This window comes from Zea mays, chromosome 1, assembly GCF_902167145.1.
Source record: "Zea mays cultivar B73 chromosome 1, Zm-B73-REFERENCE-NAM-5.0, whole genome shotgun sequence".
Taxonomy (NCBI): Eukaryota; Viridiplantae; Streptophyta; class Magnoliopsida; order Poales; family Poaceae; genus Zea; species Zea mays.
In genome coordinates this window covers 40,450,854-40,522,528 of record NC_050096.1, presented here as the reverse complement: position 1 = coordinate 40,522,528, position 71,675 = coordinate 40,450,854, and the positions used below count along the sequence as shown (strand labels likewise).

Below are 71,675 nucleotides of genomic sequence, written 5' to 3'. Positions count from 1 at the left end.
CTCTCTCTCCCTCTACTGCTCTACAGGTGGTCTCCCTGGCATTGGATCTTTGCGTGCACCCCGACGTCGTTAACCGCCACAAGCAGGTTAGCTCCCGCCCGCCGCTGGTCCGCATCTCCTTCCCCTCGTCCCCTGTTACTACCCGCTGACACCTCCGGCCTCCAATCTGTTGCCGCAGACGGCGTTGATGCTCTCGGCGATGCACGGGAAGACCGACTGCGTCCGCCGGCTGCTCGACGCCGGCGCCAATGTGAGCCTCTAAATGGATCCTGCGCGTTATTATCAGTTCTCGGAGTCGGGCAGGCTACTAAATGGCGTCTCCGATTTGGGCGTGCAGATCGTGATGTTCGATTCCTCGCACGGGCGGACGTGCCTGCACTACGCAGCGTACTACGGGCACGCGGACTGCCTCCGGACCATCCTCTCGGCGGCGGCCAAGTCCGCGCCGGTCTCGGAATCCTGGTTGGCCTTCGTCGCCCCGGCCGTCTCGCCGCTGCTCTCTGGCCCCTTTGCTAATGTGTTCTCAGCTGTGGAGGTGCAGGGGGTTCGCGCGCTTCGTGAACGTGCGGGACGACACCGGAGCGACGCCGCTGCACCTCGCGGCGAGGCAGGGCTGGCGGCGCTGCGTCCACGTCCTACTCGAGAACGGCGCCATCGTGTCTGCTTCCAGTGGCGCCTTCGGGTGAGGATTCCTGCCCTGCCCTGCCCGGCTGCCCCCCTCACCCTCCCATATCATGTCAAACGACTTATTTTTATGTGAAAAAAATCGCTCCTTTTGAGGAAAGCTGTGTGTCATACATTTGACTCGAGCGCTCGCTCCTGCAGATTCCCGGGCAGCACGCCGCTGCATTTGGCCGCGCGCGGCGGCAACCTGGACTGCGTCCGGCAACTGCTGTCCTGGGGCGCCGACCGCCTCCAGCGAGACTCCGTCGGGTGAGCGAGCATTTTTTTTCTTTTTCTTGTTTTCGCAGCACCACTACACCAGGGTCGGCAATGGCATGACGCCGGGCGCCTGGAATGCCGAGGCAAATGTTTGGCTACTGATGCGGCGGGTTGATTTTCTGCAGGAGAATTCCGTATGAGGTCGCCGCGAAGCGAGGGCACGTCGCGTGCGCGGCGCTGCTGAACCCGTCGTCCGCGGAGCCCCTTGTCTGGCCGTCCGCTCTCAAGTTCATCAGCGAGCTGGAACCCGATGCCAAATCTTTGCTCGAAGCAGCCCTGATGGAGGCCAACAGAGAGAGGGAGAGGAGGATCCTGAAAGGCGCCAAGAATGCATTGCCCTCGCCATCGCACCCCGATGACGGCGCTCATGACACCGCCATAGCTGAGGTGAATTCCGACTCTTCCCCTCGCCATCACACCCCGATGACGGCGCTCTTTTGTTGTTATTCATCATTCGTGGCGTCATGTCTTGGTATGATTCAGGGTAAATTTCTTTTGCTTTGCCGATAAGATCACATATTACTGAACTTAGTCAAATCCCAAGTGTCACCTGCACTGGACGTTTTAGAGTTTCACAACAGAGTCACTTGCTCCAACACGTACTGGCACTATAAATAAGCATCCTTCTTGACCCGAGAGAACAAATGACACCTTCAATCAAAAGGTGATGTGTATACTAAGGAAGCTTAACCAGCAGCTGTCAGCGTGATGGCTATTGCTACTGGCTTCTGGCACTATTTTAACACTGCGCTTATCGGTAATGCCAAGCCTAGCACATGTTGTCAAACGGGGGCAGCATAGCAATGTGCGCACCCACTTGCTCAATCGGCCTCATTTCCCGCACATCTGAGCAACCGTGCCAATCCATATGAGCCCTCAGCATTATTCAAAGCACCGCCACCCAAATCAATGTACGATTACACATGCACGATCCTGGTTCCCTCACGACGTGGATCTTGTTCTGAACCTGATTAGACGACTGCCTGCCGTGCCCGTTGCAGGCTAGCGACGCGGAGGTGTGCAGCATCTGCTTCGAGCAGGCGTGCAGCATCGAGGTCCGGGAGTGCGGGCACCAGATGTGCGCGGCGTGCACGCTGGCGCTGTGCTGCCACGCCAAGCCCAACCCGGCGACGCAGTCCCAGCCGCTGCCGACCTGCCCGTTCTGCCGCGGCGGCATCGCCCGGCTGGTGGTGGCCACGCGGACGAGGGCCGGCGACGACGAGGAGCGGTGCAAGCTGGAGTCTCCCAGGCACTGCCGAGCCCGCCGGTCCATGAGCCTCAGCGGCGACGCGGGCAGCACCAGCACCCTCATGGGCAGCATCGCCTCCTCCATCGGCAAGATGGGCCGCCGGCGAACAGAGAGCAGCGAGCAGGTCGACGACAAACCGTAGCAAAATCATTGTTTCCTTTCATGCATCCATCCATGCGTAATCCACATGTGAAATCGGTGCGTATGATAATCCTGCAACGTCGGCGTCGAACAAGGCACAGCTTTTGTAGATTATTTTTTGGCAAGTGAGCTATTCACCTGTGTAGGTTCATTCAAGAGAGAGTCTGCGCTGACGTGCTGTCTAGGCTAGATCCGATCAGCGATGATCCGAATAAGCAGCTCGTCCTTGCCCGGCAGCCCCCATGCGGCCATGCCCCCCGTGGTCCGTGGATGGAGTTCTTGAAAGGCTGCTGAGAAAACATGCCTGATTCGCAGAGGCCTGGCCCGGCATGGCAATGAGAAACGGTACAAATCCATGAGACCGATTCATATATGATTGCCCGAATGGGGCAGCGCCGCTCAGGTTTTGGCCAGTTGCCCTCTCAGAATTTAGTCCCAATCACATCTTAATTCTGGTTCTGAATTAATTCTCTTCATAAATATGATTGGATAAATCGTCAAATATATTTTATAATAAATGTATTTATAGATAAAAATATTATTAATACTTTCTATAAATTAACTTAGAATTTAAAAAGTTTAACTAGTATGAATTTCAAATCGATACTTTTATTGGGATTAAACGAGTAGCCGTGCAAAGTCCAAACAGTTGGATTTAATTCGAAACGAGCAGCATGATATTTTCAATACGGATGACTGATTTGGTGATCAAAAGAATTGGAGTAGATCTATGTGAAGGAAATCCTTTATAGCTGATTTGGTGAACATAGATTTGGAGGAGATCTCGGGGAAGAAAACCCTTAAAGGGCTAATTTGGGAACCTAATTTTTCGAAAAGATTTTCACTTTACCAACAGAAATTAGTTTATTTTCTCTTAAAAAAATAGAAATTCTTTGTAAAAATAGAGTTTTCAAACTAGCGGTAAGTAGTAAGAGGTTTTCTGCGCTGGAATCACCTTACTATCAGGGGATTGGAGGTCTCTCTAATATCCTTACTCTCAAACAAGTCATTAAGAGTTTTCCTCCCATAAATCTATCTAATTTCCTACTCGTCAAATCAGCCCGGAGAGCAGAGATTGGACCAGCTACTACTATGAGATTGGGAGAGGGGCAACTGCTGCCACTCGACGTCATGGCTTCTCTGTCCCCAGTCAGCAGGTGTCAATGCTCAATTATTAGTACGACTGGCTGCTGACCGTCTGTTGACTTGTCGGGCCAACTGTATAGCTTGCGGTCCACGGCGGGGCTGAGAAAAAAAATTGTAGGACTCGCGGTAGCAAAAAAATTGCTACCAAGCTCAGGAATTGAACCCTGGATGCCTTGAGCAAAACACCTAAGCTCCCACCAATTAGCCAACTCAACTCATGTTAGTTTATATTCAACATCAACTACGACATCTAAGTAATGAGATAATTCATGCTTAGTTTTTCATTTGGTGACCCTGGTATATATAATTTTTTACCCACTATGGTATTTTTTACAACAACTTACACACTTGCAGGTGATAGACTATTGTATAAATTTAATAAAATCTCAAAAATTACGCATCAGGGGGCATAGTTCACATGGAAAATTGAGCATTATAAAAAATAGTTCACATGACAAACTTGCGCGGCAGGAAAAAAACGTGGATTAGTTCACATGGAAATTTTACTCGAAAAGGTGGTTTAGTTCACATGAAAAAAAACGCAGGAGGGAAAATGTGGATTAATTACATGGTAGTTCTATATGTTTAGGCTCCTTCTAAATGCAGAAATTTTAGAAAAAATCGATTTATGATAAAGCCAAAAAGATACCCCATTGAAGCTTAATTTTCTGCATTTTACCAAAAATTGTCTGAAATCATCTACTTGGAGGACTGCGTCCTTTGTCATCTATAGTCAATAATGGAGGGCATGTTTTTTCCTTGCCATTCACAATAGTCGAGGAAAAGCTTGAGTTGTATTGCAACATTAGGGTCGTAGTATATGATGTGATATATGTCTCATAATTTGTCTCATAATTGTGATAGGTATTTTTTAACAACAACTTACACACTTGCAGGTGATAGACTATTGCATAAATTTAATAAAATATCAAGATCATCTAAAGTGCTAATCTGGAGGTCATGTCCACATAGAAAATGCTTTTCAGTTCAACTTTCTAAAGCGAGACGGTGATGTTGAAACTAAAACAGACGAGCTATATCCAATTAAAGACATGTCACAAATATGTAGTGCGGAATGAAGGGTTTTTACTTTACCTAGACCATGACATGGTAAATATGAGTTTGCAATTTACACGGTTATTGTTTGCATGTATTTTATTTTTTATGCAATATTTATAATTGTTTTGTAGGTGTATCCAATTAAAGACATGTCACAAATATGTAGTGCATCCTTGTCTCCCTCTCCTCCTGCGGTGATAGCTTCCTCGAGGAGATGAGCGCACCGCCCCCACGATCGGCCTACCTCCGTCGTCCCCGCGTGCACCACCACCATCGAGTGGGAGAGGCAGTAATGACTCGCCCGAGGCCAACCCTCGGTGGGAGGGGCAGTTATGACTTGCCCGAGGCAAAGCCAAAATAGGACAGGCAGTCACGACTCTTCCTAGATCACTCTCGAGCGGAAGACACAGTCACGACTCGTCCGGGGCCAAGCCTAGGCGGGACAGGCAATAACGACTCGCCTAAGGTCATCCGCGGGCGGGACAGACAGTCACGACTCGCCCAACGCCAACCCCGGGTGGGATACATAGTTACAGCTCGCCTGAGGCCAACCCCGGTGGGATACAAAGTTACAACTCGCCCGAGGCCAAGGCAAGACAGAACAGGCAGTCCGCCCGAGGCAACCCTCGGGTGGGAGAGGCAGTCACAACTCGCCCGAGGCCAAGCCCAGGCAGGACAGGCAGCCACGACTAGCCCGAGGCCATCCTCTAGCGAGATAGGCAGTCACGACTCGCCAGAAGCCAACCCCCGATAGGAGACACAGTCACGACTCACCCGAGACCAAGCCCTGGCTGGACAGTTAGCCACGACTCACCCAAGGCCATCCTCGGGTGGGATAGGCAGTCACGACTCGCCCGAGGACAACCCGGGGTGAGAGAAGTAGTCACGACTCGCCCGTGGCCATCATCAGGTGGGACAGGTAGTCACCACTCGCTCGAGGCCAACCCCGGCGGGATACGTAGTCACGACTCGCTCGAGGCCATTCTCGAGCGGGAGAGGCTGTCAAGAATCGCCCAAGGCTAAGCCCGGATGGGAGATGCAGTCACGACTCGCCCGAGGCCAACCTCGGGCGGGAGACACAATCATGACTCGTCCGAGGCCAAGCCCGGGCAGGAGACACAGTCATGACTCGCCCGAGGCCACCTTTGGGCGTGAGACGCAATCATGACTCGCTCAAGGCCATGCCCAGATGGGACAGGCAGTCACGAGTCACCCGAGACCAAGCCCAGGCGAGAGACACAATCACGACTTGGTTGAGGCCACTCTCGGGTGGGAGAGGCAGTGACGACTCGCTTAAGGCCAAGCCTACACGGGACAAACAATCACGACTTGTCCTAGGACACTCTTGGGCAGGAGACATAGGCACAAGTCACCCGAGGCCATGCCCAGGTGGGACAAGCAGCCACGACTCTCCCGTGGCCACCCTTGGGCGGGACAAGCAGACATGACTCGCCCGAGGACAACCCCATGCGGTACTGGCAGTAATGACTCGCCCGAGGCAACCCCAGGCGGGAAAGGCAGTAATGATTCACCCGAGGGCAACCCTGGGTGGGAGAGGCAGTCACGATTCACTCGAGGCCATCCTCGGGAGGAGAGGCAGTCACGACTCGCCAGAGGCCACCCTCAGGCGGGAGACACAATCATGACTCGTCCGAGGCCAAGCCTGAGCGAGACAGGCAACCACGACTCACCTGAGGCCATTCTCGAGCGAGACAAGCAGTCACAACTCGCCCGAGGCCAACCCCCAATGGGAGACGCAGTCACGACTCAACCGAGGCCATGCCCTGGCTAGACAGTCAGTCACGACTCGCCTGAGGCCACCCTCAGGTGGGACATGCAGTCATGACTCGCCCAAGGGCAACCCCTGGCGGGAGACGTAGTCACGACTCGTCCGTGGCCATCCTCAGGTGGGACAGATAGTCACAACTCGCCTGAGGCCATCCGCGGGCGGGACAGGCAGTAATGACTCGCTCGAGGCCATCTGCGAGTGGGATAGACAGTCACGACTGGCCCAAGGCCAACCTCCGGCAAGACAAGTAGTCACAACTCGCCCGAGGCCATCCTCCGGTGGGATACGCAGTCATGACTCGCTCGAGACCACTCTCGGGCGAGAGAGGCTGTCAGGAATCGCCCAAGGCCAAGCCCGGCGGGAGACGCAGTCACGACTTGCCTGAGGACACCCTCGAGCGGGAGACATAATCACGACTCGTCTGAGGCCAAGCCCGGGCGGGAAAGGCAGTCACGACTCATCCGAGGCCAAGCCCGGGCAGCAGACGCAGTCACGACTCATCCGAGGCCAAGCTCGGGTAGCAGACACAGTCACGACTCGCCTAAGGCCACTTTGGCAGAACTGTCTGCACCCGGCCTCCTCCACCTCTTCCCACCTCTCGCTCTAACCGCGCCACGTTCCACGTGTCGTGGCCTCCATCCACCTAACGCCCTCCAATCTGCCTCCCGACGCAATTCGCGGTCCCACACACCCGACGCCCCGCCCCCCAAGCCTGCCTCCCAATGTCACCCCCCTCGCATGTCGACCCGACGCATGAAGTTTGGTTGATAACATCACTAAACAATGATCTATACATACACAAGTGTCACCCTGCCGGTTGATTACCTCACTAAACAATGACCTATGCCTGCATTAGTATTATCCGTTGCAACGCACGAGCATATACCTAGTTAATGACTATGGAAGACTTAGGCCACGTTCAGTTGTCTGGGAAGTCTTCTAGGCCAGAAACGGTTCCAGGCCAGGAAACAGTGGATCACTCAATCCAGCCCAGGACTTGATCCAGATGGTAAAAGGTCGGGATTTCTACCGGGCCATAGAGGAAGGGGAAACTTCGAACCGGGCCACTTTTATTTTTATTTCAGGTTGAAACGAACAGATGAGGGCTGGATTCCAAACTGGATAATGTTCCAGCCAAAAAGAGGCCTGGAACGGCCGGATCAGCCCGAAACGAACGAGACGTTAAGGCATGTTTAATTCACTTTCTAACTTACCACATTTTCTCAAGCATGAGCTTCAGATTGCAGACAGCACGCTGGGCATTTTCCAGCACCTGGCCACCTGGGAGTAGAGATGGCAATGGGTAAATACCCACCGGGTATTACTACCCCATACCCATACCCACGACACAAAAATAATTCCACCGGGTCACCCATATACATTGGCGGGTATGAATTTACCCCCATACTCATACCCATGTGGGTATAGGTCACCCATCGGGTCACCCGTACCCACAAAAATTAAACAACTATCAAAATATTATATTATACAAATATCAAGTATATCCATATAAATACCATTACAAAATTTTCTAGCATCATTTAACCATCCATTCAACACACCAAATATAATTGGATAAAGTAGTGACACTATGATAGTACTACATAGCACATTACATGTTCCATTACATGGTCATCAAATTGTTGTTAAATACTAAAAAAGTTGGATGACTAAAGTCCAAGTTCATGCTTCGAATAAGTTTATATTGGGTATTTTATACTCACGGGTTAATGGGTATGAGTGTAGGCGGAACGTTCTAATACCCATTTACCCATTGGGTGAAGATTTTTACCCAATAACAGACCCACGGATAGAATATTTAGCCTACATACATACCCTAATAGAGTAAATACCCATCGGGTATCGGGTCGTGGGTACCCATTGCCATCTCTACCTGGGAGCACGAAACATTTGGAGAGGCGTACTGAGTGCTGAACCTGTATCAGAAGAGCATCCGGAAGAAAAAGTGGGTAAACAAACCTGTACGTAGCTGTTAGGACGGAGTCCATGCGCTGACGCTGACAGTGGGCGAGACGACCTTTCCCAGAAAACTAGGAGAGCCGACGTGACATCACTTGGCCATGAATGCTAGCCCTTGCCAGCCGGAGCTGGTGTCCGTAGAAAGGAAAGAAAGGCGCTGCAGAAAGTAAGGCTGGCTGATCGTGTACACAGACGACAGATTCTCTCATTTCGCGAGGATGTTCTGAACGCGAGGCTGGCTGGACCGTGTACACAGGCATGAACCGAATAACCGATGATGCATATGCATATGCATCCATCCAGGGTGAAGGATTATTGAGGAATTGCGCAAGGAGTCGGACATGGCGGATCACGTACAGTACAGAAGATGAGGTCCAAACCCGTATGGTAGGGCGTGCAAGCGCGCGCGGCACTGGCATTGCCGCTAGGCGGTAGCATACCAAGCAGGCCGCTACTCTGCTACTGGCTGGCACCAGAGAGCTCAGTTCGACCGACGTACTGCTCGGAGCTGTTGCAAGATGGACCGACACATCCATCAGCAAATACCTGCTGCACCATGGGCAGACGCCAGACCGGAGCAAAGCAACGGACGACGCATCGAAAGAAAACGGCAGGGTTTTCTTTTCTACAGCAATATAAAAACTGGCAGCAAATACCTGCTGTTTGTTTGTTACTGCCATCGTCTTAGATGAGCATGCAGGCAGGCAGCAAAGGAGATGTAATGCGCCTCGCGGTGGACACCATGATATGCAACGGACAAAGGGATTGATGTATAATCGACATGGAAAGAGCAGCTGCTGCGCTATGCACCAAACTAGTGTACTATTTCGTCACCAGCTCTCTCTGTCCTGTCAGTGTCAGCACGGCACATAGAAAGGGAGCCAAATGGTAAGCTAAAAAAGAAATCATCAGAAAGATTATCGCGCGCGTTCTTCCCTGATAGTGCTACAAGTGATGAGACCAACTATCACAATAATTTGCAGCGGCTGTCCCTGCTGGCCGTGACCTGCGAGGCTGTTTGCAGAGTGGTTACTTGCAACCGCCACAAGGATTTGCCGCGGTGGCACTGGCAGATGAATAGATTGATCTGTCACTTCACTTGAGCTACAAATCCTGGGAGAACATCCAGGAGACACGGCGTGCAGAGAGGCGTGTACGGGATACCACGGTACTGTAGATAACGTGACCAGCAGAGAAGGAGACCTGAACTGAACAGACGTGCAACGTTTGAATTGACGTGATGGGAGCAGAGTCACCTCACTGCTGCCGTCTTGTGTCCAAGCACAAGCCGGCAAGGAATACTTGCCGCCTGTACTGTACTCCCAATTGTGCCTGCTGTTTACTCGTACTGTACTAGACTATACTCCTATGTAGTATTCCGTCCCTTGGGAAAAGGAAAAAAAAAATCTCTCCATATCAGATACAAACTCATCCCACAACAGAAACTATTCTTGATATTTATATAGTATATCATAAAAAGTGCACGACAATATCAATCCAATGATATTTAGACTATCTCCACTAAGTTACCCATCATATCTCTTATCCCATCATATATTCCAAACTTCACTCTAAGCAGTGTAGGCTACCGTCTGCTCGAGACTACCTTATTACACGAGTATCCTTTTTCTGTATAATTGGTTGAAATTAAAATTGTTTTGTTTCCTCGGCAAGCGAAATATGTATCTATTTTCGAACGGAGAGAGTGCTCGTACTCCTATTTCTACCATGCTAAATTAAACACGCCATTCACTTGTTAAAGAGTTTATTTTTTTTTTAAAATGTAACTAAACATATAAAATAGCATCAATATTTATATCTCTAAATAAGTTTATAATAAAAACATGCCGTATGCTTAATCCAATATCATCTTGAATACTAATGCATTATCATATATATATATATATATATATATATATATATATATGGCTAAAATTTAAATTTTTTAATAAGTCCTTGAAAATGACTTGTATATTTATTTTAGGACCGCTTGTAATCGTATATACTCCTACACCTACACTACACCCATATCATGGCCATGGTAAAAGGAACAGGCTGCCATCTGCCATGGGCAGGGCCAGACAGTTGTGCTCTTCGTGGGCTCCAGTTTCCATAGCATCACGGAGAAAAGCTCTGCTCGCTTTGTATGTACGGCCTTTTGGTTTGGTGTATGGGCTGACGGACCGTGGCTTTTGATTTGGTGTATGGGCTGTGGGATCATGGCCCAGAGTTACCTTGCTGGATGGGCTAATCGCCTAATCTTGAGGTGCAAGAGACCACCTTCACGTCTGATCTTCGGACGGAAAAACGCAAAAGCTAGCGCCTGTAAAACCAGCCAGACTAATGATTAAGCGCGCCCCTGCACGCAGGCTGGTACCACGGATAATTATCTGCACCAACATACGAAATAGAAACATACTTACTAATAAAATGAAGGTCCAAAGATATAAACATAAAATAGGTACTGACAGGTTCAAAAGTATAGATACATCCTAAGATAGTTAGGATAAAGGTTCAATAGCGAACGTAGCATGTTACGCCTCCACGAAGACACTATATATATAGTTGTCACAGGTAGTAGAGGAACAATTGAGCGCTGATGTTTCATGGATTGTATTCAAGCATTTACATCTGATCGAACGTAGTAGAGGAACAATTGAGCACCGAAGCTTCATGGCTTGTGTTTAAGCTTTTTACATCTGATCGAAAAGTCCAATGTTTCTAACCCTTCTTCTTTATATTTATATTTGAGCAATTTTACATTCATGTCTTTATATTCTTAGCATTGCTATGCTAATATAGGGTTGGATCTAGCTTACAAAATTTTGTTGTAGGATAGAAACACTTCTAGACGACATAAGGGATAAAATGGACTGTGATAGTATTTAATTTCATGAAAATTTTAGATTAGTCATTCACTCCTCTCTCCAACATCTTGGTCCTTTCAACACACGAGCATATAAACATGTTATTTTAATTGTCTCTTTAAAAAATAACGTAGAAATAATTCTTTCACATAAATCACACAATAGACGTAGTCAATCGTACATGTAGGTTCATCTCTTTTTACACACACACATCCACTATAAGATCTTTGAAAGACGAAGATAGGCGCATAACTGACTCATTTATGAGCTTACAGAGTAGACTATCTGCTCTATTCTTCATAATATACGCTAGCATTACAGCAAAAAGGCCCAATGGAGAGCTCTGTTAGACCACGCGGCGCTTTGCTGCAGTCTTTAACAAGACCGGACCGGCCCCCATGAGCACAGACAAACCACGACACACCAAGTTTACTTGGGACGTAAGATTCACAAAGAAAATTTAATTTGCTCATCTTGGTGTTAAGAAGTGTACTGCGTACTTAAATAGTCAGTGACGTTGACTGCAAAAGCAAATGAAACTATAATGCCAACGATACCGTTAGCACAGCACACATAGACTTGGGTCACGTCTCGATGCAGCGCCAGGGCAGATCACTAATCACTTTACTTTTATCCCCACTTGCGCAATATGATATGGGCCATCACGTCATAGGCTTTCAACTAGGCGTGAGTGTTTTGTGCAAGAGAGTTGACCTACCAAACTAGGCATAAACTACGCGCTTCTGGTAGGTTTGCCAAGGCATCGAGCTCTCAACTTGGACCGACGAAAATCAACTCAGATTCTTTTCATATCTCTGTCTTATACTTCCTTTCTTCTAAATTTAAATTTGTTTTAGATAATTAATGGATTCATACAATACTTATATATATGTTTTACATGTGTATAAATTCATCATCATGTATTTTAATATAAACATAAAATCAAGAATTAAAATAAACACTATTTTGAGACGGACGGAGTATCATTTAGGCCCTTTCCAATTAAATTTCATTATAATAATAGTAATATCTGTACTAATCAATTAAGCTAATATGGTTTATGCAAATTATATTTATATATTACTATTGGCATATGAGAAAATATTTATGTGCTACATTTTTCTATAGGGTAGTGAGACAACGAGTATGATATAAGTTGCACATTAGAAGTATAGTCTCATGGTACGTGAAATCGATTTTCAAACTTTACCTTATAAATTTAAAATAGACTTATATATAAACTTCAAGAAGTTGTAGAATATCAAATTCCAAGCTAAATAGCCTGTTATATTAAGAGCATGGTCCGTTATGCTAGAATGAGGTCAGAAACTATTCCAAATAATTAATTATTATACAAATTAGCGTTTTAGGTTGGAATAGTTTCATAGAAGGATTCTTGGATGAATGAACAAAGGCTAAGTAGATTCTAATTCATCTAAAATGAACGGATCTAAACAACCCTTATTAAATTATTGTCGGTCATCCGAAATAGTTTCATCTAAAATGAGTGGGACTCGGATTGTTCGTCATCCGACTCCGAAAATGAAGGACTCGCTGCCACCGCCTTCAACAAGTCATCCCTCTTCCCCAACGAGCGTCACACATGCCTCATGGCGAAGGAGAAGAAGGTATGTACTCGAGACAGTACTACTTATAATTCTTCTAGTGATGAAGAAATAGATTACTCTAGTTTGTTCAAGGGATTGGATAGAGCTAAAATAGATAAGATTAATGAATTGATTGATGCCTTGAATGGAAAGGATAGACTTTTAGAGAAACAAGAGGACCTTTTATATGAAGAGCATGATAAATTTGTTAGTGCACAAAATTCACTTGCTCTAGAAGTTAAAAGAAATGAAATTCTTTCTAGTGAAGTGTCTACATGTCATGACTCTATCTCTAGCTTAAAGAGAATTAACAATGATTTAAATGCTAAACTAGAAGTAGCAAATAAATCTAACTCTTGTGTAGAACATGTTATGATTTGCACTAGGTGTAAAGATTTTGACATTGATGCTTGTAGTGAACACCTAGTTTGCATTTCTAAATTAAATGATGAAGTGGCTAGTCTTAATGCCCAACTTAAGACTAGCAAGAGTGAATTTGACAAGCTAAAATTTGCAAGGGATGCCTACACGATTGGTAGACACCCCTCAATTTAGGATGGTCTTGGCTTCAAGAGGGAAGTCAAGAACTTAACAAGCCATAAGGCTTCCATCTCCACCAAGGAGAAAGGGAAGGCCCCTATGGCTAGTAGTGTGCAAAAGAACCATGCTTTCATGTATCATGATAGGAGACATTCTAGGAATGCCTTTAGAAGTTATGATGCTTTTGATTCTCATGCTATGACTGCTTCTAGTTCCCATGTTGTGCATGATAGAAATGTTGCTAGGAGAAATGTTGTTCATCATATGCCTAGGAGAAATGTTGTTAATGTTCCTAGGAAAATTAATGAACCTTCTACAATTTATTATGCTTGCAATGCTTCCTTTGCTATTTGTAGAAAGGATAAGAAGGTAATTGCCAGGAAGTTAGGGGCCAAATGTAAGGGAGACAAAACTTGCATTTGGGTCCCTAAGACCATTATCACTAACCTTGTAGGACCCAACAAAAGTTGGGTACCTAAGACCCAAGCCTAAATTTGCCTTGCAGGTTTATGCATCCGGGGGTACAAGCTGGATTATCGACAGCGGATGCACAAACCACATGACGGGGGAAAAGAGGATGTTCTCTTCCTACGTCAAGAACAAGGATCCCCAAGATTCAATAATATTCGGTGATGGGAACCAAGGCAAGGTAAAAGGATTAGGTAAAATTGCTATTTCATCCGAGCACTCTATTTCTAATGTGTTTTTAGTTGAGTCGCTTGGATATAATTTGTTATCGGTTAGTCAATTATGCAATATGGGATATAATTGTCTATTCACAAATGTAGATGTGTCTGTCTTTAGAAGGTGTGATGGTTCACTAGCTTTTTAGGGTGTACTAGACGACAAACTTTATTTGGTTGATTTTGCAAAAGAAGAGGCCGGTCTAGATGCATGCTTAATTGCTAAGACTTGCATGGGCTGGCTGTGGCATCGCCGCTTAGCACATGTGGGGATGAAGAACCTTCACAAACTTCTAAAGGGAGAACACGTGATAGGTCTAACTAACGTACATTTCGAAAAAGATAGACCTTGTGCAGCTTGTCAAGCAGGGAAACAGGTGGGAGGCTCTCATCACACCAAAAATGTGATGACCACATCAAGACCCTTGGAGATGCTTCATATGGACCTCTTCGGACCCGTCGCCTATCTAAGTATAGGAGGAAGTAAGTATGGTCTTGTTATAGTTGATGATTTTTCCCGCTTCACTTGGGTATTCTTTTTGCAGGATAAATCTGAAACCCAAGGGACCCTCAAGCGCTTCCTTAGGAGAGCTCAAAATGAGTTTGAGCTCAAGGTGAAGAAGATAAGGAGCGACAACGGGTCCGAGTTCAAGAACCTTCAAGTGGAGGAGTTCCTTGAGGAGGAAGGGATCAAGCACGAGTTTTCCGCTCCCTACACACCACAGCAAAATGGTGTGGTAGAGAGGAAGAACAGGACAGCCATGGGGTAGATGACGCGCTTCTCCGGCCGGAGGTTGGCCTGCCCATTCCTGCCCGATGTCCCGGCGGAACGGCTCAAGCGTTCCTGCTCCCTCGTCGAGCCTGGCCTGCATCTCATGGATTTGCTCGAGCTGTGGGTCATGACCCCCCGTCGGGACGGGGACCACAGCTAGCTCCCGAAGGATGTCAACGCGAGGCGCAGGCCTAAGGGGATCACCGTTTTCTAGTATACCAAGATGGTTGCCTTCGTCGGGACCCCCTAAATCGATGTGGAAACATTCACGACTTGGGTCGCAGTCCTCGTCGCCGAGGCTGCGGCTACCGTCGGAACAGTCGGAAAGGCAGTAGTCGCATGCGGTCATGAAGTCCCGCATGGCACTGGGGTTACCAAGTCCGGAGAAATCCCAACTAAAGTCGGGCTCGTCATCTTCCTCGGAGCCCGAGGGCCCGTAGGTCGAGACGGCTGTCAGCCGGTCCCAGGGTGACCGCATACGATACCCGGAGGGTTTGGACTTGCCTCTATGAAAGCATCCACCGAAGCGAAGTCGCTTGGTGGGTCGAGGCTGAATCCAAAAGGCACGAGATGGGAATCGGTCGGTACCTCTTGGTCGACGGGCGGTGACGAAGTCACGTCAGGGGCGGACTGCACCGTCGTCTCAGGCACGAGGGTGATGCCCAACAAGTCTTTTGCGAGCGTGCTGGCGTCGTTCGTTTGCTTGGAGTTGGCGTGTTGCGGGGAGACGACGCTCGTCTTCGTCTCAGACGCGAAGTCGATGCCCGACGTGTCCCCCGTTGGGGCGCCGACGCCGTCGATTTGCTCGACAGCCGACGAGGTGCCGCCTCCTGCTTGGCCTTGGTTGCCCCGCCTCCTCCTCCGTCGGCGGGGGAGGGGACTGGACAAGCCCGAATGTTGTTCTTCCGCCACGTGGGGAAGACATCGTCGATTCCGCCGCCGGCGGGCAGGTTGTCGACCGCCATTGTCGCTGTCGCGCGGCGGAGGAAGGAGTATCATGTCGTAGCTGCCGTCGAGGGACATGAACTCAAGACTCCCGAAACGGAGCATCGTCCCGGGCTGGAAAGGTTGCTGGAGACTACCCATCTGGAGCTTGACGGGAAGCTGTTCGTCAACAAGCAGCAGGCCCCTACCTGGCGCTAACTGTCGGCGTTTCGAACCTTGGGGGTCCCTGGACCGACGAGTAAATTGTCGCCGCGTGCCCCAGCCCAGATGGGTCGGCGCGAGACGGAGCGCGAAGGGGGGAAGAAGCCGGAGGGAGACAGGCGTAAAAGGGGAATCCCACGGCCTTCGTGTTTGTCCCGCGCCCAGGTCGGGTGCGCTTGCAGTAGGGGGTTACAAGCGTCCACACGAGAGGGAGCGAGAGGCCTAAGCGCGTGCCGTCCCGTCCTTCCCCGCGCGGCCAACCCTCCGTAAGAGGGCCCTAGACCTTCCTTTTATAGGCGTAAGGAGAGGATCCAGGTGTACAATGGGAGGTGTAGCAATGTGCTAACGTGTCTAGCAGAGAAGAGCTAGTGCCCTAAGTACATGCCAACGTGGCAGCCGGAAAGGTTTTGGCACCCGGTTCGTGTGGTGTCGTGGCCGTCGGAGGAGCGCTAGAGCCTGGCGGAAGGACAGCTATCGGGGCTGTCGAGTCCTTGCTGACGTCTCCTTGCTTCCGTAAGGGGGCTGAGAGCCGCCGTCGTGATGGAGCATGCGGGGTGCCATCGTTACTTGTTTTACCGGGGTGAGCCAGATGGGACGCCGGTCTTGTTCCCCGTAGTCTGAGTTAGCTTGGGGTAGGGTAATGATGGCGCCTCCTGTGACGTGGTCGGTCCGAGTCCTGGGGTGGGCGAGGTGGAGGCTCCTCCGAGGTCGAGGTCGATTCTGTCTTCCGAGGCCGAGGTCGAGTCCGAGCCCCTGAGTCGGGCAAGGCGGAGACCGTCGGCTGAGGCCAGGGCTGAGTCCGAGCCCTGGGGTCGGGCGATGCAGAGTTCGTCGTCTTCCGGGGCTGAGCCCGAGTCCGAGCCCTAGGGTCGGGCGAAGCGGAGTTTGTCGTCTTCCGGGGCTGAGCCCGAGTCCGAGCCCTAGGGTCGGGCGATGCGGAGTTCGTCGTCTTCCGGGGCTGAGCCCGAGTCCGAGCCCTGGGGTCGGGCGAAGCGGAGTTCGTCGTCTTCCGGGGCTGAGCCCGAGTCCGAGCCCTAGGGTCGGGCGATGCGGAGTTCATCGTCTTCCGGGACTGAGCCCGAGTCCGAGCCCTTCGGGCGGTGCAGAGTTTCCTATGGCGCCTGAGGCCAGACTTGGCTGCTGTCAGCCTCACTCTGTCGAGTGGCACAACAGTCGGAGCGGCGCAGGCGGCACTGTCCTCTTGTCAGGCCGGTCAGTGGAGCGGCGAAGTGACTGCGGTCACTTCGGCTCTGTCGACTGAAGGGCGCGCGTCAGGATAAGGTGTCAGGCCACCTTTGCATTAAATGCTCCTGCGATACGGTCGGTCGGCGTGGCGACTTGGCCAAGGTTGCTTCTTGGCGAAGACTGGGCCTCGGGCGAGCCGAAGGTGTGTCCGTTGCTGGAGGGGGGGTCCTCGGGCGAGACGTAAATCCTCCGGGGTCGGCTACCCTTGCCCGAGGCTGGGCTCGGGCGAGGCGAGATCGTATCCCTTGATTGGACCGATCCTTGACTTAATCGCACCCATTAGACCTTTGCAGCTTTGTGCTGATGGGGGTTACCAGCTGAGATTAGGAGTCTTGAGGGTACCCCTAATTATGGTCCTCGACAATAATCCTAATTCACAATCTAGAATATACTAATCCAAAGTGATCCAAGCAAGGGGCTTAGACGAGGCTTCTAAAAGTAACTTTGACCTTTGATAATTTCGGTAAGCCTTAGTCACCATTGTAGGAAACGGGTGACGCCTAAGAGGGGGGGGGGTGAATTAGGACTTCTAAAACTTTTACTAAACTATAGCCACCATTAAATCCCTAGAGCAAAACCTATGCAAATAATCAAAACTAGAATGTGCAAACTAGGTTTTGTCTAAGTGTTGCTATCTCTACCGCAAAAGGCTAAGTTTCAATCTACACTAAATAAGTATGACTACAAGATTGAAACTTAAATGCTTAATATAAATGCGGAATGTAAAGAGCTAAGTAGAGAAGCAAACTCTCGTGGATGACGCTGGTATTTTTACCGAGGTATCCGGAACCACGCAAGGTCCCGACTAATCCTCGTTGGTGCCCCTACGCAAAGGGAAGCCCACGCGAGGGCCAAGCACCACGGTCGAGTAACTCCGTAGAGAGCTGCGGGCCTTCTCCACACGCAAGTGGTGCTCCGCTTCCGGCTCCTCTCGGACGCTCCCCGCCGTCTCCACTATCGAGCTTACGGCCGAAACGCCGCGGGCCTCGTTCCCTCCGGTACACGGTGGCGGCCGCGACACAAACGCGGTTGTCACGGTCTCGCAAGACTCTCGCCCCACTCGGTACAATTACAACGACTCACGCAAGAGCCGAGGGGTTGTGAGGTTTATCTAAACTCACTCAACAATCTAGGGTTCACCTAGAGCAAGCGCTAAAGCGGTCTAACTAACCTAAGCACTTCGCAAAGCACCTACGCTAATCACCGAGTGATTCTATTAAGCACTTGGGTGTTTGAGCACTTGGAAATATGCACTATGTGTATTGGTATGTTGCTTGGGCTCTCACACTTGAGAATGGCCGGTTGGGGTGGTATTTATAGCCTCCACACCCCCAACTAGCCGTTGGACAGAAAGCAGCAGCTTTCTGTCGTCGGGTGCACCGGACAGTCCGGTGCACCACCGGACATCTACTGTGCAGTGTCCGGTGCACGCCACGTCAGCCGACCGTTGGCGCCTGTAGCAGTCGACCGTTGGATCCGACCGTTGCCGTCTGCCCGTTGGCACACCGGACAGTCCGGTGCACACCAGACAGTCCGGTGCACACCGGACAGTCCGGTGCTACAGCCAGAGAGTGCCTGTCTGCGGCCTCTCTGCGCAGACTGTCCGGTGCACACCGGACACCAATGTCCGGTGCGCCACCAGGCGCTGGCTGACAGCCCTTATCTTGGATTTCTTCGCTGATTTCTTCGGGCTTCTTTGTTCTTGAGTATTGGACTCCTATGCATCTTTTTATGTCTTCTTTTGAGGTGTTGCATCCTCATTGCCTTGGTCCAATTCTCTTCGCATCCTGTGAACTACAAACACAAACACTAGAAAACTTATTAGTTCACGGATTGTGTTGTTCATCAAACACCAAAACTCAATTAGCCAAATGGCCCGGGGTCCATTTTCCTTACAATCTCCCCCTTTTTGGTGATTGATGACAACACAACCAAAGCAAGCAAATAATACAAGTATTTGAGTGAAAATGTGCAATCTACTTGCTAAGATGCATGATTGTCCCCACAAAGTGATATTATGGACTTAAGCCTAGAGCAAATGATATCCCTAGAGCAAAGACCATTTGTAGATATAAGATTTAAAATTGGTGGTGTTTGGTGTTTGATATAGTTTTCATTGCTTTGGTCCCTAAACTTCTCCCCCTTTGGCATCAACCACCGAAAAGGAAGACAATAAAAGCATGTGGGAAGAAAATAAAAGCTTGCCCTCAACAAGAATTGAATCAAATGATATCACTAGAAGGGTATTAAATTAAGCCATGAATGATACCGGTTGTAGGAGTCCTTAAAAGATTACTCCCCCTAAATGAGTATTCTCCTTTAGAGAGAGTTTTTCTCCCCCTTTAGAGATGAAGAAATACTCCCCCTGACAGAGATCCTCTACTTAGGGAAAAAGCATGTGAAAATTAGAGGAGCAAGACATGATTTGAAAAGACTAACTTCCCTTATGCATAGGTAACAGAATATGAGATAACTACTTATGCATTTTTAGCAACATGGAAGCATATGATATGAATTATAGTCTAATCAAATATTGGAGAAGACATGTAAATGGTACTAAATGTAGTCTCAAAAGATACCAATTGAAAGTCAATGGCGAGCTTGAGAGACATGAGAGTTCTTGGAGATTTTGCAGTGGAAGATTGTTGTCTTTCTCCGGGGACCTTATTTTCCTTACAATGAGACTATCACATGAAATAGACTTGAAAAGGTGTTAGTCTCAAAGTGTTAGATTATAGAGTAACCTCCCCCTAAAGGTGTGCATAGAAGTTTTGAATACTTGTAGGAGACATGCACTTTGATTTGATATCAAGAGGGGCAAATTATCCATAATCCAAACTTTGGCACATATAAGTTAAATGATACACTTTGTAGAAATCAAAATTTTCAATTTATGCATCATTTACTATGGAGTGATATAAAAGCTATGTGCCGTGCTTTAACTAAATATTTTAAGCCATGTAGGTTTGCTTAAGTATATGAATTTAGAACAAGCAATCCTACCATATGATTTACCTAGTATGCATGATTTTAAACAAAAGTGCATAACAAATGTAATACTAGGCAAGAAAGGTAAACTAGATAAAAGATAAATAGATACGCATATCTAAAAACGAGAAATACAATAAAACTAGTTACCTTAGTCATGGGTGGGAAATTTGGGTCCAAAATTTTCACTAACCCACTTGGCAATAAACTTGATCCAGTATGATGTATCCCATGATATACATCCCAATTTAGCCAAGTCTCCAAATTTTCCGATGACCTTTGGTCCACTCACTTCCCTTTTGGGATCCAAACCTTCTTGGTGCTTTTCATGGTTGAAATTATTTCCTTTGGCACCCAGATGCGTTTGGCCCCCTTTCCTTTGTTGCCTTGCTTGTTGGCCTTGATTGCTATCACCTTTCCATTCTTTTTCTTCTTGATCAAATATGGTGTAGCATCCTTTTTGTTCACCTTTTTGATGTAGGTGCTGGAGATTTTGCTTGATGGCTTTTGCTGGAGCTTTTGCCTTTGATTATCCCTGGTCATCACCTTGCATTGGAAAGACTTGTGGCCTTCCATGTGGCATAGCCTACAAATCACAGTTTCTCCCTCTATAGGCTTGTTCACTCCCGCAGTGGTGTTATCCTGTGGAGGTCGGATTTGTTTGGCTTTGCCTTTCTTGTCATACAAAGCCTTTCCAAGGCGAGCCACTTCTTGCTTTAATTGTTCATTTTCCTTTGCAACCTCATCCGAACATTTCTCTACAACAATATTCTCAACAACGACTTGGTTGCAGGAGTTAGAATCATCAATTAAATCAAAGCAGGAAGTAGAAGCATCTTTCTTAATTATTTCAGGTATTTCAACTAAAGATGCTGCTGGGGTGCTACCAATGTTTTCTAGCTTAGTAGTTAGCTCATTATTGTGTATGCTAAGAATTTCCATTTTCTCTAGCAAATTTTCAATAGCTTCTTGGGAGCTATCTAACTTAGCCTTAAGTTTTTCATTCTTTTTAATAAGGCTATCATCGGTAGCAGTGGATGGAGCACTAGATTCTAATAGCTCAATTTTAGTTGACAACTCACTATTTAAGTTTGCAAAAGTTTCAAATTTTTCTAGCAAACCTTTATAATCATTTTGGGAGCTAATCAACTTATTTTTCAAAGTTTTAAGTTGAGTTTTTTGCTTAGTGCAAACATCCTGGAAAAATTCTACGGCTTCCGCAAGCTCATCTACAGAGGGCTTTCCCTCACCTTCATCATCACTACTACGTTCATCACTAGAGGATGGAATGCTTTGGTTACCTCTTGCCATAAGGCATTTGTGTGATGACCGTGATGAGCGTGATGAGGACCGGTGGCTACGCGTCCTTGGAGGTTCATCTTCACTTGAAGAATCATCCCAAGTTCTAACACTTGTTAGCGCCTTGCCTTTGCTCCTCTCCTTTTTGGGTTTGGCCCTATTTGGACAGTTGTCCCTGAAGTGGCCCTTCTCCCCACATGCGAAGCATCCTCTCTTCCTTTGCTTTTTCCTGTCAATGTTAAAGAGAAGATCCTCGACCTGCAGGGGCACACCCATTAGATTAATCTTGCGGATCATCCTCATTACCTTTCCGACGCGTCAGATTGTTTCTTCGTCCTCGGAGGATGATGTGCATGGCTGATTATCTTCATCATCATCACTTTCTTCTTCTTCCTCTTCTTCGCTTGAGGAACTTGGAGTGGGAGCCTTCTTTTTGCCCTTCCTATCATCACATGCAAAAGCATATGGTCTTGAGGATGTTGGCTCCTCTCCCCGACTCATTTTTCGCGACATCTCAAAAGCCGCGATTTTCCCAATCACAATGGTCGGGGTCATGTTGCTCAAGTCCTCCATGTTGTGAAGGATGGCGATGATGCTCCCATATCTTTGTTGTGGTAGCAGGGAGATAATCTTCCTCACAATGTCCGCATCACCTAGCTTATTAATGCCAATCGAATTGAGCTCATTGATAATTAGATTCAAACGAGAATACATGTCTCTAACAAGCTCATCATCTTTCATAGCAAAAGAATTATACTCATTTAAGACAAGGCAATGTTTTTGCTCACGGACATTGCATGTGCCGTCATGGAGCTCATGCAATTTTAGCCAAATCTCATTAGCAGTTTTTAAGGTAAATACTTGATTAAAAATATCCATGCTAAGAGATTCATACAAGCAATTTTTGGCTCTAGCATTTAAATGCATTTCTTTTTCCTCACTCGTGGTGGGTTTCTCGGGATTCTTGAGGGGTTTCATCCCGTCACGAGTGACTCTCCAAACACCTAGATCAACGGCCTCTAGGTAACAAGCCATTCTAGCACTATAATATGGGAAGTTAGTGCCGTCGAAGTGTGGTGGCCTATGGGTATCCATCCCTTCCTCCAAAAAGCGTCGACTCTTTTAGCGGTGAAGCTAAAGCGTTACAAATGAGCCAAACCGGGCTCTGATACCACTTGTAGGAAACGGGTGACGCCTAAGAGGGGGGGTGAATTAGGACTTCTAAAACTTTTACTAAACTATAGCCACCATTAAACCCCTAGAGCAAAACCTATGCAAATAATCAAAACTAGAATGTGCAAACTAGGTTTTGTCTAAGTGTTGCTATCTCTACCGCAAAAGGCTAAGTTTCAATCTACACTAAATAAGTATGACTACAAGATTGAAACTTAAATGCTTAATATAAATGCGGAATGTAAAGAGCTAAGTAGAGAAGCAAACTCTCGTGGATGACGCCGGTATTTTTACCGAGGTATCCGGAACCACGCAAGGTCCCGACTAATCCTCGTTGGTGCCTCTACGCAAAGGGAAGCCCACGCGAGGGCCAAGCACCACGGTCGAGTAACTCCGTAGAGAGCTACGGGCCTTCTCCACACGCAAGTGGTGCTCCGCTTCCGGCTCCTCTCGGACGCTCCCCGCCGTCTCCACTATCGAGCTTCCGGCCAAAACGCCGCGGGCCTCGTTCCCTCCGGTACACGGTGGCGGCCGCGACACAAACGCGGTTGTCACGGTCTCGCAAGACTCTCGCCCCACTCGGTACAATTACAACGACTCACGCAAGAGCCGAGGGGTTGTGAGGTTTATCTAAACTCACTCAACAATCTAGGGTTCACCTAGAGCAAGCGCTAAAGCAGTCTAACTAACCTAAGCACTTCGCAAAGCACCTACGCTAATCACCGAGTGATTCTATTAAGCACTTGGGTGTTTGAGCACTTGGAAATATGCACTATGTGTATTGGTATGTTGCTTGGGCTCTCACACTTGAGAATGGCCGGTTGGGGTGGTATTTATAGCCTCCACACCCCCAACTAGCCGTTGGACAGAAAGCAGCAGCTTTCTGTCGTCGGGTGCACCGGACAGTCCGGTGCACCACCGGACATCTACTGTGCAGTGTCCGGTGCACGCCACGTCAGCCGACCGTTAGCGCCTGTAGCAGTCGACCGTTGGATCCGACCGTTGCCGTCTGCCCGTTGGCACACCGGACAGTCCGGTGCACACCGGACAGTCCGGTGCTACAGCCAGAGAGTGCCTGTCTGCGACCTCTCTGCGCAGACTGTCCGGTGCCTCACCGGACACCAATGTCCGGTGCGCCACCAGGCGCTGGCTGACAGCCCTTATCTTGGATTTCTTCGCTGATTTCTTCGGGCTTCTTTGTTCTTGAGTATTGGACTCCTATGCATCTTTTTATGTCTTCTTTTGAGGTGTTGCATCCTCATTGCCTTGGTCCAATTCTCTTCGCATCCTGTGAACTACAAACACTAGAAAACTTATTAGTTCACGGATTGTGTTGTTCATCAAACACCAAAACTCAATTAGCCAAATGGCCCGGGGTCCATTTTCCTTACAACCATTGATAAAATTAGTGAGTGGATTAAAAATAATATAAATTAACTACTAAATTTGCATCTAAACGGCTAAACCTTATCTTTATGAAACACAATACAATATAACTTAATTTGTGTCTAAATTACACACTTTTGTTATTAATTGAATTGAATTAAACTAAACACAACCAATGATGTCAGCATGATAATCCTTACTAAAAAAGATAAAATTCAAAATTCTCAAAAAAATGATGTTAGCACTGATTTGGATATATTCTATTTCTTAATTTTGAGACTCTTATGTTGATTGATAAAAAAACTATTCACCTTTTTATTATGAAAATTAACACAAAGTAACATTCCATAGATTTATGTGTGAATTATTCACATTTGTTACAACATAATCTAAACTAACCTAAAAATTTTACGTTTAATTTTACATCCAAATTATGCATCCTATCATTACGAAATATAATCTAAGTAATCCTTTAATTTTTCATCTAAATTACTTACTTCTACTAATATTTATTAGACTTAAACTAAAAAATCTTAGTCATTCCACAATGAGCATTTTAATTTAACTCTAACTAGCAAATGTGCTCCTATATTGCAATGAATATATAGTTTGCTCTAAGGTCACCCAACCAATTTGTTCCTCAGGGATTTATTCGGTATTCGTGTTATCAGTCCCAATACATCTTAAAATCGGTCTCTATATTCATGGACACATTTTAGAGTTGACCTCCGCACTATTACTATAGACACATTACTCTAACCTGTATAGGCATGTGTTATATGGTGTCATTATGCATGTACTGTTGTTTTAACTTGTATAGCCATGTGGCAAAAGTCTCTCGCATACGGGATAGTGGGATTCTATAGTCATTGGATGCATCTTGGGATCGGACTCGAAAATATCATTGGGAATATGCTGTTCTAGCTTGCATGAATGTATTGGACATGAGACTGTGAGAGCCTATCTTTGCAGGCAGTTGTCTTTGCAAATGATGATCTTCGTAAATGGTTCTAAGTGCTCCGTTTTCAAAGATTGGTTTTCCACAAGCATATAAATGGTAGGGGACTCATCCTTTGCTTCCATAGATCACTTTAGGACTAAATGTAAAATGTTTTATGTAGTATGATGATAGTCTAGAAAGTAAAAAATATAAACATAAACATCACCTTGTTCATTAATATTAGAACAAATATATGTTATGTTTCTATCTCGCCAAACACAGATAATATTTTCGCTCCTTTATTTCGTTCGTTTCTAAAAAACAATTGCTACATGCTATTATAGTTTGTTAAACAACAAATTTAGCAAAGGATGGTGCTAACAAATTGCACGCTTGATCAACATTTGAGGTAAGGGGTTTTGATAAAATACCGTGTCTTGGTCTTAGGAATTGTCTAAGCTTTCACTAACAAGCATTTTATATTTTACCCAAAAAACTTTAGTGTTGCATGGGAATTGAGGGGCATATAACCCCTTACTAAATATTTTTTACTAGCAAGAGATTATATTCATCTCAATCCTCTCTGATCCCCATGCAATTAAACAAGCCCTTAGTTTAAGCAGTGCGATGTAAAAATAGTTGTGAGCAAATCATCGGAATTATGAGTGCAAGAATAAAACAGTAATTTCTTTACTAGAGCCCCATTAGCAGGCTACTAATGGACAAGTATCAAGGGACCGTTTGGGATAGTTTAGCTCTAGCTTTCTCTAAGAGAATTAGTTTCAACCAGTCAAACATTCAAAAATAATATCTAACTAAGACATAGATCAGGAGAGAATCACTTGTCTGTTTACATTAGAAGCTTGGAGCTATAAAAAACCCTACTTTTATATTGTTCTCTCTCTCATATTCTGATAGATCCCTTTTATATTTTGGTGGGTTTAGTACAAGATTAATTCTCATTAGCTCTCCAAATCCAATCCAATAAAATCATTTCATCCAAGACTTAAGAAGTAGAGCTCTGCCAATTGGAACTCGAGTATTGACTACTTGATGAGCATGGCATCACTACTAGCCTCCTACCAAAATCTAATTCTACAAACCACCATGACACACTAATGTGTCAGGTAGGCCTTTTGAACACCAATTTTAGATGGATTTAGGTGGTTTCTCAATCCAAATTGTTTGTTCGTGGTTTAGCTAGGTTGGTTTTGCCGGTTTGGATGGTTTTAACCTACAGATTGAGGAGGTCATCCTCGTCTTTACCCCTTCACTACTTTGAACAAGTCTAGCTAAGCAGCAATGATGCTTTCTCCTATGATCCTATCATGATGAAGCCTATGCATAGTCTTCTGAGCTCATGCGCTCCATCATAATGTCACCCAACTCTACAATCTCTCCCACCCCTATCCACCCAACCATCTGTTAGAGCCAAAGTTCGTCGCCGTGCGTACCTAATGGTGTGCCTGGGTGCGAAAGGCACCCTTGTTGTAGGCCCATTGTAAGATCTAGGACATCAGCTAGAGGGGGTTAATAGATGGTTTTGACTAAAATCACAAACACTAGAGAAGTTTAATAAGTATGACAAGAGCTATAAATTCTCTAGACTATGTTGAGCTATGTTAGGTTTGCAACCTAGGGTAAACAAGTAGTCTAAAAGACTATGAATGAAAGGAGAAGCAACTAATCACAAGTAATTTGTCAATCACCCCTAATCCACGTTGATGTGGATTCCAAGCTCTCACTTGCTCCTCTATCAAGACACATCTTGATCTTTGAGCCAAGTGGACAAGGAGACACTCAATACCTCGGATCCACTAGCGTCGCCTTTGCTGCTCCAGCGAGGTAAGCGCGAACCCCTCACAATATTGTCTGCGGCTCTATTAAAATCTTCATGAAGAGCTCGACGGAGTCACTACCAAGCGTCTAGGAGGCGACAACATCCAAGAGTAACAATTCGATGATTGTCCCTTGATGTTGCACCTAGTGCCTCAAGATCACCCAAATGATGCAACACACTAGATTCACTAAATCACTCACTAGAATGCAATCTCTAGGAGTGTGGATGAGTGAGAGTGTTGGAAGACCTCAAGTGTGCTCAATGTATGCTAGCAATGGCCAAGAGAGATCCCATACACAAGCACCACTTCTATTTATACACGTGCATTCAATACTAGCCATTATGCACCCTCTTTCTGCGCACTCATGGACGGTTCGCGCCATCTGGCTGGACGGTCCACCGTACAAGTAATGACTAGTTTCTTGTTTGAGTCCTCTTAGAGCTGTCAAAAAAGTAAGCACGGACGGTCCACCAGCCTCGACTAGATGCTCCACGACCTGACAAGTTTAACAACCCGAGATCTGCTCACATGCTTTAACACATGCGCACGGTTCGCCTATCATGCTCAGACGGTCCGTGACCTAAGAGTTAGTACTATCCAAGCTCAAACCTCAGATAGTCTACAATAAAACCCATAAAAAGTACACAATTCCTGCCCAATCCATATTTGGCACGTGTGGACGGTCCGTCGACTACGACCGGATGGTCCGCACAACATACATGGACATGTGCAGAACTATCACCTTCCCTGGTGAGGACCACGGATGGTCCGACCACTAGGCCCAGACAGTCTGTAGCACAAAAGCTTCAGACTACTCCAAAGACAGCACACTTCAGACCTCTCTAAGTTGATCGCGGACGGTCCGACCACCTGGCTTGGAAAGTCCGCGACACCGACACTTAGCCCACTTTCCAAAACACGCTTTTGAAAAGATTTTAAAATACAGAAGCGCTGTTAGTACTCATACAAATGCAACATCTAAATTCTCTATGAGGCACTAAGTTTCACACAAGTAATTGTCATTGACCCCTCTTGATAGTACGACTATCTAGCTTACTAATCCGGTCAATTCTCTTCTCTAAACACCTTATGATCGGCAAAAGTAAAATCCTATATAATACATTTGCCTTCATCTGTTCCACAACCAATGTCTAAGTCTCCAAGATTTTTAATAAAGCTCATCTCTCCGTGGTCCAACCTGCATTCTTATTTCTCCAAGAATTCATTAGTCCACATATGATTGTCATTAACTATCAAAACATCACTTTGGAACCTAGATGCTTCACACCCATGGACCGCGACTGAGGCAAACGATGAGATGGATGTGCGGCTAGCCCTAACGACCGTCGTGTGCCCAACCAGGAATGATGTGCGCTGGATCCTAGGCTCCATTGGCTCTAGGAGGAGAAAGACCTCGATATGCTCTGGTCTCCACACATCTGTGGGCAAGGATGTCACCAGAGGATGATTCAGGTTCCACCCACCATGACCATAATGCTAAAGCTCTATGTATTTGGAATTCTTTCAAAAACATGTTTGGCACCTCCGAGTTTAAGACCATCCTCTTTGATTTACATTCTCTTGTACACAATCACAATAATCTTGAATGCCTTAAACCACCCTTCACTAAGGAGGAAATTGATAATGTCATCCTGACCTAGCCAACTGATAAATCATCATGACTAGATGGCTTTAACAATGAATTCATGAAGAAATATTGGCCTACCCTAAAGAATGATTTCTATGATATATGTCTGGTATTGTATGATGGGAATATATGTGTAAGGAGTATTAATGGATCCCATATTATACTCATTCCAAAAAGGGATCACTCTACAAAACTGGCAGACTTCCAACCAATCTCCTTGCTCAATGGCAACATCAAGCTTATAACCAAGTTGTTGGCAAACATGCTGCAACAAGTCATTCTCCCCCTTATCCATGCCAACCAATATGGTTTTCTAAAATCTAGATCCATCCAAGATTGTCTGGCTTCGGCCTTTGAATACCTAGAAATTCTGCCATAAATCCACAAAGGAAATGATTATACTAAAACTGAATTTTGAATAGGCCTTCGACAAGATTGAACGTGAAGTAATATACTAGATTCTTAAGGCAAAAGGCTTTAGCGACAGATGGATTAGATGGATTAAGGCTATCATGGGTTCAGGTACCTCTTCTGTTCTTCTAAACGGAGTGCCTAGCAAAGCCTTCCACTACAAAAGAGGGTTTCACAAGGTTGATCCCCTATTCCATCTCGTTTTTGTCCTTACAACCAACCAACTTCAAAGCATCATCAACTTGGCAAAGGACATAGGTCTGATCAATCTCCCTGTCATTTAGTATGCAGATGACACCCTCCTATTCATGGAAGCATGCCTAAGACAACTATTCATTCTCAAGGCTCTTCTAAACTTGTTTGCTGATTTCATAGGACTTAAACTAAATTACCAGAAGTCCTACATTTACCCAACAACATTCCTGCTACAAGGCTAGACATACTCACGAAGAAATTTGATTGCCAACCGAGATCATTCCCCTTCACATACTTAGGCATCCCCCTTTGTCGGTAACACATAACTAGGGTACCCCTTACTATTGTATCAAAACACAGTACCCACATGGTTATCTCTAATCGCGTGCTAAGGGACTGAGCAGCTCAACCCAAGTCGCGACTCGCCCGAGGCCAACCTCGGGCGGGAGACACAGTCATGACTCGCCCGATGCCAACATCGGGCAGAATATAGTCACAACTCACCCGAGGCCAACCCTGGGCTAGAGACGTAGTCGCGACTCGCTCGAGGGCTCGAGGCCAGCCTCAGACGGGTAGCACATTCTTGACTTGCTCGAGGTCAGCCTCAGGTGAGAAGCGCATTTGTGATTCGCCCAAGGGCGTCTCACGCGACGCTCTAGGAGCTACCCGTCTCAGCAACCACTCTGAATTTGAATACTTAGAATTTTAACATTACCTTTTTAATTATTTCAGGAGAATCATACCAAAAGCAAGAAGCTCCTACCAAAAGATAATTTAATCTAATTATTTTGGAGACTTTTCCCTAGATTCTGAAAATTGGATTTTGGGTATTACAAACTCATCCTATAATGCGAATAATTGGTAGGGCACCTATTCTTCATATGCAACTTTGCCAAAGTGTACTGGAACTCCATTGGTATGTCTCCTCCACACATTAGCTGCCCACTCAGAGCTATCATTAGACTAAAGGGTCAACTATCGGTTGCTTACAACATGGAAATCCTGATTTTGATGACGTGGAAAATCTAGAAATGTAGGAACTCTTGGTTATTTGGAGATGCTCTTCCAATTCCTGAAGGTTGAAGACATCTCTTCCACTACTGGAATCCTGAAGATTCCCGTCGGCCAGGTTAACTCCCATCGTCCTTTGCTCTGGCCCAGTTAATCCCCGTCGATCCACTTAATTCCCGTCGGTTGGACCAGGCCGACGGGAGTTAAGACTTATCCCCGTTAGCCTACATGGACGACGTGAGTTAAGGCTTATCCCCGTCGGCCCACATAGCCGACGGGAATTAAGGCTTATGCTCGTCAGCCCACGTGGCCAACGGGAGTTAAGGCTTATCCCCGTCGGCCAAGTACTAGCCGACGGGAGTTACTTATTCTCGCCAGCTGTCGACAGGAATAAGTTTATCCCCGACACCTGACAGCCATCGGCTTGAGGCCGTTGGGAGTTAGCCAGTTACCGACGGGAATTAGTTATTCCCGTCGGTTTATAGGTTATTCCCGTCGGTTTTTAGCCGACGGAAATTAATTGGATTCCTGTAGTGTTCAAGCATGAGTTACTCCTTGGCTTTCTCTTAATGGCATATAGCTACCTCCCCTCTCCCCCTTCTCTCCCTCCTTGTATTCTTTTCTAACTCTTCACTTAGATAATATATCTTAGCACAATAGAAGTTCACTAACTCCTACTGACCATCTTTAAAAAATACGTTGAGCTCGTCGCTACAGGAAGGGAGTAAGTAGTGTACACACACTCTGACCTTTTTCAACTATGCTTTCTCTCGCTCACCCTGTCGGTCGAGGGGGTACAACCATGGCCCAACAGTTCCCCCTCGGGGGGACACTCAACGTAGGGAGGGGAGAACTCCCCTATATTTGTAAATGGGGCAAACTCTAATCTCTCCTTTTTCATTGATCAGTGCTTTTAATAGCAAATATATCCATTTTAAGTTTTAATTACTTGATAACAATGTATATTATAGTATTACAAATATTGTAGCATTTTTTAAACTATAAAAACCGATGTATAACAGTCTAATAACTACCTTAAAATTTATAAGCAGAACTGAATAGAGGGAATGATAGGAGAGCAGGTGAAATAGGGGGGAGGAGGAGGTATTTAAATATGAATAGGAAGTGCGAATACGAGGATTTGAGAGGGGGAATGGATGTATTTAGCCTTAGGAGCCACTACCAATCCTGCTATGGATGCTAAGGAGAGACAACCAAGAAAAAGGATGAGGCCCTCTTCGACTAATAGGGATGGAAACGGATCGGATTTGGATCAGATATTACAAATATCCGCCAGTAACTATATCCGCGGTTGCAACCAATATCCGCTCGAGACCATACCCGAGGTAGAAATTTATATCCATGCACGTGTCCATCGGTATCCATTGGATATTGTCGGGGACCATAATTAGGGGTACCCTCAAGGCTCCTAATTCTCAGCTGGTAACCCCCATCAGCATAAAGCTGCAAAGGCCTGATGGGTGCGATTAAGTCAGGGATCAGTCCATTCGAGGGACTCGATCGCGCCTCGCCCGAGCCAAGCCTCGGACAAGGGCAGCCGACCCCGGAGGATCTCCGTCTCGCCCGAGGCCCCCCTCCAGCGGCGAACATATTTCCGGCTCGCCCGAGGCCCTGTCTTCGCCAAGAAGCAACCCTGACCAAATCGCCACACCGACCGACCAAATCGCAGGAGCATTTAATGCAAAGGTGGCCTGACACCTTTATCCTGACGCGCGTCCCTCAGCCAACAGAGCCGAAGTGACCGCCGTCACTTCGCCGCTCCACTGACCGGCCTGACGGAAAGACAGCGCCGCCTGCGCCGCTCCGACCGCGGTGCCACTTGACAGAGTGAGGCTGACAGGCAGTCAGGCCCGGCCGCAGGCACCATAGGAAACTCCGCTCCGCCCGACCCAGGCTCGGACTCGGGCTAAGCCCCGGAAGATGGCGAACTCCGCTCCGCCCGACCCAGGGCTCGGACTCGGGCTAAGTCCCGGAAGACGGCGAACTCCGCTCCGCCCGACCCAGGGCTCAGACTCGGGCTAAGCCCCGGAAGACAGCGAACTCCGCTCCGCCCGACCCAGGGCTCGGACTCGGGCTAAGTCCCGGAAGACGGCGAACTCCGCTCCGCCCGACCCAGGGCTCGGACTCGGGCTAAGTCCCAGAAGACGGCGAACTCCGCTCCGCCCGACCCAGGGCTCGGACTCGGGCTAAGCCCCGGAAGACGGCGAACTCCGCTCTGCCCGACCCAGGGCTCAGACTCGGGCTAAGTCCCGGAAGACGGCGAACTCCGCTCCGCCCGACCCAGGGCTCGGACTCGGGCTAAGTCCCGGAAGACGGCGAACTCCGCTTCGCCCGACCCAAGGCTCGGACTCGGGCTAAGCCCCGGAAGACGACGAACTCCGCTCCGCCCGACCCAGGGCTCGGACTTGGGCTCAGCCCCGGAAGACGACGAACTCCGCTCCGCCCGACCCCAGGGCTCGGACTCCACCCTGACCTTAGCCGACGGTCTCCGCCTCGCCCGAACCAGGGGCTCGGACTCGACCTCGACCACAGAAGACAGACTCGACCTCGGCTTCGGTGGAGCTTCCACATCACCCAACTTAGGGCGCAGACCAGCCACGTCAACAGGAGGCGCCATCATCACCCTACCTCGAGCTGACTCGGGCCACGGGGAACAAGACCGGCGTCCCATCTGGCTCGCTCCGCCAGATAGGCAATGATGGCGCCCCGCATACTCTGTGACGACGGCGGCTCTCAGCCCCCTTACAGAAGCAAGAGGACGTCAGCAAGGACTCAACAGCTCCGACAGCTGTCCCTCCGCCAGGCTCCAGCACTCCTCCGACGGCCACGACACCACACCAGCTGGGTGCCAAAATCTCTCCGGCTGCCACAACGGCATGTACTTAGGGCGCTAGCTCTCCTCCGCTAGACACGTAGCACTCTGCTACACCCCCATTGTACACCTAGATCCTCTCCTTACGCCTATAAAAGGAAGGACCAGGGCCCTCTTAGAGAGGGTTGGCCGCGCGGGGACGAGGACGAGACAGGCGCTCGCTTGAAGCCGCTCGCTCCCTCTCCCACGTGGACGCTTGTAACCCCCTACTGCAAGCGCACCCGACCTGGGCACGGGACGAACGCGAAGGCCGCGGGATTCCCACCTCTCTCACGCCTGTCTCCGGCCGCCTCACTTCCCCCTTCGCGCTCGGCCTCGCGTCGACCCATTTGGGCTGGGGCACGCGGCGACATTCACTCGTCGGCTTAGGGACCCCCGGTCTCGAAACGCCGACAGTTGGTGCGCCAGGTAGGGGCCTGCTGCGTGATGACGAACAGCTTCCCGTCAAGCTCCAGATGGGCAGTCTCCAGCAACCTCTCCGGCCCGGGACGGTGCTCCGTTTCGGGAGCCTTGAGTTCATGTCCCTCGACGGCAGCTACGACATGATACTTTTTCTACCGCCGGGCCACAGCGACAATGGCGCCCGACAGCCTGCCCGCCGACGGCGGAATCGACGACGTCTTCCCCGCGTGGTGGAAGAACAACCTTCGAGCTCGCCCCGTCCTCTTCCCCGTCGACGAAGGGGGAGGCGGAGCAACCAAGGCCAAGCAGGAGGCAGCGCCTCGTCGGCTGTCGAGCGAGTCGACAGCGCCAGCACCCCAACGGGGGGCGCGCCAGGCATCAACCTCGCGCTCGAGGCGAAGACGAGCGCTGTCTCCCCGCGACACGCCAGTCCCGAGCAAGCGAACGACGCCAGCACGCTCGCGAAAGGCTTGCTGGGTATCACCCTCGTACCTGAGACGACGGTGCAGTCAGTCCCCGGCGTGACTTCATCACCGCCCGTCGACCAAGAGGTACCGACCGATTCCCATCCCACGCCTTTCGGATTCAGCCTCGACCCGCCTAGCGGCTTCGCTTTGGCGGACGCCCTCGTAGAGGCGAGTCCGAACCCTCTGGGGTTTCCTATGTGGTCACCTTGGGACCGGCTGACGGACGTCTCGACCTACGGGCCCTCCGGGTCCGAGGAAGACGACGAGCCCAGCTTCTGTTGGGATTTCTCCGGACTTGGCAACCCCAGTGCCATGCGGGACTTTATGACCGCATGCGACTACTGCCTTTCCGACTGTTCCGACGGTAGCCGTAGCCTCGGCGACGAGGACTGCGGCCCAAGCCGCGAATGTTTCCACGTCGATCTAGGGGGTCCCTCCGAAGGCAACCATCTCGGCATGCCGGAGGACGGTGATCTCCCTAGGCCGGTGCTTCGCGCTGACATCCCACAGGAGCTAGCTGTGGTCCCCGTTCCGGTGGGGGGTCACGACCCACAGCTCGAGCAAGTCCGCGGGGCACAGGCCAGGCTCGACGAGGGAGCAGGAGCGCTTGAGCCGATCCGCCGGAACGTCGGGCAGGCATGGGCGGGCCAACCTCCAGCCGAAGAAATACGTCATCTACCCCAGGGCTTCCAGCACCGCGTCGCCGACGACGTCAGGGTCAGGCCGCCACCCGCATCTAGTGGGGTCGGCCAGAACCTGGCTGCAACAGCAATGCTCCTCCGCGCGATGCCGGAGCCATCAACCACCGAGGGGCGGCGAATCCAGGGAGAGCTCAAGAATCTCCTGGAAGGCGCCGCGGTCCGACGGGCCGAGAGCTCCGCCTCCCGAAGGCAGGGGTACCCCTCGGAGCATCATGCCGCGACTTCCCGATTCATGCGGGAAGCCTCGGTCTACACCGGGCGCACGCGCACCACAGCGCCTGCGGCCCCGGGTCGCCTCGGCAACGAGCACCATCACCGCGACGGTCGAGCCCACCTCGACGAGAGGGTGCGCCGAGGCTACCACCCTAGGCGTGGGGGACGCTACGACAGCGGGGAGGATCCGAGTCCCTCGCCCGAACCACCCGGTCCGCAGGCCTTCAGCCGGGCCATACGACGGGCGTCGTTCCCGACCCAGTTCCGACCCCCGACTACTATCACGAAGTACTCGGGGGAGACGAGACCGGAACTGTGGCTCGCGGACTACCGTCTGGCCTGCCAACTGGGTGGAACGGACGATGACAACCTCATCATCCGTAACCTCCCCCTGTTTCTCTCCGACACCGCCCGCGCCTGGTTGGAGCACCTGCCTCCGGGGCAGATCTCCAACTGGGACAACCTAGTCCAAGCTTTCGCCGGCAATTTCCAGGGCACGTACGTGCGCCCCGGGAATTCCTGGGACCTCTGAAGCTACCGACAGCAGCCGGGAGAGTCTCTCCGGGACTACATCCGGCGATTCTTGAAGCAGCACACCAAGCTGCCCAACATCACCGACTCGGATGTCATCGGCGCGTTCCTCGCTGGCACCACCTGCCGCGACCTGGTGAGCAAGCTGGGTCGCAAGACCCCCACCAGAGCGAGCGAGCTGATGGACATCGCCACCAAGTTCGCCTCCGGCCAGGAGGCGGTCGAGGCTATCTTCCGGAAGGACAAGCAGCCCCAGGGCCGCCCTTCGGAAGATGCCCCCGAGGCGTCAACTCAGCGCGGCGCCAAGAAGAAGGGCAAGAAGAAGTCGCAAGCGAAACGCGACGCCGCCGACGCGGACCTTGTCGCCGCCGCCGAGTACAAGAACCCTCGGAAACCCCCCGGAGGTACCAACCTCTTCGACAAGATGCTCAAGGAGCCGTGCCCCTATCACCAGGTGCCCGTCAAGCACACCCTTGAGGAGTGCGTCATGCTTCGGCGCCACTTCCACAGGGCCGGGCCACCCGCGGAGGGTGGTAGGGCCCACGACGACAACAAGAAGGAAGATCACCAGGCAGGAGAGTTCCCCGAGGTCCGCGACTGCTTCATGATCTACGGTGGGCAAGCGGCGAATGCCTCGGCTCGGCACCGCAAGTAAGAGCGCCGGGAGGTCTGTTCGGTGAAGGTGGCGGCGCCAGTCTACCTAGACTGGTCCGACAAGCCCATCACCTTCGACCAAGCTGACCACCCCGACCATGTGCCGAGCCCGGGGAAATACCCGCTCGTCGTTGACCCCATCATCGGCGACGTCAGGCTCACCAAGGTCCTCATGGATGGAGGCAGCAGCCTCAACATCATCTATGCCGAGACCCTCGGGCTCCTATGTGTCGATCTGTCCTCGGTCCGGGCAGGCGCTGTGCCTTTCCATGGGATCATCCCCGGGAAGCGCGTCCAGCCCCTCGGACAACTCGACCTTCCCGTCTGCTTCGGAACACCCTCCAACTTCCGAAGGGAGACCCTGACGTTCGAGGTGGTCGGGTTCCGAGGAACCTACCACGCGGTACTAGGGAGGCCATGCTACGCGAAGTTCATGGCCGTCCCCAACTACACCTACCTGAAGCTCAAGATGCCGGGCCCCAACGGGGTCATCACCGTCGGCCCCACGTACAAACACGCGTTCGAATGCGACGTGGAGTGCGTGGAGTACGCCAAGGCCCTCGCCGAGTCCGAGGCCCTCATCGCCGACCTAGAGAGCCTCTCTAAGGAGGTGCCAGACGTGAAGCGTCATGCCGAAAACTTTGAGCCAGCGGAGACGGTTAAGTCCGTCCCCCTCGACCTCAGCGGCGACGCCTCCAAGCAGATCCGGATCGGCTCTGAGCTCGGTCCCAAATAGGAAGCAGTGCTCGTCGACTTTCTCCGCGCGAACGCCGACGTCTTCGCGTGGAGTCCCTCGGACATGCCTGACATACCGAGGGATGTCGCCGAGCACTCGCTGGGCATCCGAGCCGGAGCCCGACCCGTCAAGCAGCCTCTGCGCCGATTCGACGAGGAGAAGCGCAGAGCCATAGGCGAGGAGATCCACAAGCTAATGGCGGCAGGGTTCATCAAAGAGGTATTCCATCCCGAATGGCTTGCCAACCCTGTGCTTGTGAGAAAGAAAGGGGGGAAATGGTGGATGTGTGTAGACTACACTGGTCTCAACAAAGCATGTCCGAAGGTTCCCTACCCTCTGCCTCGCATCGATCAAATCGTGGATTCCACTGCTGGGTGCGAAACCCTGTCTTTCCTCGATGCCTACTCAGGGTATCACCAAATCAGGATGAAAGAGTCCGACCAGCTCGTGACTTCTTTCATCACACCCTTCGGCATGTACTGCTATGTCACCATGCCGTTCGGCTTCAGGAATGCGGGCGCGACGTACCAGCGGTGCATGAACCATGTGTTCGGCGAACACATTGGCCGCACGGTCGAGGCCTACGTGATGACATCGTAGTCAAGACGAGGAAAGCCTCCGACCTCCTTTCCGACCTTGAAGTGACATTCCGATGTCTCAAGGCGAAAGGCGTCAAGCTCAATCCCGAAAAGTGTGTCTTCGGGGTGCCCCGAGGCATGCTCTTGGGGTTCATCGTCTCCGAGCGGGGCATCGAAGCCAACCCGGAGAAGATCGCAACCATTACCAGCATGGGGCCCATCAAGGACTTGAAAGGCGTACAGAGGGTCATGAGATGTCTCGCGGCTCTGAGCCGCTTCATCTCACGCCTCGGCGAAAGAGGTCTACCTCTGTACCGCCTCTTAAGGAAGGCCGAGTGCTTCACTTGGACCCCTGAGGCCAAGGAAGCCCTCGGGAACCTGAAGGCGCTCCTCACGAAGGCGCCTATCTTGGTGCCCCCAGCTGCCGGAGAAGCCCTCTTGATCTACGTCGCCGCGACCACTTAGGTGGTTAGCGCCACGATCGTGGTCGAGAGGCAAGAAGAGGGGCATGCATTGCCCGTTTAGATGCCAGTCTACTTCGTCAGCGAGGTACTGTCCGAAACCAAGATCCGCTACCCATAAGTTCAGAAACTGCTGTACGCGGTGATCCTGACGCGGCGGAAGCTGCGACACTACTTCGAGTCTCATCCGGTAACTGTGGTGTTGTCCTTCCCCCTGGGGGAGATCATCCAGTGCCGAGAGGCCTCGGGTAGGATTGCAAAGTGGGCGGTGGAAATCATGGGCGAAACAATCTCGTTCGCCCCTCGGAAGGCCATCAAGTCCCAGGTCCTGGCGGACTTCGTGGCCGAATGGGTCGACACCCAGCTCCCAACAGCTCCGATCCAACCAGAGCTTTGGACCATGTTCTTCGACGGGTCGCTGATGAAGACAGGAGCCGGCGCAGGCCTACCCTTCTTCTCGCCCCTCGGGAAGCACCTACGCTACTTGCTACGCCTCCATTTCCCAGCATCCAACAATGTGGCTGAGTACGAGGCTCTGGTCAACGGATTGCGGATCGCCATCGAGCTAGGGGTCCGACGCCTCGACGCTCGCGGTGACTCGCAGCTCGTCATCGACCAAGTCATGAAGAACTCCCACTGCCGCGACCCGAAGATGGAGGCCTACTGCGATGAGGTTCGGTGCCTGGAAGACAAGTTCTACGGGCTCGAGCTCAACCACATCGCTCGGCGCTACAACAAGACTGCGGACGAGCTGGCTAAAATAGCCTCGGGGTGAACAACGGTTCCCCCGGACGTCTTCTCCCAAGATCTGCATCAGCCCTCCGTCAAGATCGACGGCACGCCCGAGCCCGAGGCACCCTCGGCCCAGCCTGAGGTACCCTCGGCACAGTCCGAGGCGCCCTCGGCTCGGCCCGAGGTACCCTTAGCACAGTCTGAGGCACCCTCGGCTCAGTTCGAGGCACCCTCGGCTCGGCCCGAGGCACCCTCGGTTCAGCCCGAGGTACCCTCGGCCCCCGAGGGCGAGACGCTGCACGTCGGGGGGGAGCGAAGCGGGGTCACGCCTGATCAAAACTGGCAGACCCCGTACCGGCAATATCTCCACCGAGTAGAGCTACCCTCCGACCGAGCCGAAGCTCGGCGGGTGGCGCGGCGCGCCAAGTCGTTCGTCTTGCTGGGAGATGAGAAGGAGCTCTACCACCACAGCCCCTCTGGCATCCTCCAGTGATGCATCTCCATCGCCGAAGGTCAGGAACTCCTGCGAGAGATACACTCGGGGGCTTGCGGCCATCACGCAGCGCCTCGAGCCCTTGTCGGGAATGCTTTCCGACAAGGCTTCTACTGGCCCACGGCGGTGGCCGACGCTACTAGAATTGTCCGCACCTGCGAAGGGTGTCAGTTCTACGCAAGGCAGACCCACCTGCCCGCTCAGGCTCTACAGACGATACCCATCACCTGGCCTTTAGCTGTGTGGGGTTTGGACCTCGTCGGCCCCTTGCAGAAGGCACCTGGGGGCTACACGCACATGTTGGTCGCCATCGACAAATTCTCCAAGTGGATCGAGGTCCGACCCCTAAACAGCATCAGGTCCGAGCAGGCGGTGGCGTTCTTCACCAACATCATCCATCGCTTCGGGGTCCCGAACTCTATCATCACCGACAACGGCACCCAGTTCACCGGCAGGAAGTTCCTGGACTTCTGCGAGGATCACCACATCCGGGTGGACTGGGCCGCCGTGGCTCACCCCATGTCAAATGGGCAAGTAGAGCGTGCCAACGGCATGATTCTGCAAGGACTCAAGCCTCGGATCTACAACGACCTCAACAAGTTCGGCAAGCGATGGATGAAGGAACTCCCCTCGGTGGTCTGGAGCCTGAGGACAACGCCGAGCCGAGCCACGGGCTTCACGCCGTTCTTTCTGGTCTATGGGGCCGAGGCCATCTTGCCCACAAACTTAGAATACGGTTCCCCGAGGACGAGGGCCTACACCGACCAAAGCAACCAAGCTAGTCTAGAGGACTCGTTGGACCAGCTGGAGGAGGCTCGGGACAAGGCCTTACTACACTCGGCGCAGTACCAGCAGTCCCTGCGACGCTACCACGCCTGAGGGGTCCGGTCCCGAGACCTCCAGGTGGGCGACCTGGTGCTTCGGCTGTGACAAGACGCCCGAGGGCGGCACAAGCTCACGCCCCCCTGGGAGGGGCCGTTCGTCATTGCCAAAGTTCTGAAGCCCGGAACATACAAGCTGGCCAACAGTCAAGGCGAGGTCTACGGCAACGCCTGGAACATCCAACAGCTACGTCGCTTCTACCCTTAAGATGTTTTCAAGTTGTTCATATACCCCGCTCCCACGCAAAGTTTAGTCATCCAGGAAGGGTCGGCCTCGCCTCGGCAAAGCCCGACCCTCCCTCGGGGGCTAAAAGGGGGGAACCCCCTCTGCGTCGAATTTTTTCCTCGAAAAAAGATCCTTTCTGCCAGAATGTCTTTCGTGCTTTTTGACTACTTCGAAAGTGGATCCTGAAAATGACGGAGTACACGTAAGCAGCCAAGGCTGACCGAGCCGAGGGACTCCTACGCCTCCGGGATATGGATACCTCACTCATCACCTTCTGCGATAAGTAACTCACGTTCGGATAAGTGATTCCGCGGACCGAACAAGTCTTCACGTTCGGAAGCTCTTCTGCCAAAGCGATTCTTCGAGCCTTCTCGACTGCGTCGGTGACAGAACCCCATGGACGGGTAAGAGTGCGCGTAAGCGGCAAGGCCGACCGAGCCGAGGGACTCCTACGCCTCCGGGATACGGATACCTCACTCATCACCTTCCGTGAGAAGTGACTCTCGCTCGCACAAGCAATTCCGTTACCGACAAAAAAGTTCAGATACTCGAAACAAGAGGAAAAGGGACGCAGCTTTACAACACGGCGAGGGTGTGTGTTGGCCTCGACGGCCGCAGAAAACACACGCTACAAGATAATCCGATCCTGCAGGCTCGGATCTTGACGGCTAAAGGGAGCAGCAGCACCCTCGGCGTCGACAACACTTTCGGCGAGGCCTAACCTAGCCTCGGACGGCGACGCGGTCCAAGGGTCTCAGCTCTGAAGGACAACGTCATCACCAAGCCCGGGCCATCGCCGCCAGGGTCTTCCCCGAGAATCCGGCCCGAGCAGGCGGCTCGGCCGATCACCCCGGGGCCTCGGCCAGCTGTCCTCCGAGGACATCAGCCCGGCTCGAGGCCTCGGCAGTTTAATTCCGGCGTCGATCCCGCTAACGGACGACCCAGCCAGGCTCCAGCCGACCAGGTCTCCTTTTTGAGCCAACTCTGCCTCTGTTCACGCTAACACCGCTACCCCTGGCCTCGGCTCATCGAAGAGCGGCCGAGGGGTTTCCTCCAACTAAGCAAGGGAAGCCTCGGACAACAAGGCTGACCGAGCCGAGGGACTCCTACGCCTCCGGGATACGGATACCTCACTCGTCACCTTTACACGGGGCGACTCACGCTTGGTGAAGCGGTTCAGACAACCAACAGGCGAGTCTTAGTACTCGAAAATGAGGAAAAAACACGGCTCCGTGCCGAAATTACATACATGTTCAGGCCTCGACAGCCACGATGAACAAAAACACTGGCATTCGAAGTGCCATTACAGACGGAACTCTGGTTCCATCCCCGCGGGTATGTACAACCTCCACACCGGGGAGCCTGCGGGGCGACGAGCACCGAGGGACCCGCCAGCGACCTCTGCAGCAGCAGCCATGGTCCCAGGATGGACGCGGCCGCCGGAGGGCTCTCGTTCGCGTTCCCGCTCAAGGGGCGCGAACCAGCTATTAAAGCCAAAGAGCGGGCCGCTCCAAAGCGCACCGGCAGGTCCTCGCTCCCGTCCTCGCCACAAAAGCGAGGAAGAGGGCGGAATGTTGCATCCTAGCTGGGCAGCAACAGTTCGCCTTCCCCGGCATGGCTGGAGGACGTCTCCTCCGCAGAGCTAGAGGATGGTTGCCACCACCAGAAGCTGGAAGAAGAGGTGGCCAGCCGGGCCGCGTGGGAGGTAGAGCCCCGGCTCGCCTCGCTCCCCGCCCCAGCAAGGATGACGAACATCCTTGAGGCTGAGGGCGGGACCAAGATCACAGCCCGGCTTGCCTCTCCCCATCCAGGGGCCGGAGGTCACCGTTTTGGGTGACCACCGGCGGAGGGGTGCAGCCGGGCTGCATGATGAAAATCCTTGAAGCCGAACGATGGCTGAAAGGTACCAACTCCCGCGGAGTTGCGTTCTCCCAACGACAAGGTAGAAAGACGGCGGGTACCCCCCATCCGGGGGCTTGGAAGGTGGAAAGACATGATGCATAAGGAAGCGCGGAGACATGGTCGCCTCCTAAGGGGGGTCACCCTCCTTTTAAAGGCGACTCTCCTTACTTGCGTCCCCAGTCGTCGTGGGTTGAGTCTTCTCCAACGCGCTCCAAGGCCCTCCTCCTACAGCGCGGGGGCTGGGTCCCACGCGTCATACAAGCCGGCCCAGAACAGAAGAAGCCAAACTGCCGCGCGCGGTGCGTGCAACCGCCCAGCGGTTACAAGCGGCTCTCCACTTTTGCCCAGACCAGCGGGCGAAAGGGCGGGCAGCCATGCAGGCGGCATGCAACCGCGCCAAGTGGGCGCACTTCTCCGACTCCCAACACGCCCAGCACGGCGGCCCAGGCCCACGCGTCATGCAACCGGCGCGTCGAATGCTTCGTGCATGCAACTGCACCGCCACTTGCGCCACCACCGCGCCACCTCGACTGCGGAACCAATACCGTGACTCGAGGCGACCCAGCGCACGACCCAGCAGAGCCAGCCTGGCGCGACGGTCAATGCGGCCAAAAATGGGTCGGCAGTAATGGCGGTAGCAGGCGGGCAGGAGCAGCGGTCACGTCGTCAGCCAAGCTTACGTCCCATCCGGGGGCAGCGAGAGAACCCTCTCTCACGGCGTGAAGACGACGCACCTGTGTTTCGTTCCTCGAACGGCTCGCGCACGCGCGACGGCTGCCCCACGAACCACTCGCCCCATCGCATTAACTCCGCGGCGGGACAGGCGGCGCCTCCGACAGGAGAAGCGAGCGACGCTTCGCCTTCGTCATAATGACCGCGTCAAAAAAGGTACGCCGCGTCGTTCGATTTCGTATCCTTTTCCTTTTTTTCCTCTTTCTCTCTCTTGCAACAGGGACCGGGAAAGGGGGATACCCCAAAAAGGATCCTTCCCCGTGAAGGAACCAGGCTCCGAGCCTCCCTACTGATCAGTGGTTCGAAGGCTGGCCCCTCGGAAGGGTTCAACAGCCGCCTCAGAGCACGTGGGCTCCACACCCACTACTGGTCAGAGGTTCGAAGGCCGACCCCTCGAAAGGGTTCAACGATCGCCTCAGGCTACTCGGGCTCCGTGCCCACTACTGATTAGGGGTTCGAAGGCTGGCCCCCGAAGGGTTCACAGCCGCCTTAGACACAGAGCGAGGGATGACCATGGGTACGTTCGATACATAACCAAGGCTCGGGCTGCGCTCCTGAGGTACCCTAGGACATTTCCGAGACCAGCGGGAACGATCTTGTAACGGAATCCCATCGGAGGGAGGCATCAAGCCCTCGGACCCCGTCGCCAGGGGACCGGGTCCGGCAGATCACCCGCAGGTACTTTTGGGCGTGCCTCTGGGCCCCTAGCCGACCCCTAACGAATGGGGCACAAACGTCCACTCGGATTACCCGCCTGTAGCTCACCGGAGACACCATGTTCGGCGCCCACCGAGGGCAACATGGCGCTTTCCCCCCTCCTCCTTGCGGAAAGGCGACACAGGGGCATATATAAAAAAGTCGAGTCTGTCCCTGATCGCCCTCTCGCCCTGTGCAGAGGCTCGGGGGCTGCTCTCACAAACCCGGCTCCAGCCGAACCGTTGATAGCGTCAACATACCAGCCCGAGAACTTGGGACCCGACCGTACACCCGGGCTACGGCCAGCTCGCATGAGGGAACGAACAGACCAGCCGAAGCATTGCGCGAGGCATTAAGACCTCGGAGGAGTCAAACCACTCCTCCGAGGCCTCGGGGGCTACACCCGGCGGGTGCGCTCGCGCGCACCCACCGGAACAAAACGCAACCGAGAAAGGCTGGTCCCCTTGCAAAAAAGTGCGATGAAAGCCTCCAAGCGAGTGCTAACACTCCCTTCGAGGCTCGGGGGCTATTGTCGGGGACCATAATTAGGGGTACCCTCAAGGGTCCTAATTCTCAGCTGGTAACCCCCATCAGCATAAAGCTGCAAAGGCCTGATGGGTGCGATTAAGTCAGGGATCAGTCCATTCGAGGGACTCGATCGCGCCTCGCCCGAGCCTAGCCTCGGACAAGGGCAGCCGACCCTGGAGGATCTCCGTCTCGCCCGAGGCCCCCCTCCAGCGGCGAACATATTTCCGGCTCGCCCGAGGCCCTGTCTTCGCCAAGAAGCAACCCTGACCAAATCGCTGCACCGACCGACCAAATCGCAGGAGCATTTAATGCAAAGGTGGCCTGACACCTTTATCCTGACGTGCGCCCCTCAGCCAATAGAGCCGAAGTGACCGCCGTCACTTCGCCGCTCCACTGACCGGCCTGACGGAAAGACAGCGCCGTCTGCGCCGCTCCGACCGCGGTGCCACTTGACAGGGTGAGGCTGACAGGCAGTCAGGCCCGGCCGCAAGCACCATAGGAAACACCGCTCCGCCCGACCCAGGGCTCAGACTCGGGCTAAGCCCCGGAAGACGGCGAACTCCGCTCCGCCCAACCCAGGGCTCGGACTCGGGCTAAGTCCCGGAAGACGGCGAACACCGCTCCGCCCGACCTAGGGCTCGGACTCGGGCTAAGCCCCAGAAGACGGCGAACTCCGCTCCGCCCGACCCAGGGCTCGGACTCGGGCTAAGTCCCGGAAGACGGCGAACTCCGCTCCGCCCGACCCAGGGCTCGGACTTGGGCTAAGTCCCGGAAGACGGCGAACTCCGCTCCGCCCGACCTAGGGCTCAGACTCGGGCTAAGCCCCGGAAGACGGCGAACTCCGCTCCGCCCGACCCAGGGCTCGGACTCGGGCTAAGTCCCGGAAGACGACGAACTCCGCTCCGCCCGACCCAGGGCTCGGACTCGGGCTAAGTCCCGGAAGACGGCGAACTCCGCTTCGCCCGACCCAGGGCTCGGACTCGGGCTAAGCCCCGGAAGACGACGAACTCCGCTCCGCCCGACCCAGGGCTCGGACTTGGGCTCAGCCCCGGAAGACGACGAACTCCGCTCCGCCCGACCCCATGGCTCGGACTCCACCCTAGCCTTAGCCGACGGTCTCTGCCTCGCCCGAACCAGGGGCTCGGACTCGACCTCGGCCACGGAAGACAGACTCGACCTCGGCTTCGGAGGAGCTTCCACATCACCCAACTTAGGGCGCAGACCAGCCACGTCAACAGGAGGCGCCATCATCACCCTACCCCGAGCTGACTCGGGCCACGGGGAACAAGACCGGCGTCCCATCTGGCTCGCTCCGCCAGATAGGCAATGATGGCGCCCCGCATACTCTGTGACGACGACGGCTCTCAGCCCCCTTACGAAAGCAAGAGGACGTCAGCAAGGACTCAACAGCTCCGACAGCTGTCCCTCCACCAGGCTCCAGCACTCCTCTGACGGCCACGACACCACACCAGCTGGGTGCCAAAATCTCTCCGGCTGCCACAACGGCATGTACTTAGGGTGCTAGCTCTCCTCCGCTAGACACGTAGCACTCTGCTACACCCCCCATTGTACACCTGGATCCTCTCCTTACGCCTATAAAAGGAAGGACCAGGGCCCTCTTAGAGAGGGTTGGTCGCGCGGGGACGAGGACGAGACAGGCGCTCGCTTGAAGCCGCTCGCTCCCTCTCCCGCGTGGACGCTTGTAACCCCCTACTGCAAGCGCACCCGACCTGGGCACGGGACGAACACGAAGGCCGTGGGATTCCCACCTCTCTCACGCCTGTCTCCGGCCGCCTCACTTCCCCCTTCGCGCTCGGCCTCGCGTCGACCCATCTGGGCTGGGGCACGCGGCGACATTCACTCGTCGGCTTAGGGACCCCCCGGTCTCGAAACGCCGACTGATATGACAGACAATCATTTTTAACAATTCAATAGCATAATTAATCAAATTTATTTCCAATTCACCATTATATACAATTAAAAACTTAATAAAATAATTATTACGTGTCTTTGAGCTACGACCAAGGGCACTAGATCTTGGAAGGGCCAGCCGTCGGCCAGCCGCCATCTGAGTTGCGGCCTATGGGACTTGAAAGGGAGCACGAGGCACAACACATGAAGCTAGGAAGCCTAGAAGGGGCAGCCAACAGTGGGAATTGGGAGCATTAGAGGTGTGGTTCATGGAGTTAAGGTTTGCTCTTTGTTGTGTAATAAGGCAAAAAACAAACTATGCATCGATTTCAGATATCCAATGTATAAGGCACGAGTGGGAGGTAATATCCTAATTTGCGCCCGCCCGACTTCGGGTCGAATATGGATTTGACCCACGGGTCAAAAAATGTATCCATACCCGGCTCCATTGCATCGAATATTCGATGGATATCCAAATACACGAGTCAAATTACCATCCCTATCGACTAGTTGATCCATCGACTTGTCCCACTCGCGTGTGTCAATCATGCGGGCAGAAGTGCAGGAAAGAGGCAGGCGAACCACACTCTTTTATGAATTGTTTTCTTTGCAATATTGGGGAATATATGGATCATGTTACTTTGTTTAGATTTAATTGGGGATTAGAGGATATCTATTTAGTTTCCATAGTAGATTGCTTACAACATGGACCAAAAGCAAATTTGAATTCCTTAGGGCTTGTTCGATTAGAGGTGAATTGAGAGAGATTGTGGGATTATTTTTCCTCCTATACAAGAGGGGATTTAATCCGCTTCAATCTCTATTAATCCACGTGAAACCGAACAAGGTCTTATAGAGTTTGAGTGTCATGGGCTTGCGCGTTTGTAAGCCAAACACGATTAAAGATAAATGTAGTGAGGCCCCATGCAAATAATAATAATAATAATAATAATAATAATAATAACAACAAAAACAACAATAATAATAGTTATAATAATGTTATTAATATTATAGTAGGTATAGATATAGATAGGATATAGATGTGAAGATATAGATTGGGATAGGAAACATGATTATAATAAGGAAATTTTTGTTGGTACACACCGCTCTAAGGAATTGGCTCTTCAACACCACAATTCTGTGTATTTATTAAGTACCTAATATGGATAGATATAGAAGATATAGATAGTGATAGAAAATATAATTATAATAAGGAAAATTTTGCTGACACACATCATTCTTCGATAAAACTAGCTCTTCCACACCACTTTGCAGGTACCAATAAAAAAGTTGCCAAGTACCTTTAAAAAGTGTTGTCTTACTCTAGACACCTTATATATTATTTTATTCATTTTAGTGGATCCAAAAAGTGGCAAAATATCGATTATGCCAATGTTGGTTCTTGTTCTCGAATGCTATATATCAAGAACAGAGCAACACAATTGTTAATGATTAAAGATCTTCGTCCTTCGAAGTATTATCTCCTTTGGGATATAATGATCTTCAGACAAAGGTCATGAAGGGCATACCTTCATCATATCAATGAATGAATATAAATAAAGTTACATGAAACACAAAAGAACATGAATAATCATTACAGATCATTAGATTATTTATATTCTCATTTTATAAACATGGATAAACATCAATGATATTGATATTATATTAATACCTTTGGCTTGCCAGAAGATAAAAATGCGAGAAAATTACAGAAGGTAAATATCAATGGATAAACATGGATAAACATGGATAAACATGATATTATTTATATTCTTATTTTATAAACATGGATAAACATGGATAAACATGAATATCAATGGATAAACATGGATAATCATTACAGAAGGTAAATAAAGTACGATCTTACTGTTTATCTATTTATAGGCACGGTACGCAGCCTGGACAAAATTACATCCATGTCCCTGACATTTACTCTTAATCATAAAGCAAACTATCAAGGGCAAAGTAGTCTTTTCCCCTTTAGGTCGGTTTCATCTTCCACCTTCGTCATCGTATTAAGCCGAAGCTCCTTTAACCACAATTTCAGCGTCCGTTGGTTTTGCCTTTGGGTTGTATCTTCATATCACACATACTTTCGCTAGAAAGAGAACCTTCATCCCAAAGCCGAAGCCTTTTATAACAGTCTATGTTACACTGAAAACATATGGTTAGTCACGTTTTTTAGGACCTTCGGAAAAGGAAGGCCCCCAATAGTCCTCTTCTTCGACCTACAACTGCTGATACCATGCTCAACAGAGCGTGCATGTGGTCGTGCAAAATACTGTTTTGTACTGTAGACTACACTGTTTACAGAGTGTAGTTAGAAATAGGGGTGAGATAGAAGATGGGATATGGAGGCTCCTCAAGATTGCATCACTGAATATTTGTCGTAACACGTTAACCGACCATGGAGAAGAAGCCACTATCGCTCGCGATTAGAATATGAGCACGCTCCCTTACAATGCAAACCCACTTTCCATCGAATAGGTCGTCGCAGTAGCTAATGCGAAGACGGAGCCACTTGTCCACATCCACTACTGCATCGGTTGTAGCGGTCGAAACCTCGCCGACCTAAAGCCTCCCATACGTAGCCACTAGCACGATGGCTAATCAGTAGAGCAAGGCGGTAACAACACAACCACTATCACACCCAACCTCGTGAACTTAGCATTTTTCAGCCACCCGTCGCAGTAGGCGTTTAATGGGTGAGCCAACAACATTGTCCCCGCCTGCCTCCATAGATGAAGAGGTTGAAACTGAAATCATGTGGTAAGAGTGGGATGAGCGTTGTCTAACTTACCACATTTTGTCATGTCTAAGGTTAGACTAGTTTGACTAGCTTAGACATGTGTTTGGTTTGTACTTTGTAGCCACAGTTGTGGAAAGATTTTTTTGCGGCATAAGTCTTACTCGACTTGTAAAAGTGTTGCAAGGTTTATTTAGGCTTGTCAAAATATGGCAAAGAATTTGAACGTCTATCCTTAAGCAAGTGTGGCAAAAAATATATGGCATCTTAGGTATACAAACAAATAGATCCTCTCTCTTGCCTTGGATGGTCCTTGCATGGCGTGTCGGTAATTGGCATACCCACTAGACCATTAGAGGAGGAGGATGGTGTGGGGCTAGAACTAGAATGAGCGATACGACCTATAATATATGGAACCAGTAGTTTTACTCATCTCATATCCTATTGCAAACTCCACTATATTAACAGACAATCTACATATCAAACAATATTTTACACATGCTATAAGTACGATCTACTGGCCACAACTTAAAGAGAATGATTGAAAATGGAGCGAGCGAGTTGGTTGTTAATTACTTTGCTTCCTCGTCCACAGGGTTTTTAGATAATGGAAACAAAGTTTCGGCTTCGTCCCCTACAAGGAGGGTACAACCAGGCTTACAAACTGACCACAAAAGGACCAGCACACGCAACAACCTAGAGTGTAGTCTTACAACACAAACATGAACATGACATTTAACAAAAAGGCTAGCATCCTCATAACACAATCCTGATCGTGAAACTCCAACCAAAACAAGAGAAAAATTACATAGACGTTGCTTCGATCCGTCAACACGTCTCCTTGATTATTTCCTTGTCTTCATACTTCTACAAATGTCCCTAGAACCTAAGCCAATGGGTCGCCGAAACAAAACCTACAAATAAGTAACCATCGGGGTTTAGTCAAACACTAAGTTATTCCGACTTATCTAGATAGCCCAAAACAAAGTTGCAACACCTGTAATAATCAGATTTTTAACTGTGAGAGAGACCCCATGTAACCAGGACCCAAAATACGTTTCATTAATCTTAGGGTACTTAAATTGAAACAACACCCTAAAAGTCTCCAAAAGAATCTAGCGTAATGACATGTAAAAAACAGATGTTGTATAGATTCATTCGAGTAACAGAACACACATTTTTTACTTCCATGTCAATTATGCTTAGCTAGATTTTCTTTTGTGAGACCACACCTCTAATGAGATACCACATAAAGATCTTAATTTTTAGAGCTATTTTTAACTTCTATAGAGGTTTGAAATAGAAAACTTTAGCATTATTAATAAGGGCAACAACTAATATGCAATCATGTCTTATGTGCAAGCGTGCACACGAGGTTTCTGGTTCGTTAGATTATGATCCAACCATGTATCACATTTAACACTTAAACCCTTCCACCACTAGCTCATGTAGATTTATAGAAAAGCCCCTAACAAACCACGATCATGTCTACAATTAGATCATGATCTAACAAAATAAGATGCTTGCTTGCACGCTTGCATATAAGGTCTGATTGCATATTAGTTGTTGCTATTAATAAGAGCCTTGTACATGGAACATATCGTAAAAAGCCCCAAGGCTGGCAAATTATGTTTGAACTCATCTCTCTCACTAGATAGATTAGTATGAACAATACTTGAGACCAATCTATTCCAACATATTAGAGCATTTCTAAGTGATCCTTAACCTAGTCCTAATCCTTATTTAAAAAATGAAAAAATGTCTCCAACAGTTATATGTAGCGTTCTAAGACTGTCTTCAGCAACGTCCACTATATCTTCTTCTTCTGTAACAACATCCTCTAAATCACGTCCTCTATACGCAATTACCTATATTAGAAACATTTTTTATTTTTTGTACATACGTATTTGTCACTCTTAAATGTATTGTCCATATTTTAGTTTTGTTAAACCGGTTGTTTAAAGTATTTAAATAGATAGAGGAGAGGAGAGAGAAACTATATATATAGAAGATCTAGTAGCGTTCTTTAAATATAGATGTTTGTTTAAAGGACGCTGCTAAAGAGAGTAGATGATGTGAATCTTCTCTACAATTTAGGGTAGACCATTTAGAGGGTCTCTTGGAGCCGGTCCAAAACTCTCGCAGGCGAAAAACAACATGTCCCTACACAAAGTTCCACAGCTGCCTATGCGTGCTTTTCCCTTTCGCGCCACTACCGGTCACCTTCCTAACTCGATTTCGCGCGCATCACTGCGCCACGATCTCGGTCTTGCTGGTGCCACCGCGTTGGGCTCCCCTACCTTCGGCCTGCTGTCACCGGCGCCCGATGGCTCCATCTTCGACAGTATGGAACATATGGCGCCGACGCGGTCGTGAGCCGAGGCACACGACTTGAGCTGCTGGTGGATGTGGCCCACCGGGAACTACAAACAAAACATGCCAGTACAAATCAAACTGACATTCGAAGGAAGAAGCCCCAAATCTGAAGTTTTCTAGAACAGCGCAAGACAGAGAAGCGAAGAACCCAAGAGAGGACGCGAAGAAAGGAAGCGACAGGGTACCTATAGGCCGGCGCAGTCACTCGGATTAGCGCCGGTGTGCTGCAAGGCTGAGGAGATCGACAGCTGGAGGGGCCCTGCTGCGTTTGGAGATATTCTCTCGTCCTTGTTCAGTGTGGGGAGCCGGAGAGCCGTCTTTTTTTTGCAATTTAGCCCTTTTCGGGTTTTATTTTCACAAATACGCACTTTCCAGTTTCATTTCCAAAAATGGACCCATAGGTCGGCGTCGTCAATATTGGTGTCGAGCTATAACGTGTCGTCACCAATTATTTTGGCAACTAGATGTAAGCATCGACGCCAACATGGACCTGACGTGACAGCAGGCAGACGCCATCACCCTTGGCGCCGAGGTAGGCGCCAAGATCTGTGGCGCCTACCTTGGTGCATGGATCTTGGCGCCGACCTAAGTGGCTATAAATATCTCGCTTTGACCGTCAGTTCTTTGTACTCATATCTCTTCTTCCAAACGACAAACATCAACCTAAATCAGCGACTTGGATCCATTGTAACTCTGTATCAAGGTAATCTCCCTCCTTTTTCCTCTTTTGTTATGTTCGATTAATAAGGTTAGGGTTTGGGAATCAGTTTTAGAATCATTTCTGATCGTCATATTATCGATTTGTAGGATGTCTAGGCGCGATAAATCTGCTAAACAAAGGTAAGTGTTGTATAAAATATAATAACTAATATTTCTGAGTCTTATAAAACTTATCGAAATTTAGGAAGGGTTCTTTGACCGGAACTGCCTTCGACCCGCTGCCTTTGCCAATGGGTGTTCTAGTGCCTATGTGTTTTTATGGTGATCCTTGCAAGGTTGACAAGTTTGAGGATGATGATACCTATTGATAGAGGTATTGGATGTGTGCTAACTATGTATTTGAGCCAACGATTGTTCAGCGCTGGATGAATTTAATGGTGAGAATAATTTTTTAATTAGTTTACAATTTTCATACGAAGTGATGCATGTTTTGTTTTTGTACTAATCATTGCATGTTTTGTAGACTCCTCCACCGCTCTGTGATTTTGAGCAGTGAATTGACACAGAAATCTCCCAAAACGACAAGAAGTGGTTGGAAAATCTTAAAAAGTGGGATGCAGTGGACAAAGTGAGGATAGAAAAAGACGAGATGAGCTTGCGACCGAGCAACAACAGGTAGAAGAGTAGAAAATGAGGCGTGTTGCTGAATGCAGGGAGAAGAAGGAGAAGAAGCTTGAGCGTGCATGCCGTGCAAAGGACGCAATGGAGGAGAACCCTGATGCTTTTCGCAAGGGAAAATGGCCCCATTGCACTCAGTAGTCTAGTTGATTCTATGATGTTATGTAGTAATGAACTTCTTATTATGTATTCCATATTCCATAAAACTCAATTAATGCTGGTATGATTATTTAGTCTCAAACAATGTTATGTAGTAACGAACTTTTTATTATAGATTCAAATTAGGCACTAAAAGCAATTGATGAAGAAGGCTTAAAGCAATTGATACAGAGAATCAACAAACACTTAAAGCAATTGATACAAAAGAGTTTTCTAGTAGTGCTCCCACATTCCAAATTGTGTGGACCCTTCTCCACAGTATTCTGCCATTGTTGTTGTCTGTTGTGGCTACGGTGGAGGAGGTGGTGGACCACCATTCTTTGACAATGGCAGCAACAATATAGATCTGGGCATACTTGCACCTAGGAACCATCTCCATTGTTGTTGTCTCCCCCTTCCTCCTAGTTTATGTTCCTTACTTCCCTCTCTATATCAAATATCCTATTATGTATTAGGATATATATTCCGCATGCAGAAAAATAGGACGAGGATCTACCCACCGAGTGAACCCACAATTCTCCTGGACCAAAGAATGTTGTGTAAATGTTTAGAGTTAGTTTTACTTAACAACAAAAACATATAGAACAAATGATTAGAATTAATATTTAGATATGCATAAGGACATCTGAAGAAACATCGGCCTCCATCAATCCCCCCTAGACGAACATCTGCACCAAGCAATCCTCACCATGCATGCACTTCGACCAACTAATAATGATTTACCCTCTAAATCTAAGTACTTACTATTACCGAATTAGTAATAATAAATAACTACAAACTATTGAACATAAAGAGCTATACCTAAGGTGACGGTGGAGTAAGGCTGGTGCTGTCGGCGCTGTCAGACGACCTCCTCTCTACAAAGAATGCAACATAATACTAAGTAAAAAAATTCGGTAGCACCTCCCCTGCACATGGAGGTTACTAAAACCAACAATTTCACGTCACTTTCAATAAAAACATCACGTTAATCACGATTCAACGTCGTCATTTCACAATAACAAAATCACTACTAATCTTACTAACTACATTACTCACAGTAATTTAACTAACTACATTACTTACTACGATTACTAACTACATTAGTTACTAACTAATATAGTAACTAACTAATGTACTAACTAATGTAATAACTAAAAAGTTACTAGGACATTTGCATACCGAACGAGGACGGAGCGGCGACGAGGGAGGCGCTGCGGGGGAGGGAGGTGACGGTGGAGGGCAACGGTGGAGGGCAACGGTGGAGGGAGGACTACGGGGGAGGGCGGCGGCGCGCGCGCAGCGGGAGATGGGGCCGGTGCGCATGCACGGCAGCGGCGCGGGAGGACGACAGCGATGGAGGGCGGCGCGCGCGCACGACGGCGGCGCGGGAGGGCAGATGGTGGAGAGAGGAGCGGGGGAGGTAGGCGGCGGGGTAGGGCGGCACGTGGGAGGGAGGCGACGGTGGAGGACGACTGTGGAGGGAGGTGGCGGTGGAGGCCGGCGTGGGGGAGGGAGGCAGCGGGGTAGGGACAACGAGAGAATGAGAGGAGGCAAGTGGCTCCGTACTAAGGGGGTTGGCGCCGACTCCTGGCCATGTCACCGTCTACGGGGTGCCACGTAAGGCGCTCTAGGCGCCAAAATAATTGGCGCCGACACTTTATAGCTCGACACCAATAGTGTCGGCACCGATCTAAGGGTCTATTTTTTTAAAATAAAACTAAAAAGGACATATTTGTAAATATAAATCCGAAAGGGCTAAATTGCAAAAAACCCAGAGCCGGAGAAACACCACGCAGGAAGGTTTCACGGCGCCAAAAAAAAACATCACGTGCAATGATGCCTCGCAGATACGATATTCTGGGCCTTATTAATTATGTTTGTGATAATATATTAGGAGTTGTTGGAGTACTAGTATTTACTTTTGGGTTATCTTGGAGATGCTTTTAGGTTATTATGGAAAGAGATGTTTAGAGGAATTCTATTAAACATATTCGCCACCGTATCATTTTTTTTACGAACCATATTATATAAGCACGAAAATTTCAATATTAGAGGTTGGTTACCAATCCAAGTGTCCTCGTCCGCAGGGTTGGCCGCACCGTAGGGGAGCGTGTCCCTGTAGGGAGTGTTCGGTTGCGTCTAAATCGAAAGGGATTGGAGAGAATTAAATCCCTTCTATTTAATCTTCCCTAATCAACTTCAATCTAGATGCAACCGAACAAAGCCCTAGTAAGATTAGGCGGATTGGATTGTAACGCTAGGTGATCTTAAACATTTTGTTTCCTCTTGAATTCATTCCACTGATGGGCTCCTGTGGCAATGCACTTGCACAGATCTAGTTCATTAAATCCAGATACATAATTTTGATTAGATGTAGGTACAAAGCAACTCATACTTAGGGTGTGTTTGGTTTGACTTTTGTCTTTAGCTTTTGTCCCGTAAAAGCCAAACCAAAGGGCTAGATCTAGGAAGTAGCTTTTTTTGAAAAGCTGACTTTTTTGCATTGCAAATCTGAAAGCACCTCTAGACCTGCTTTTAGTGGTTTTCGTATGGAACTGTGAAAATATATATTGAAGAACGTTTAACGGATTTTAGTGGTTTCCACTAAACAATTTTTAGCTTTTTAACAGCTCAGTTCACAACAGTTTTTTCCACAGCTCACAGCTCACAGTAACTTTTTTCACAGCCACAACTCAACCAAACGGACCCTTAATCCTTCTCAATTTCTCATAAACTCTTACCCGTGCAAGAATGCCGCCTGAGAATGCCGTGTGATAGTCTGATAGACAAGTCAGTGTACGCTGTTATACTTGGATCATGATCATATAAAAATACTTAGATCATGTGTTCGACTTTACTAGTTTTCTAAAACAAAGTTTACGAATTATTTGGCTATAAGAAATGAAAAGGATCGTAATACTAGCAAAACTTGGGGAAAGAGGGGACTTGGATTCGATTGTCAGTCACACTCGTTTAACACGTGAGTTTCTCCAGTGGCTCGTTATGGTTTTACCTCCGAACAGTATGATTGGGTTCAGATAGCATTTGACGCAGTCGAACTGTACGTTGATTCGTTAATGAATCATTGACGGATAACTTATTTAATCTATCTTTTTGCGAAAGCCACGAACAGATGTTTCTTTTGCACTGAAGAAACCTGTGATGGCTCTGTTAGCCTGCGTCTGCGTGACGTACTAGGCTGCATCTGACAACGATGTTTGGTCACAGTTTTTCCCCATTCGTTCAGAAGACACGAAACTACGAACCAAACCAGGATCTATCGTTCGAAGGACGCTTGGCTTTAATCTTCTACAATGTTTTGTCTATAGGAACAACTGACTTTAATCTGAAACGAACAGCCGCCGAAATGAATGTCGCAGAACATGTCCGATTCCTAGGCTGAGACTGAGAGCAATAGACACAGCAGTTACTACTTACTAAATGCAGATACTAACCACTTCTTCTTTTGATGCGAAACCCCTAATTACATACTAATACTGCATTTTCTTTTCTTCTTTTCTTTGCTATTAGAGTTCGTCTTGCGGAACTATGTACAACAGTTTCGGCAAGAACGAACATGGCTCTAGTATATGGTATAAGGTAAACCAAAAACGATAGCCGGACACTGAAGGCAGCTCATGGCAGCGCCGTGCCCTCGCCCTTGAGACTGTCGACCATCGCCTCCTCATTCCATCTCTCCTCCTCATCTGACCTACGAGGACGCCTTGGACCTCTGAAAACCACGTCAGACTCAGACACGACACACCTAGACAGACGACCTCCAGATCCGCCCCTCGAACGAGATGACGATGATGGAGACGTCGTCGTGGTAGTGCCTCCTCGCGCCGCGCGGGATGTCCAGCAGCTGGCGCGTCTCCATGCCTGCAGCGCAACAAAATGAGAACGAATTCGTCAGGCCTGATCGTGCTGCACTGTACAAGGTGGAGGCCGGGGGTCCATATATGCGTGCTCATGGACGGGTTGGGTCGCTCACCGGCCTTCCTCGCGGCGCGGTTGACGAGCTCCCCGACGAGGTGCTGCGCGGGGTCGCCGTCGGGCTCCGCGGCGGTGAACGCCTCCACCTGGTCCACCACCTCCTTGTTGGTGAAGAACTGGTAGAGCCCGTCGGAGGACAGCACCAGGAACTTGTCCTGCGAGCCGATGCGGTGGTGGCACAGCGACGGCGCGCAGGTCACGTACGGGTCAGTGCCGACGTAGTTGATCTTGAAGGCTTCCAGAAGCCTGCTGTTCCACTTGGGCTGCCAGCCAGAGAGAAGACGAACGTCGATAGAACCATCATCAGGTTTGCAGATTGACCTTGGAGCCAATTTGGGTTGGGACCACGAGACACACACACACACAGTACGGGGTGGGGAAGAATCGTCGGAACTAGTAGAAGCTACTACGCTACTCCTACAGTCCTGCTCCACCAAGCCACTGTTGGACGGCCACTAATCAGCCATGATTTGGAGCATAGGGCCTACAAGATTGGTCCTCGGCTCCTCGCAGTTCTCTAGTCCTAGACTGCGACAGCACAATGCACAGAGCATGTTCACAAGAACTGCACGCCTTAAACGCTAATTATGCACAAGGAACTGCAGAAGCCTGACCGACAACAGAAATGTACTTGAGCATGCGCACTGAAAACGAAATGGTAGAAGAACCCAAGTTTTACCTGCTTCAGGTAGGCGACCCCGAACGCTCTGGTGACGTTGATCTTCCCCTTGACCCGACCATTGACTATCGCGTTCCGATCATTCAGATGCTGGCCTTTGATCCTCGTCACCTCCTGCATCATCCCAAAATTCGGACAAGAACGGCTCGGTGAACCCAAAACTCAATCATGGAACGGGTTTACAGTTTTTCCCGTTCATGAACAGTAGTGTCTCTCGTAGTCAAAAGTTCCTTTTTTTTCCCTTAACGATGAGATGATGAGATGTGACAAGAATATACGAGGATGAATTCTTGTTCCGAAGTCAGTCTAATTGAAGTTGTGAACAGGAGAGGAGCAGAGGAGCAGAGGAGGGAAAGATGGCGTACCTCCTGGACCGCGGTGCTGTGCTCTGGGGTGAGCTGCACGGCCTGCAGGCCGTCCATGTCGTGCGCCTCCAGCTCGCGCATGATCTCCACCTTGAACTGCTGCAGGTCCTGCGACGCCTTGCCGAGGACGTTCTTCAGGTCGGGCTCCGGCCTCCGCGCCAGCACGGCGCGGCTGTCCCCGACGTTCATCACGTAAACGTCCGTGCCCTTCATCACCATCACCAGCACGCAGGACCCCATCAGCCCCAGCTCCGGGCTCTCGGCCGCGCGTTCCTCCGCCGCCGCGAAGAACGCCTCCTCCGTCTTCTTCAGTGCCCGCGCCAGCGCCCTCAGGACGTCGCGGTGCACTGGCGTGGCGCTGTTGCCTGGCATGGGCACTTCCGTCCGTCTGCGCTTAGCCTCCGCGCCGTCCCCGTCGGCCTGAGCAATACAGAGGCGTTCGGCATTGCCTGCGCCCGCTTCTTGCTCACCGCACCTGGCGCTGTCGCCTGCTTGGATGCCGTCCCAGAGCAAGCCTTTGAGCTCGTTGTGCACGGCGACGTAGAGGTTGGCGAAGAGGTAATCGGTCGCGTCGGGGCCGTTGAACCCGTCGTAAATTCCGACGAACACCCAGCCGTGCTCCTCGGACACCGCGACGTGGAAGCGGTCCTCGCCGGCCATGCCCTGAGCCCACTCCACATTGCTGTTCGGCGGCGAGCGGTAGTCCCCATCGCTGAAGGAGAACTTTATCGGATCAGCAGGTTCCTGTGGCCGGCGGCCATAGCGCGGCGACCCGAGCCAGAGTTTGGAGGCGGTCCTGACGAAGAACCGTAGCAGGGATCGCTCATCCCGGAGTCGGGAGCGCGCGGCGCGGCGCTCAGCGATGAGCTGAGAAACGCTCGGATGGAGGAGCCCCGCGGACGACGAGGAGATGGACAAGGAGTGGTCGAGCGGCCCTGACATGAATGGGCGGTCTGAGGGCGTGCCGGAGATCGTGGACGTGGAGCCGGATGTCTCGGAGAACCGGCCGGACGTGAACTGGACCGGCCCGGACATGGAAAGTCTAGGCGGCGCCGCCTGGAGAGGAATGGCAGAGAAGGACCGCGAGCTCTCGAAGGTGCACGCGGTCGACGGCGGCCACGTCAGCTCGTTAAAAAGGCGGAACGACGGCATCGACGCCGACGTCGCCGGATTGGCGCTGATGGCGGCGCCGGACAGAGAGAAGAACGACGACTCCGACGACGTCGCGGCAGACGTCTGGGGCTGGTCGAAGGCGGCGCCCGATGGCACGTAGGTGAAGGAGTGACCATGGCTGTCGTCCGGGAGCGGGTCAGACGCGACGGCGGCGGCGTACGAGTCACCGGAGAAGCATGGGTTCTTGGTGATGCCATTGCCCATTTTGTTTCCTTGGGCTTTGGATTTTGGGGATCGGCGAGTGGAGGGGATGGAAGAGTTGACCTTTTGGGAAAGGGAGGGTAAAGGAGAAGATCGTTTGTTTATGGGAGTTGACTATAGTTGGAGTCGAGCGATGCGACGAGGGGCAGGCCCACCTTCGAGTGAATGGTGGCGCTCTTGCTTGGGGTACCCAAAACTAAAACGACAAGGTTTTTTTTCTATATACTCTTTCCAATTCTCATGAAGGACTTGTAGTTGTAGACAACCAAAGACAATGAGGGCAGCTCTCACAACAGTATCCAATTCTTATGGAAGGGTTTTCTGAGGCACTGAAGGCTTTAGGATGAATCGAAGAAGTTTTGGTTCTCGCTTTATATAGGACTGGGCCGAGGGGGAGGGTGAAGAGCGGCGAAGCAACAAGCACACTCAACAAATCTTTGCGGTTGGATTAAAATTAATGTCAGCATATCTTGAAGATACGGTGTACGCATATCTAGATGCTAGCCGCAGACATATCAGTTTAACTTTTGAAACTTAGTATACGACAAAGTGGGTATACAAATTGAGCGGTGTGTATTTTTATGGATGGTTAACGTGAGATATGCAACAACGCTTTCCTGATTTTATAGATATCATCTTTATAAAATATAGTATAGTTTAATATGTTGTACGCATTAAAGTGGGTTGCGTAGCCCTTTGAATAAACTTTCTGAAAGTTCAAGATCATTGAAATTGGAGTTTGGATGAAAAAGTTATGGTCGTTCTAAGTCGAGTTGAAAAGTCTTGTTCAGAAATTCTAAACAACTCTAATTTTCTAACCTTTGTTTTCTAGAGTTATTTTCGTCCACTTTCAAAAATTCCGGACCCCACAGAGGCGAGGTGAATGGAATTTTTTAGGTCAGAGTGTGCATGCGTGTATTGAACATATTGATCAATCATTAGGGTGGGCTTGAGCCGCTCTAGATTTTCTGAGGGTACTGGGCCAAAAATTCTAAGGTGACACCTAAAAAGCCCGTAAAGGCTTAGTTTTTTGCTCTATCTATAAATAGAGAGGGTGGTTGGGCTGGTTTTAAAGTAGAACACCTTGGGGATGTGTTGCCCAAGTGTTGTGCTTAGTCTTAGGCCCATACACTTATATGGTTGCTAGAGAACACATCCAAGTGTGTGTGAGAGAGTGATTCCTAGTATGTTGCATTAAGAGATTGCATCAAGTGGCACTAGGTGATCGAGTTGCAAGCTGGTGGTGCTTGTTACTCTTGGAGGTTGCCACCTCCTAGATGACTTGTGGATCCATGAAAACATGTGTGAAGTTGTGTGTGTGGCTCTAGAGAAGGCTTTATGAGGGGTACCACGCTCACCCCATGGGAGATGCGAAGAACAACACTAGTAGTTCAAGTTGTGAAGAGCGCCAAGTGGTCCGGCAAGATCAGGTGCTAGATCTAGGGTGTAAGCACTCCATATGGGCTTGACTCAATGAAAAGTAAATGGTTGATAGATCACCAAACTAGGGAGAAAAATCATTGTGTCAACTTTTTTCTTCCCGTTGGTTTGAAACTCTTTATCACTAGCTTGTTTATACTTGAAGTAGTGTTTAGTGTTGTTCTTATAACTAGTTTACTTCTATAGTAATGTAGTTGTTCTCTTGTGCTAATAAGTTTATGTAGCTTAATATCCTTTGTTAACTTGTATAGTTAAGTTGTTTACCTTTCTAGTTTAGGTTGTGTAGTTTTGCTAGTTGAGTAGTGCTAGTGTGGTTAGGATTTAGGTGCTGTTTGGTTCAAGAAATGTAACGTAAAGGGTAATGGTAATGGTTTACATTCGATTACTGTCGGTAATAAGTTTGAATAGTCCGGTATCAATTTTTAGTATGGTATCTGATTACGGTGAGACTAAAACAAACATGATTTAACGTTATCACTTACCCATTACGTTACAAATATCTGAACCAAACGATACCTATGTGCTTTGTTGACTAGTATATGTAGGAAGTTTCATTGTTTCAGTACTAGTTGCATAGGTTTGTAACCTTTCCAACTAGAATTATTTAGGTGAGCACCACCTAGACTTACACCTTAGTTGCTTTAAATATGATTTTTTGTAAGGTGCTTATGATATATAGAGTGGTGTAGTCTTAGTTAGATCGAGTAGTTTCAATTCTGCATTTGTTTTGGTTAGCCAACATAATTAGTTTTAGAAAGGATATTCACACTCTCTAGTCCACCATCTTGACCCTACAAGTGGTATCAAATCTAGGTTCTCATTTGGTGGTCTTGACCAACTTGAGAGTAAGTAAGATAGAGACTAAAGGTCTAGTGGTTACTTGTGATCCACTAATTTTTTATGGTACAAGCTTTTGCATTAGAAACTTTCAATGATAAAATATCTATGAACTCTTGATAAAAAATTATGGTGGATCATAAATATAGGCTTTCCTAAGCCCTTGGATAAGAATAAGAAAAATCTTACTTGAGCGGAAGAAAAATGCCTAGACCTCGAACATCAAGCTACTAACATTTTACATCGATCTTTGAGTAAATATGTGTTCAAAGACATCATAAAAAAGACCGCCCATGAGATATGGAGTTATCTTGATGGGATGTAAGTGGAATTCATTGTTAATGACAAGAGCAAGGATGTGCATGAAGGTGGTGAGAACATCAATGACAAGGAAGTTGTTGGTGAGTGCTACTACTCAAGTGAAAAATCAAGTGATGATGATAATATCTCTACCCAATATTCACTTGATGATGATTGTTCATGCTCGAGTTATGAGAGTGAAGCTTCTACAAGCCCATCATCACCACATTGCTTCATGTCACAAGGTGACAGAAAGGTATACAATGCTAATGTGGTTGATCACTCCTATTCATATGATAAGCTTGTAGATAGACTCGCTAGCATGAACATGCATTTTACAAATAAGAAAGCTAAAACAATAAAATTAGAAGAACAAAACTCATTTCTAAAGAATGCATGTGAACAACAAAAATATCTACTTTATGTTATAAGTTGTTCACATGAGGAGCTAAAATTGACATGAGAAACTTAATGTTGCTCATGAAAATCTAATATAAGACCATACTTTTATCACTAACAAATTTTCCAATAGATAAATTAAAACTAGTGAGAAATCATCACATGAATTAAATGATTAATTGCAGATGAATATCAAAACCAACAAAGTAGTATCTAGACCTATATATTCCTTCAAGTGGTATTTACATGTGATGTCTAGGACAAGATACAAGTGGTATCCTACAAGGCTTCAAGTGGTCAACTGACCATCAAAAGAAAGCATCTCTCAACTATAATAAGTTTATACAAGTGGTGTCAAGAAATTTGTCATATAGGTGGTGTCCATAAAAATGATCAAGTACCTTCAAGTGGTATAATATTTGCAAGTGATGTCAACCTTCCCAAAGCTTTGGTGCAACCATTTTATGGTAATTAATGACAAAGGGGGATAATTTAGAACAAGGATACATAAATTGTGCACAAGGATGAAAATATACACAAGAGGAAGAGTTGGATATGGACTTGTACTTATGGGTGCACAAGGATGGAAATATACACAAGAGGGAGAGTTGGAAATGGACTTAGGAGGATCTATTGGTCAATTGAGTTAGAATGAGTACAGATGGATCAAGAGTAAAATGCAAAGATATCAAATTTTATTGAACAAGAGAAGCACACAAGTAGGGAGGAAAGTTCATGAATATATGCTTGATGCATTTGATGTGCATTACATTTGCTTGCTTGCATCACATTTGTCTTAAATTCCTACATGTTTGTGTGTAAGTGTTTGCTAGAACTAAGTCTTAGATTATGATTTATTTAAAAATATTATATATCCATAGCCTAGTATTTGTGTAGCAAGGGGTTACTAAAACCTTGTCTATAATGTTAGTATCATGTGGTATCTATTTTTACTTGTATATAGCAAGTGATGCTAAGGATGATTTGAAAAGTGGCATACACTCTACAAAGGTACATTTCTATTATGTATACTTGAGCATAAGTTAGTAGTGATAACTCTTACAGAAATTTCATTTCTATGCAAGTGTGAGAGCTTTAAACCAAATGTTTTGAGCACACATGTAAGGGAGTTATCACTACCAAGTTAGGTTCTATGGTGCTTATCCAAATCTTAACAAGTGACCATATTGTTGTATAAGTAACTCAAATCCAAACCGAGTTAGAAATCTACTATTGTGTGAAGTGCTAGCTTGGAATGAGCTTAATTTCTAAATATTTGTAGAGTTGTGGCCAATTACCAAAAAGTGGGATATTGTGAGGACCTTGTGTGATTTTGGTAATTGGGTGACTATGTGGACTAATATATGTTTATGTTGAGAATTCATAGGTCATTAATATACAACTATAATAGTGTGAGCTACTTGAATTGTTGTGGTGAAGTGGCTTGGTTTTGTTGATATGATCAACCAGTGTGATGAAGGAGCTCGTTGCATATGAGACACAACAAGACACCATGTGGCTAGCTAGACAAGATCAAGAGACATGGCTTGGCTATGTTGAATTGGGTTGCCAGTGTGGATTGCAAGTCGAAGGGTTAGATGTGATAGATCGTGTCAGGGTGAAGCTAGAGCAAGGACTGTCAATGGACATATTTGACGATGAAGAGCAAGCGAAGATTTGATCGATGAACCAATAAAGCCATGTGATGACATAAAGTGGATCATATAACTAAAGGAAGATTAGGCCAAGTGTTGATTTATGTTATTGATCGAGTGGCTTATTAAAGAATGATAGAGGAACTTCATGTTATGTCCAATGACCAAAGGTAGATTGGTTGGCTGCATTATGAATGATTTTTATTCATCATTTAATGAAGAATGATGGAAGAACTTCAAGTTATGAACAATGACAAAAGGTAGCATGGTTGGCTACACTATGAATGACCATTGTTCATAATTTGATAATGGTTGATGAACGAACTTCATGCTCTAAATGATGATCAAAGATAGCATGAGCATGGTTGGCTACACTATGTATGATCATTGTTCATCATTTGATGAAGGATGATGTATGAACTTCATGCTATAAACACTGGTCAAAGGTTGTGTGGTTGGTTACACTAATAGATGATCATTGTTCATCATTTGATGATGGCAGTTTGAAAGGGAAATAGCCTGAAAACCATTTCTATATTAATTTTGGTGCTTCATGACTATCACAAACATAAAGACTAACTAGTTTGCCAAGTCTCTGATTCATAGGACATAAGATCAAATTTAGAGTTTGTAAGTCAGAAATAGTTCAAATCCAACCTAAAAGGGGTAAAACTTGGAATGGATGAACTAGAAATAGTTCTATACTTTGGATAAGTTCTAAATACCCCTAGAAACCTAATTGACACATCTAGGGAGGTTGCAATGCTCAGATTCGGCAAATCACTTCTTTGGAGCTAATTTGAGTAGAAATAGGGATATGAGTTAGAGAAATCGAATTGTCCAAGTTTCATGACTTAGACTAGTTGAATAGTCTCTAGATATGTTTGTCTAAGTCTTAGGAACATTCTCAAGGATAGCCAAATAAATATTGGAGAAGAAATGGTCAGGTTTGCTAAAAATGGTCTTAGTCTAGAAGCACCGGACTAGTCTAGTGTGCACTAGACCTTTTATGCAGGGAAGGATAAAACTTGTTCAACTTGTGGCTAGCTATCTGGATTGGTCCGATGTGCACTAAACTGTCTATGCAAAGAGGATTGAAATCTAGACAATCGAAGAGCGAAGGACCAGACCGATTAGGTGTGCATCGGACGAGTCATGATGCAACGACTACTTCAAGTCTCAACAGTCATCTACTGACATGGCGCTGATGTGAAGGGTCCGGTGGCACACTAGACCAATTATTGTTAAACCTGATAGGTCAGAACGGTAACCTACATGTCAGAGGTCATTGGGTCCAGTGATGCACTGTAACAACCAGAATTTCATTTTGGGAATTATTAATATTCTATCCAAAAAGATAAATAATTACTAATAATAATCCCCTTCCTTTTTAAAGCTACTCTCTAAAATGGATCAAACTTAAGTTTGAATTTTCTCTTGTTTGACTTAAAAATAAGAAGAAAAGAAATATGAGAAGATCCTTATATAAGGTAAGTTACTGAATATTTAAAGATATTATCTATAAAGTGAAGGTTAGAGTATCTTTTAATAAACACTACATCTTATAAATTATTTTCCTAAAATAAATATTTTTGGGTGCATGTTTAAAAGTTTTTGCATAAATGATAAAAACAATAAATAAATGATAATAAAATTATGCTTGCATTTGTGATGGAGTTTACTTGAATTTGAATTGAAAATCTGGAAATAGAAATAGGAAAGTAGAAAAATTGAAAATTGAAGAAATAAAAGGAAAAGAATAAAAGCATGTCGTACCGGTTTTGCTCCGGCCCAGTCCCCCCCTCACACCCCTGTGTAGCACACAACGGCCCATCCCGTCGTGCGCTCCTTCGGCAGTCCCACACCACCTTGCCCTTGAGCACTTGGGACACATACGTGTGGTCCCGCCTCATCAGTTTCCCCTTCTCCCTTCGTGAACAGCTCCGCGGGTGGCCGTTGCAACCACTCGGCTCCCCTGAGTATCTATATATATACCAGCCGCAATCCCCCATCTCCTCGTCCAATGTGCCAGTATCCAAATCTGAGTGACATCGCCGTCGTGGAGAAGAGATGAGAGCAGAGAAGAAACCGCTGCCGGGGAAGTTCATCCGTTTAGCGGCTCGAACACTTGGATTGGACGGAGATCGCCGTCAGGGCGTCAGAGTATCTTTTAATAAACACTACATCAGTTTGCCCTTCTCCCTTGTGTTTGAGTCATAACCAAGTAAAAATCTTTCTAATGCTTTAGAACCAAATTTTGAATTTCTACCTCTTTTAACAAGAATAAAGCATTTACTCCCAAAGACTCTAAAGTATGAAACATCAAACTTTTTACCAGTTAGGAGTTCGTAGGGTGTCTTCTTGAGGATTCTATGAAGATAGGGTCAGTTGATGCGTAGCAAGGAGTGTTGATTGCCTCCGCCCAGAACCGATCTGAAGTATTATATTCCTCAAGCATGGTCATCACCATATCCATTAGAGTTCTATTCTTTCTATCTACAACATCATTATGTTGTGGTGTGTAGGGAGAAGAGAACTCATGCTTGATTCCCTCCTCAAGAAAGCCTTCAATTTGTGCATTCTTGAACTTCATCTCATTGTCGCTTCTTATCTTCTTGATCCGTAAGCAAAACTCATTTTGAGCTCTTCTCAAGACTTTCTTTAGATTACCTTGGGTCTAGGATTTTTCCTGCAAAAAGAACACCCAAGTGAAGCAAGAATGATCATCCACAATAACTAGACAATACTTACTCCCATCGATGCTTATGAAAGCAATCAGGCCGAATAGATCTATGTGGAGTGGTTCGAGTCGTCTTTCTGTCATCATGATGTTCTTGTGTGGATGATGAGCTCCAACCTATTTCTATGCTTGCCATGCTCTACAAGTCATGTCTTCTCAAAATGAACATTTGTTAGTCCAAAATGGTGCTCCCCTTTTAGAATCTTATGAATCTTCATCCCAACATGGGCGAGTCGGCGATGCAAGAGCCAACCCATATAGCAAGTGTCAAGTTCAGCTTTGTCAATTGAGAAATCCACTAAATATAGCTTTCCCTTTAACACACCCTTAAACGCAACTGAATCATGACTTCTCCTAAAAATGGTAACACCAACTTCAGTAAATAAAGAGTTGTAGCCCATTGCACACAATTAAGAAACTGAAAGCAGGTTGTAGTCTAGGGAATCAACTAAGAACACATTAGAAATAGAATGTTCAGCATAAATGGAAATTTTACCTAGACCTTTTACATGTCCTTGGTTCCCATGTCCAAATGTGATTGTATATTAGGAATCATCATGTCTCTCATATGAGAAGAATAATCTTTTCTCCCCTGTCATATGGTTTGTGTATCCACTATCGGTTACCTAGCTTGATCCACCGGATGCATAAACCTACAACACAAATTTATGCTTTGCATTTAGGTACCCAAATGGTCTTGGATCCTTTGACATTAGATACAAGCACCTTTAAAACCCAAACACAAGTATTTGAACCCTTGTGCCTAGACCTAACATATTTGGTGACAACTTTGCTACATTTGCTAGTCAACACATAAGATGCATCACTTGGGCTTTTCTTGTATTTGTATCTTGGACTCTTGCATAATATTGACAAGTCTTCTAATGTCTTCATTGAGGTGTTGATCTTTTCGATCACCTTGTTGCCTTTGTCCAAGTCCATGTTGCATCCTTTGAACTACAAATGTAAACACTAGCAAACACATAAGTCCAATTGGTTATGTTGATCATCAAACATAAAAACCATGAATCAAATGGGTCGAGGTCCAATTTCCTTATAATCTTCCCCTTTCGATGATTGATGACAACACAACCAAAGCAAGCAAATATTATAGATACCAAATGAAAATATGCAATCTACTTGCTAGGATGCATGTTCATAGGCAAGATTCTTATGATATGAAAAGGTACAAATTGTAAGTATTTGACAAACATTCCTTCTTATGCCATACTATCCGCATAATATGGTATTATGGACTTAAGCCACCCCCTAACTCCATAAACCACATCCTTCCTATCTTGGACTGAAAATCCATAAAACAACCACTTGTGAACTTCTAATTTTTTTAAAAAAAGAGTGGTTTGGTATTTGATAAACTTTGGGTTGCTTTGGTCCTCGAATTCCACCTCCTTTGGAATCAAACACCAAAAAGGAAAACATTTAAAGCATATAGGAAGGATCAATAACTTGTGGCCTCTCAAAAAGATTTTTTTTCCTTAGAGAAATTTCTCGCCTTTGGTGAAGTAACATCCCCCAATGTGAAAAAGATATACTCCTCCTATCAGAAAACTCTCCCCTATATGGAACAATTCTTTCCTTATGGAATGAAATCTCACCCTTTGGAAAAACTTAGTTTAAAAACAAAAGAGGATCCCAAGAATTTGACATTTATTATATATACTAGGGCCCTGTTTGGGATAGCTCCAACTCCAAAAAATTTGGTGGAGTTGGTGGAGCAGGTCATTAGGTGCTCCAGAAAATCATGGAGCTGGAGTTATAAGCCTTTAGAAGACATTTAGACAAGTAATTTTGTTTATTATTTAGATTAAAATTATTTTTTAAACTATTTAAATTAATATTATAAACTACAGCTCCACACTGCAGCTGGAATGTGGAGCCATCCAAAACACCCCCTAGACTCCCTCTATTTGTATGCATATTTACATGACAAAAGATATTTTATAGATTCCAAAAGAAATATAAAGCATATGCGTAGTTTTTTACATGGGAGTGAATGAAATCTATCATGTCATTTTAGTCTATATAATTGGAGAAAACAAGTAAATGATGCTAAGATTTTGATACCAAGTTTGGTACCATCGCAAGATGATATCAATTTGCAAATACCAACTGAAAGATGATATCGATTTGCACATAAGTGCATTGTCTTTCTTTGGGATTCTATTTTTTTCAATGAGACTATTGCACACATGATAAGCTTTAAAGAGGTGTTAGTCTTAAAGAAATCAAATTATAGAGTAACCTTTGCCAAAAAGTGTGCATACAGATTTTCAATACTTGCAGGAGACATACACTTGTACTTTTAAGGTCAAGATACCAATTTAAAGGATAATGTCACAAGAGCACTATCTTATGTTATACATAGGGGTATATTATCTATAATTTGAACTTTAGCACATATAATTGAAAATGATACCAATTGGAAATTTGTGGTACTTAATTGAATGACATGGATATAATTTATTTAGGAATTTAAACAAGCTATGTGTCATACTTTGTTAAACATTTTAAACCATGTAGGTTTGCTCCAAAGGTATAAATTTAAACCAACTAATCCTACCATATGATTTACCTAGTATATGCATGCTTATCAATTGAAAATAAATACTAACTGAAATTACACATCAAATAAATACCAATTGGGAAACATGACAATCAAATGAAATTACTATGTGAAAAGCAAATATCAATCGAAACCAATACTAGGCATAAAAGGTAAAGTGGATACTTAAGGAAAGATAAACATGTCTAAACAGGGAATGGGAAATTTAGTTACCTGAGAATGGGTGGAAAATTTAGGTTCACAATTTCAACTAACCCACTTGGCAACATACTTGATCCGATATAATGTACCCCATGATATATATCTCTATTTTTGCCAAGTCTTCAAATTCCCCAAAGTCTATCGTACTTTTCACTTACCTCTCGAGATCTAAACCTTTTTGGTGCTCTTCATGTTTGAAATAATATTCTTTGGCAGCCAAATCTATTTGCCCTTTAATTTTTTTGCTTGCTTGTTGACCTTAATGGCTATCACCATGTCATTTTTCTTCTTCTTGAGAAAGTATGATGTAGTAGCCTTTTTATCCACCATGTTGGTATATGTGTTGGAGAGCTTTGTTATTGACTTTTGCTTTTCTCCCTCTATATTTGCACTTCATTGGTAAGACTTGTGGCCTTCCTTGTGATATAACCGACAAACCATAATTTCACCCTTCACTTTCGCAGTGGTGTTATCCTAACAAGGTTGGGCTTCTTTGGTTTTGCCTTTCTTATTGTACAAAGTCTTATTTAGGTGAGGCACTTCTTGCTTGAGGTCCTCAATTTTCATTGCAATTGTTTAGAACATGTTTCTACAATAAAATTCTTAATACAAAATTGTTTGCAATAGTGAATATTAATATCAATTAAATCAAGGCAAGAAGTAGAGGCATCTTTTTGATAATTTAGGAGTTTCAGTTTTAGGTGCCTTAGGGGTGTTGTCGATGTTTTCTAGCTTTGCAGTTAGTTGATTATTATGTATGCTAGGAATTTCCAATTTTCTTAGCAAGTTATCAATAACATTTTATGAGCTAGCCAACTTACCCTTTAGTTTTTCGTTCTTTTTAATTAAGCTCTCGTCGATAGTTGAGGGTGGTGCACTTGATTCTAGTTTCTCAATTTTTGTTGTTAGCTCAACATTTGAATTTCCAAAATTTTCTATCAAATTATAATAATTATTTTGTGATCTAACAAGTTTAGCTTTTAGCACTTCTAATTGAACCTTTTGTTTTGTGCAAAACTCTGCAAAAATTGGACGGCGTGTGCAAGTTCTTCAGTTGAAGGTTTTCATCATCACTATCACTATCATACTCACTAGAGGATGGATCATTAGTGTTACCTCATGATGAAGAGTAATTATAGTCATGTCTCCATGGTGGTGCTTCATCTTCACTTGACGAATCATCCCATGTCTTGATTGATGTGAGTGCTTGGCTTTTGCACTTCTTTTTCTTGGGTGCGGTCTTGTTTGGGAAATTATCCTTAAAGTGATCCTTCTCCCCCTCTAATGAAGCATCCCCTTTTCTTTGTTCTTTTCTGTCAATGTTAAAAACGATATATTCTATCTATAGGGGTGCCCATGAGATTAATCTTGTGAATCATCCCCATCATATCTTTGAATCATTGAATTGTATCTTCATCCTCGAATGATGATGTGGATGGTTGATCATCTTCATTGAAAGTCGCCTATAGGGGGGGTGAATAGGCGAAACCTAAAATTTATAAACTTAAACACACATTAAGGTCGGGGTTAGCGTTAGAATAAAGTTCAAGTTCGAAAGATTGTTTCTCTTGCAAAGAGTTGCTCAACGGATGTGGATGATGTATGGGAGCAAACTCAAATCAATACTAGCAAGGAAACGTTAGAGAGAGGAAAGAGGGCAAACAAATCAAGCGAGAATCAAAGCGAGTAGACACGATGATTTGTTTTACCGATGTTCGATTCCAAAGAACCTAGTCCCCGTTGAGAAGGCCAAAAAGGTCGGGTCTATTTCAACCCTTTCCCTCTCTCTCAAACGGTTACTTAGACCGTGTAGCATCCCAAAAAATCAAATCCTGAAATTTTCTCAAACTCGCTCTAAATTCAAAATGAATTTCAAATTTCGTTTCAAAATGTTTGTTTGCAAGTTGATATCAACAAATAAATTATAGTGGTCTATATTCTCTCCCAAAATCCTCCTCAAATATCCTACAAATATTTTCCCAGTGATCCCCCTCAAATTGTTTCCAGAAATACTGCTCAGATATTTCCCTAGTGATCCCTTCAAGTTCTTTCCAGAAATATTGCCCAGATATTCCACCGATATATCTCCAAGTATTTTCCTCCTGAGAAATACCTTCAAAATCATTTTTCAAGTCCCTATAGATATTTTCTTCATAACTTTCCTCATGCTCATACGTATACATATGCCTCCAGTGTCATACGGTGAGCTCTACAAGCTAATCGCACTTATACAAGACAAATACATGTTAATCTCCCACTAATCCTCTTATCCTCCCGCTAATCCTTTCATCCCTCCCCCTAATCCCCCACCATGGCTATAAATAGAGGGGCAAGGGCCTCCTCTCATCCCACCCCAAGCCATTTCATGGCAACTCTCTCCCCCCACACACACACCCACTCCATGTTCCACACAAGCACACACTAGCACAAGGATCGTTCGATCGTTCTTCGATCGTTCGTACCCTGTTCTTAGTTTGTTCGTTCGTTCGTCCGATCTTTCATGGTTCGTTCGTCCGATCGTTCGGCCGTTCGTTCGTCTAAATAATCTTTTTCCTACCATTATGCTGCCGAAATTCCGATCGTTCGTTCGTTCGATCATTCGATCGTTCATCGTTCGTTCATAGTTCCTATTCATCGTTCATCGTTCGTTCATAGTCCCTATTCATCGTTCTTCCAGATAATCTTTGTCCTGCTGTTATGCTGCCGAAA

At 47.8% G+C, this 71,675-nt stretch overlaps 3 protein-coding genes across 3 annotated transcripts in view; 1 reads left to right on the top strand and 2 right to left on the bottom strand.

Moving 5' to 3' along the window:
* LOC107305680 (Putative E3 ubiquitin-protein ligase XBAT31) overlaps positions 1 to 2,486 on the top strand; it is a 2,876-nt gene extending 390 nt beyond the window's left edge. The window contains exons 2-8 of the mRNA NM_001320809.1: positions 27 to 86; positions 179 to 250; positions 338 to 462; positions 542 to 682; positions 826 to 933; positions 1,068 to 1,329; positions 1,944 to 2,486. Coding sequence (NP_001307738.1) covers positions 27 to 86; positions 179 to 250; positions 338 to 462; positions 542 to 682; positions 826 to 933; positions 1,068 to 1,329; positions 1,944 to 2,333 — 1,158 coding nt within the window. The 3' untranslated portion in view covers positions 2,334 to 2,486. The remainder of the gene's footprint in view (positions 1 to 26; positions 87 to 178; positions 251 to 337; positions 463 to 541; positions 683 to 825; positions 934 to 1,067; positions 1,330 to 1,943) is intronic.
* A 46,616-nt stretch (positions 2,487 to 49,102) lies between these two features.
* Positions 49,103 to 55,781, bottom strand: LOC111590587 (vegetative cell wall protein gp1-like). The gene is made up of 4 exons (XM_023301386.2): positions 55,737 to 55,781; positions 53,576 to 53,983; positions 53,216 to 53,271; positions 49,103 to 49,455 (listed from the first exon to the last, which is right to left on the bottom strand). The coding sequence occupies exons 1-4, from the start codon at positions 55,779 to 55,781 to the stop codon at positions 49,428 to 49,430; spliced, it is 537 nt and encodes a 178-aa protein (XP_023157154.2). The 3' UTR covers positions 49,103 to 49,427.
* Positions 55,782 to 55,823: 42 nt separating this feature from the next.
* On the bottom strand, positions 55,824 to 59,155 carry LOC103634426 (probable protein phosphatase 2C 31). Its single transcript, XM_008655952.4, has 4 exons — positions 57,437 to 59,155; positions 57,072 to 57,185; positions 56,391 to 56,655; positions 55,824 to 56,278 (listed from the first exon to the last, which is right to left on the bottom strand). The coding sequence occupies exons 1-4, from the start codon at positions 58,811 to 58,813 to the stop codon at positions 56,163 to 56,165; spliced, it is 1,872 nt and encodes a 623-aa protein (XP_008654174.1). The 5' UTR covers positions 58,814 to 59,155; the 3' UTR covers positions 55,824 to 56,162.
* Positions 59,156 to 71,675: the final 12,520 nt, after the last annotated feature.

What these genes read in the sequence shown, in the direction of transcription:
- LOC111590587 (XM_023301386.2), bottom strand. Translation starts at nt 55,781, where the DNA reads ATGTTCTGCGACATTCATTTCGGCGGCTGTTCGTTTCAGATTAAA. An exon ending in CGCCGCTCCGTCCTCGTTCG is followed by an intron (nt 53,272 to 53,575) that starts GTATGCAAATGT and finishes CATTCTTTGTAG; the next exon opens with AGAGGAGGTCGTCTGACAGC. An exon ending in TTACTCCACCGTCACCTTAG is followed by an intron (nt 49,456 to 53,215) that starts GTATAGCTCTTT and finishes ACTTATTTGTAG; the next exon opens with GTTTTGTTTCGGCGACCCAT.
- LOC103634426 (XM_008655952.4), bottom strand. Translation starts at nt 58,813, where the DNA reads ATGGGCAATGGCATCACCAAGAACCCATGCTTCTCCGGTGACTCGTAC. An exon ending in ACAGCACCGCGGTCCAGGAG is followed by an intron (nt 57,186 to 57,436) that starts GTACGCCATCTT and finishes GGGATGATGCAG; the next exon opens with GAGGTGACGAGGATCAAAGG. An exon ending in CCGCGCCGCGAGGAAGGCCG is followed by an intron (nt 56,279 to 56,390) that starts GTGAGCGACCCA and finishes GTTGCGCTGCAG; the next exon opens with GCATGGAGACGCGCCAGCTG.